The following is a 69,843-nucleotide window of genomic DNA, read 5'->3' as shown; positions in this document are numbered from 1 at the left end:
CAGGAGAAAATCCTCCTTGACCCACAACCACATCGTCCATGTACGTTTGTCCAAATTCAATTAATTTGACTCAGTCAGGCGAACATGTTTACATGTATTATTAAAGTTCAGTTTTAGTCAGACTTATGCAACAAATCTCCAGCTGTCCGGTGGTCCTGCTGCCTAGCAGATCTGAGATGGACCGGTGGGTGTTGAACATATACTGTATATAAAATGGACGTCAAAGTGAGGCCGCCACAAAAACTGCTCCCCCTAGTGGCTGGCTGCAGTATAGGTCAAAACGGTCATGTTCCTTCAGGCCACTTTTCTCCACACACTTTAGATTGCAGTCAGCATGGACACCCTGACTGGTCTGCAGCTACACAGCTCCATACACACATAGACTCTCTGAGCTCCAGTAGCTCCTCTGTTGGATGGCCTGGAGTCAACAGGTCAGAGGTTTTCAGAGGACCAGAAAGACAACATGGATGAGGAGAGGAGGAGGAGGAGAATCCTTGATTCAGGGATTACAGCGGGGAAACCTCGGTCACATGACTCCAGCTGTCCGGCGGTCCTGCTCTGTTCTGAAAACTCAACTAGTGGGTTGTTACAGATGAGAGAGCATGGAGCTGGACCGCAGCGGATCCCAGATGGCCCGGACACAGATCTGGTGGAAGTCTGATGTTAGCGATGCTGCTACAGAAGTGATGGATTGGTGCATGTAGTTAACTCTGCTGGAGTTTTTCTGCTCTTGTCTTGCAGCCTGCAGATGCATCCTTGCAGCAATCCGCCTGTGAACCACCAGACTGTGTGCATAAGTTCACATTCCATGCATTGAATGACCCGCCAACATCACACAGCACACGTAGCATGCAGTTTGCAGCTGTGAAGGTCAGCCATGCATCACTCCGCCTCAGGGTTCAGCTCTGTGTTCCAAACGTCAATGACAATCCTGCAGAAGTTTCCTGCTTCATTTATTCGTTTAATTGCCGACAGTTAAAGCCGAAGAGAAGCACGACATCATAAACAGTGTTTTTTGTTGTGCAACACATCACAGAGCTTGTGTCACATTAGTGCACACCCTGCAGGAGACCAGGCTGGGAGTTAATTAACCGTATTTTACCTCCAGCGCACAAATAAAAACAACACAGCGAACAGTGAAATAATGATTCATCCCTCAGCTCTGTGTTTGACCTTTGGCTGTGAAGGCTAAGTGCTGCTGTGGAGTTTAGTTTCACTGTGGCCTGTTTTAGCTCCACCAATCACAATTAACTGTGTCAGCAGCTGCAGCTGGTTGCCATGCAGAAGATGCGGTCTGCATCTCGGAGCCTCCAGGAAGTATCAGAGCGGGGCTGGCAGGGCTGCGTGGAGTCGATGAATTAATAAAAAAGACTCATGCTGAGGGGTTGTGGAGTCTCTGAAAGTTATTTGTTTTCTGGGAACTTTTTGGCATGAATTTCACAAAAACACACAAAGAGAGAAATATGTGCACAAAGACACGACCGGGGAGGAAGCTGCTGTTTAGTAATGATGCCCTGAGTCTGTGGTCTGATCTCTGGATGCGCCTCTTTGTGGATTTTAACACTCTGAGGTCAGCAGGGTGGGATATTAAAACTGCTCTTATCTGCTTTTTAAATCCGGCACTAAAATCATGCTCAGGGAATAAGTCCTGTTTGCACTTAAAGAGCAGCATCAATGTTGTGATGTTCTGATTGGTCCCTTAACTTATCTATTGATCCTTTAAGATGAAATATCAGCCTTGATGTGTTTCACCTGTGTCCTGTGTTCCACACCTGTGTTGATTACTCTGTGTATTTAGTTCCTCTGTTCCCCCTCCTGTGTTGGATCATTGTCAGTCTTCCTTGTGTTCTCTGTGTGTTGGTTCTTGGACATTTTAGGAAGTTTTGTTTGAACCTTTTGTTCTTTTATTTTTAAAATCTTAATTTTTACTGCACATGGGAAATCCTGGTTCACTCATTCGTCACTTCCCGTATTGATTATTGTAACGCCCTCCTCACTGCACTCCCCACCAAACTCATCACTGCAACTCATTCAGAACTCGGCCGCCCGGATCATCATCACCCGCACCAAATCATCTGACCACATCACTCCTGTTCTCATCCAACTTCACTGGCTCCCTGTCCAACACTGCATCCATTACAAAAACCTTCTCCTCACCTACTAAGCTCTCCACAACCTGGCCTCCACTTACCTCCGCGACCTCCTTCATGAATACACTCCCTCCCGCTCCCTCCGCTCAACCTCTGCTGGACTATTAACCATCCCACCGTCACGCCTCAGTACCATGGGGGCCCGAGCCTTCAGCTGCTCAGCACCCAGACTCTGGGGCTGTTTCCGAAACGGCCTGCTACATACTACTTACTAATGTAGTAGGCAGTAGGTATTGCCTACTACATACTGCGTTTGAATTTAGTCTGTAGTATGACTGTTCTGTCCGATCTGTCATGCAGCATGCTGAGCCAGACTTCGCTGGATTTCCGGTTTCGGAAAGCGGAAGTAAACAACGGCGAAGCCGATAAATAAAATGCTTATTTAGCATCCATTTATGATTTAAAAAGTTAGGAAGTGGTTTATATGTAATTTGATAACTTTCACAGCACCCAAAAACAGATTTCCTCCCGTCAAAAAATGAGGAAAAAGAAAAAGCAGAACGAGCGCTGTGCATTATGGGAAACAGTACGCGAGGAAGACTGGTCCGATGCACACTGAGATATTTTCCCGAATCAGTAGACATCCGGGGAGTTTTGGCATACTGCAGATTTTTGCTCTTGTTCACATACTACTTACTACATACTGAATTTTGGACATATCAGTACGTACTGCTAGTATAGTAGGCGATTTCGGAAACAGCCTGGAACTCCCTCCCTCCACATATATGACAGTCAGACTCCACAACATCATTCAAATCCAAACTCAAAACTCACCTTTTCAAACTGGCATACTCCCTCTAACTGGACTCTGAGCACTTCCCTAGTTTTTAGTTTTTATTTATGACTCTTTCCATTTGTTTGTTTGTTTTTATGATGTTTTAATGATGAATGTTTTTATTATCTGTAAGGTGACCTTGGGTGATTTGAAAGGCGCCCAAAATAAAATGTATTATTATTATTATTATTATTATTATTATTATGGGCCCACCTCTGTTTTTCCCATCGTGACAGTTATCATCTTATAAACAAAAACAAAACATGTCTCATTTTGTCAAAGATTTATGGTCATAAATTTCTGTGAAATCAACTCTGAAGAAAAGAGAACACAGAGAGGACGAAATAATGCAGATCAAGTTCATGTGAGACTTAATTAACATGACAACTAAAAAAAATTGGACAACAATGGGTTAAATGTGAACAAAATGATAAAAAAAAAAGTCAAACATATAAATTCATATCAGACATCCTATGTTGCTTTTGGAAAAATCCAAGAACTACAATCTCCAGATTCTCTTCCTCTTACCCGGGGTCATGTCAGGGACATTAGGCCAGACTTCAACTAACTTCACTGATGTCTTGAAGGAGGTTGAATACAAACATCATCTTTTGAAAGTTCTTGAGAGACTCTCATGTATAAAGATTCATTAGTGTAATCCCTCCATGCACTTTTATGTGGTTGTGTTTGCAGCAGGTTGAGCATGTTCCCTCCACGTTTCCTCCTGGGGGATCCTGAAGAGTCCCAGACCAGATGGGAAAAATAATCCCTCAAACCAGCTCAGGGTTTACCCCAACATCTCCCACAATATAATCTATACTCACAGGAAAAAACAGATGAAAAATGCAGAATTTATCAGTCCAGGGCGGGATTAAAATCTGTGTGAAATTCAGTCTAACGTAACAAAATCCTGAAAACAACAACAGTGAAACAAAGGCAATGCACAGAAGAGAAAGGAAGACTTTTCTTTCTTCACCTGAAGCACACACACAGATAGTTGGCCTGAGATACACCAGCTCTAATCCAAACCACCTCCTGATGTCTGATCTCTGATCTCCTCGCTGCATCCTAAATCTTGAGCCCTGACATCCTGCAGAGAAAGCTCATTCCTGCTGCTTGGATCTGAGATCTCTCTGTCGTGACCCCAAAGCTCCAGACGACAGAGGAAATGAAACATAGATTGACGGGCAAATTGAGATCACTTCCTTCAGAATCTGCTCCTTCACTCCTGCACCAAACTTCAAGATCTCTAGCAATATCTCGGTGCTTGTAGTGTCATATTCAAAGCACAGAGTGACACCATCCTCCTCCATGTCCTGAAGATATTGGAATGTGATCCTATTTGTGTATCTGTGTGTGTGTGAGAGTGTGAGTGTGCAGCAGCTGCAGCAGACGGGTCAACAAGGGGTTAAACTGGCGTGCTGCTGAGGACTAAGCCGTGTTGACATGAAGACGTTCTGCCAGGCGGACGACCGCGCTTTGATGCAGGTCGACCGATCAAAGAGGAGCAAAGTTTTTCAGATCTGATCTAATCAGCCCACGCAGAGGCAGAGTCATGTGACCAATCAGCAGCCGGCGAGGGTCACGTGATCTCTGAGACCAATAAATGAACCAATCTGGATGATGCACAGGGTCAGACTCAGAACATGAATCCAGCTGCTGGTTCGAACTTCAGTTTTCTGTCTTCAGATATTCATCCTGTTTTTAAGCCGGACGGAGAGAATGATTGTTTTTTAAAGATTATTTTGTTTACGATGAGCAGAAATGTTTCTGCATGTTTAAAGAGATTATCTCATCAGCTGATGGATTCATGTCGCTCAACAGACATAAACTACTCCGCTGATCTTTCTCTGAATCACAAAGAACAACAAACAAACACGCAGATTTAACCCTCAAAGTATAACCAGGAAGTAGACTTTGACTTCAACATCTGAGCTCCAAACCTCAGCTGAGTTTTCTACAAGTTTTGGGAGTTGTGAATTCCTCAGCATGATCATTTCTACCAACAGAGAAAGCTGTGGTGTCAGCCAAGCCAGCAGGGCCTACAACTACCAGGATGCATTGCAGCTTTGATTATTGGATTAGCTATCTTAAAGGTGACATATCATGCAAAATTGACTTTTTAATGGTTCTTTACCTGAAATCTGTGTCCCTGTCTACAAACCCCCCGAGAATGAAAAGAATCCATTCTGCCCCTGTTCTGATTTCTCCACCTTTCTGTAAATGTGTGCTGAAACCAGCCGTTTCAGTTTTCAGTGTTTTTCATACGTCACAACGCCATCCGGTCTGTAACAGGAAGTCAGAGCTCGGAGCTTGTTCAGCCCATAGACTGTATAAAATAATACTGAATCCCTCCTCCGTTTTTCATTCCCTGCACACATGTGTGCTAACAAGGAGCTGAGGAGGGAGGCATGCTAGTTGTAGGCTGTCTTAATAAACACAAAGGTTGGTTTAACTCCCCACGTCTGCAGATTTGAAGATCTAGTGGATGATTTTTATTTGTCATGGATAAGTGCTAGCGCTAATTAGCATAGCCACATAGCTATATGTTCATAGCTGTAGCTGTAGCTGTAGCTGTAGCTGTGTACCAAGACACACGTCGACATACTGACAAATAAAACAACAAGAAACACTAAATCTGTGACCAATCCTTCATAAAAGGTCCCGCTGCCTTTCTGGCAGATGTCGGTTTTACTCCCCACGTCTGCAGATTTGAAGATCTAGTGGATGATTTTTATTTATCATGGATAAGTGCTAGCGCTAGTTAGCATAGCCACATAGCTACATGTTCGTAGCTGTGTACCAAGACACACGTCAACATACTGATAAATAAAACAACAAGAAACACTAAATCTGTGACCAATCGTTCAGAAAGGTCCTGCTGCAGGCGCCTCTCCGTCAGGATCAGATTCAGAGGGTTGAAGTAACGTGATCTCTGAGCAGCCGTGTATATTCAGCCAACATGTAAACATTAGATCAACGTGCTGGAGAGCCGAGGCACATCCACTTCCGGAGGGGGCGTGGTCAGAGGGAAAACAGAGTGTTCTGATGAGGAATGAAGAAGAGGACTTTTCAGGCAGACCAAAATCTGATTTCAAAGTGTTTTTTTGAGCATAAACTTTAAAGACATGTTTTGGGGACCTCTTAGACCAATATATGTTGATGAAAAAAGCGTGATATGTCCCCTTTAAGTGACCAAAAGCATAGACATCGGATTAATTGAGCGCCCCCCTTTCTTTATGAATGACATCTTTTGTGTAGAAGGTTTATCAGGAAAAAATGCAAAGTACTTCCTTTACATATAAAAGGAGCATCATCGTCTGCAAAGCTGAAGAAGTTGCTGGTCTGTGCGCTAGCGGTCTGACTTTTCTACTCGCTTGTACGTCTTTCCGTAGTCGTGCATCTCACCAGGATTTTATTGCTTCACTCTTCTTCTGCTAATTACTCTTCCTGAAATAAATATTTCACCACTCTCCGGTCACACAAGGCGTTAAAATGGTACTTATATTCATAACTTCTTGTTTTGGTGTCTTATTCTCTTGTGAGAAGCGCAGTTTGTTGATTGTTTTCAAATTAAGCTCAGACAGAGAGTTTGAATCCATAAATCCAGTCTGAGAGCAAGAAGGTAAGAAAAAGACAAAAATCCTGCACATTGTCCAACTTCCTAAATATATTTATTTGCAACGTTTCAGTTTGTCTGAAGGTCTAGGACCGAAACTTTGCCAATGAACGTGTTTTGCACGTTGGACAATGTGCAGGATTTTTTGTTCATCTTCTCACTCCTCTCCTGGGATGCACCTGTCCTGTCCTGAGAAGCAGATGTGCAAAACCTTTTCTTTGTTTTTCTGGGACAACAAATATCTTCATCCTGCCCGACAAACAGAGTTTGCAGCTACACCAAGATGAATCCCAGAGCCGTTTGAGGCACCTGCATTGGTTTTTCTTCACCTCTTTTTGCTTTTACACTCATGAAAATGTCTTGAATTGATCAGGAGCTCTGCCTCTGAAGTTTTTCAAAGCTGCAAAAAGTCTCCCCCGCCGGATGAGGGGTGGTGGGCAAGGAGGGGAGATGAGGCGATGAAGAAGAAGCAGAGACCGACGATGTGATGACAGTTTTTACATTCCTACGTGTGAACACTCGGACGTGCAGACATCTGTTCTCCTCTTTGAAAACCCTGAGATGTTTCTGTTCATGCTGTGACGTGTCGCTCTTCCAGGTTCATGTCATCACCCCCTTCCTGGAGGAACACCTCACAACTAATAACATTAATTTGCAACAGGTTACAAACATGCCTGGGCACAACAAAGTCTTCTCCTGCATGCTCACCTGCAGAATCTTTTCATGCAGAAACTTTGGAGGCTGTTGTCACACATGCTGCCCATCCTGAACAGCTCTGGAGGTTTGCAGGAGTGTGGTGTGTGAGGTTATACAGCTGTAACTTTACACTGCTCTGACAGAGAGAAAGAAGGTCAAAGTAGAGGACAATAGACAAAGACGGGTGCATTTCATTATTCCCAGTATGACAGACTGGTTTTATTCTCAGTGGTGATCCAGAGAGATTAATCTTTTGGATTAGACCCCCCGCTCGTATCAGAGTTGTGTATCTCTCTGCTGGAGTTTATTTCCATCATAATGAAGCTCTTGCTGTTTTTGTATTCCCTCCTTAATCCCATTTTATGTGTTCTTAATATTTGAGTTTGGCTGCCAAATTTAGAATAATGCTTGCAGGAGGAAATCCCACTCCTCGCTGCAGGACGTCTTCCTGAAAGCAGCACAGTAAGAAGAAGACGGAGCTGCAGAAACCTTACACTCTGCAGGAGAAACTGTGATGTATTTATGTTATGTGTTCAATTCTTGATAACAGGTCATTCTAGTGTATTTATAGACTCTTTGCATGGTTACTGAGCGGTGAATAAAAGTCATGAGGAGGATTGTTACACATAGGAAAGTGTCTTTTTTTCAGCAGCATCATTTTTCCAAACATCCTCCTATAATCTCTAATCTCTTCCGGCTGTACTCGCCCTCTCTCCGTCTTTGATGTTGACCTCACTGAACTGGATGAAGCGGCGCGTTGGAGGAGATTTCGAGGCTGGGTGGAGCCGCGCGGAGCCTCACGGAGTCATTGTCTCGACCAGAGAGGGATTCAGCTTCACTGATTTCAGGGAGCTTTGATCACTGAGGCCGAGACAGATCAGTGAAGGAGACACGACACGTCCACATCCATCAACTTCTCCTCTCGCAGTCAGAGGGAAGTTTTCAGAGTGGATTCAGGACCAGATCTGTTTGATTCTGATTCTGCTGTTCTGGTCAAGAAGCAGATTTGGAGATGATGTCAGGCTCATGTATCTCACCTGACTGCTTAGCTTAGCTTAGAGACTGCTTACAGAGAGAATAAGCTAGCCTGGGGTCAATAAAGCTCAGCTTAAATCAGGTGAAGATAAACAGCATGTGGTCTCATATTACATTCAGCTATCAGGGCGGGGGTTTAAGTTTAAAGCATGTTTCAGTGCGACCTTGATGGCTCTTTCACTAGCAAGGACCACGCCACACAAGGATATAAGTTGAACATTTAATGAATTAGTTGTGCGTGGTGTGCCCAGCAGAAGGAGACTCAGGATGGGGGTTCCGTCTCAGCGTTATCCTGCCGAAGCTGATCTTGACCCAGGTTGTACCTGGAAGTAGACAGGGCATAGAAGGAGCGAGCACGAGTTGAGTAGGAGAGGACAAGGAAATAGGTTAAGTGCAGTAGAGTAAGGTGAGGGAGGGTGGGTTGAAGAATCACGGACAAGCAGTTGGAGTAGGCTGGCTACGTTTAAGAAGGCTTGTCAGGTGATTGAGGGTGTGGTTTAGGCGTGGTCCTGCTCCCGAACCTAAGTTAACACCTTAACTTCATTTATTTTTGAGAGCAATGCACAACAAGTCCAGCCGCTAACGGCACAAACAGGTGCAGAAGTTGAGAACTTCTTAAAGGACATTACACCACTTTTAGATATAAAGCCAAAGGACTGGTGGGAAGATATCCAGAGAGATTTCACAAATTGGCAAACCAGTGTCTCTGCAGAGCATCATCAGTGCCGTCTGAGAGTGTTTCCTGCCGCTGCATTGATTGTCACCAAGTTGCACTCCCGACTGACACCCCATCATGTGGACAGGATCATTTTTCTGCAGAAAACTGGAGAATGAGAGTTTGAAATATGTTCCTGTTTGGTTCCTTTGTTGCAGAAAGTCCACATTCAGTAGTTTGAGCCTTGCTCTTTGTGACTGTATGTCTGCAGAGATTACTTTTATGAGCCTGCTCTGCATGTTGAAGGATTTGCAAACCTCTTAATGTTCAGTAGTGATGCAGTAGAGTCAGTTATATGCATTATGTTGCAGTGGGAAATAAAGCAGACACATTCAGTGTTGTTTCTCTCATTAGAGAAATCAAATGAGATTGATTAAATAACATACTTGGAGTTTGCATGCCTGGTTTTTGCAAGATTCAGTATAAAATCACCTCCATAATCTAGCTCCCTCCTACCTCACTGACTTCTGCAGCCATACAATCCCACCCGCAACCCCCGTTCCACCAATGCCTAGGCTGTCTTAATAAACACAAAGGTCGCTTTGACTCCCCATGTCTGCAGATTTGAAGATCTAGTGGATGATTTTTATTTATCATGGATAAGTGCTAGCGCTAGTTAGCATAGCCACATAGCTACATTTTGGTAGCTGTGTACCAAGACACACGTCTACATACTGATAAATAAAACAACAAGAAACACTAAATCTGTGACCAATCCTTCAGAAAGGTCCTGCTACAGGCGCCTCTCCATCAGGATCAGATTCTAGATCAGATTCAGAGGGTTGAAGTAACGTGGGTCTGTGAGCAGCCGTATATATTCAGCCAACATGTAAACTTTAGATCAACGTGCTGGACAGCCGAGGCACATCCACTTCCTGAGGGGGCGTGGTCAGAGAGAAAACAGACTGTTCTGAGGAGGACTGAAGAAGAGGGTTTTTCAGGCAGACCAAAATCTGATCTCAAAGTGTTTTTTTGAGCATAAACTTTAAAGACATGTTTTGGGGACCTCTTAGACCAATATATGTTGATGAAAAAAGCGTGATATGTCACCTTTAATTCTGCTGTAACATTTTAACATGGGGCTCTATGGGGACTGAGTCACTTTTGGGGGCAGCATCTAGTGGACACTCAAGGTACTGCAGTTTTTGGGACTCCTTTCTTTGGCCATGTTGTTTCTGATCTTTTGAGTTTGGGAGTTTATGGTGAAGTTATTAAAGACACTAAGGCAGGTCTAAAATTAGAGACCACACACCACGCATGCTGTCTTCAGTCTCTGTTAAAAACCAGGACCTCGAGATCTCCCTGAGACGTCCCTGCATCACAGAGATGTGTGTGTATGTTGTGTGTGTCTGATGAATCAGTATCTCTGTGCAGGGAATCCCCCCCACACACACACACACACTCACACCCAGGTGAACCGCCATCATGTCACCTGTCTGCTCCGTGCTCCTGCAGCTCTCGTGGATGTAAGCTCAGTCTGACCTGGATCCACCGAGGAGGATCCACATGACACCTCCTTCCTCTGACAGTCTGGGAGTGTGAGTGTGTCACGGCTCACATCCAGGCATCACAATCGCTGCAGATAATTGGATTATTTCTGTTTGAAGACAGACGAGTTCAAAGAGGAAGGTGGGCGTTCAAAGACGGCAGCCTAAAGGTGTTAAATATAAAAAAACACACAGCAGAGGAGTGAACTGTAAGACGTTAAATCCACAGAGAGAGAGAGTGTGTGTGTGTGTGTGTGTCGGTCAGCGGGTCAGAGGGGGGGTCAGACAGTTTTACTCCACTTTGTTAACATGCTAACACGAGCACGGCGTAAATCTCCTACAGAGACAATGTGCGGGTGAAGACGAGGCTTCCCTGGAACGAGAACAATTCTGTTTGGCTCACTTTGCTTTTTATCGCTCGCAGCCGGCCGACCAATCAGACGAGCCGCTCGCTGTGGAGTCACACAGACATCCATCCAGTCGCCTCTCTACTCGACCGCTTGTTGCCAGGGTTGTTTGTGCCCTGCAGGGTGGAGGTGGAAGTGGAGCAGAAAATGTTAGCGGTGAATAGACGGGGAGTAAATCTGCCACCTGAGAGCAGAAAACATCTCACAGAGGCGCAGAGTTTGTTGTCGAGGAGACATGAGAGGGGGCGGGGTCAGAGGGGTTCAGCGGGAAGCAGCAGGTACATAAAAACCACAGAAGAAGAAGAAGAAGAAGTGATGCATGAAGAGGGGACACTTCTCTACAGCTTACATGATTTCTGTGTCATTTAAAAACTCCTCAGTTCTCTCTTCTTGAAAGATCACAGATTCTGTTTTCTGACTCTTAAACCTTAGCTCAAATCTCTCTTCTTCTCTTTGTGTTTTAGGTTAGAAACAAGAGTGTGTAAGAGGTCAGGATCACCTGATTTTAGAGAGGAAACACCCTCCTCAAGTGTGACCAATTCACCTCACCCAGAACAAAATGTTTCAAAGTCTGGATTAAAAAAATCTGATTCAAAATTGTCCATAAGAGAAAATCTTTGTGACACATTTTCTGGACTTTCTGCACGGACTTGTTTGAATCTAACAAGCTTTGGGGGTCCACAGTGACCTTTGACCTCCACACAGCTGTGGATGACCTGACCCGGGTTCACTGGGCTTCCTGTAAACCAGCAGGAGAGATTTATAATTGGAGTGTCCTGCTGGTTTGAATGTTCTGGTCATTTTTCACACTCAGAGGATTAACCTGGTCTCAGAGAGGAGGGAGGGAAATGACGCTCATCAAACATGATGTCCGAGACGTCAAAGCGGCTTTGATCAAAAGTTTGACTTGTGCAGAGGTCTGTCTGAACTTGAGCAGCTCTGTTTTTAATTTAAATGTCTTTTTTAACATTTTAGAAGAAAGCCACTCAGAAATGTTTTTCTTAAATAATAATAATAATTCATAGAATTTATATAGCGCTTTTCTTAGTACTCAAAGTCGCTTTACATAAGATGAAAATTAGAGAAAGAAAAGAAAAGACATAAATAAAACAAACATATTCATTTATTTATATTTATATTCATTATGTTTCTGTAAATCTGTTTCAAACTGCAGCGAGGAGCCAGCCTCACTACATTCCTGGACAAAGCTGATGCAAGACAGCCCTTCCTTCTCTGCATCGGTGAGCAAAAGAAGAAGATTCCAAAGTTCTTCATCATTGTGAACCAGAAAGCAATCCCGTGCGACGCTCAGACATCAGTTGCTGCTTTTGATGTGCTATTCAAAGCCCACTTTGTCTTCAGCCTCTCTTATGTTGAAGCTCTCTCCAGTTTTAAAGGTGACATATCATGCAAAATGAACTTTTTAATGGTTCTCTACCTGAAATATGTGTCCCTGTCTACAAACCCCCCGAGAATGAAAAGAATCCATTCTGCCCCTGTTCTGATTTCTCCACCTTTCTGTAAATGTGTGTGAAACGAGCCGTTTCAGACTTCCGTGTTTTTGTTACGTAACAACAATATCCGGTCTGTAACAGGAAGTCAGAGCTCGGAGCTTGTTCAGCCCATAGACTGTATAAAATACAACTCAACCCCTCCTCTGTTTTTCATTCACTGCACACATGTGTGCTAACAAGGAGCTTAGGAGGGAGGCATGCTAGTTGTAGGCTGTCTTAATAAACACAAAGGTCGGTTTTACTCCCCACGTCTGCAGATTTGAAAAACTAGTGGATGATTTTTATTTGTCATGGAAAAGTGCTAGCGCTAATTAGCATAGCCACATAGCTACATGTTCGTAGCTACAGCTACATAGCTGTAGCTCTAGCTGTAGCTGTAGCTGTAGCTGTGTACCAAGACACACGTCGACACACTGACAAGTTAAACAACAAGAAACACTAAATCTGTGACCAATCCTTCATAAAAGGTCCTGGTGCCTTTCTGGCAGAGGTCGGTTTTACTCCCCACGTCTGCAGATTTGAAGATCTAGTGGATGATTTTTATTTATCATGGATAAGTGCTGGCGCTAGTTAGCATAGCCACATAGCTACATGTTGATAGCTGTGTACCAAGACACACGTCGACATACTGACAAATAAAACAACAAGAAACACTAAATCTGTGACCAGTGGTTCAGAAAGGTCCTGCTGCAGGCGCCTCTCCGTCAGGATCAGATTCTGGATCAGATTCAGAGGGTTGAAGTAACGCGGGTCTGTGAGCAGCCGTGTATATTCAGCCAACATGTAAACATTACATCAACGTGCTGGAGAGCCGAGGCACATCCACTTCCTGAGGGGGCGTGGTCAGAGAGAAAACAGACTGTTCTGATGAGGACTGAAGAAGAGGATTTTCAGGCAGACCAAAATCTGATTTCAAAGTGTTTTTTTGAGCACAAACTTTAAAGACATGTTTTGGGGACCTCTTAGACCAATATATGTTGATGAAAAAAGCGTGATATGTCACCTTTAAATGCCTATGTGGTGCATATGTTTTAAAATAAATGTGTTCTTACTATACATGTTGTCTTTATTTTAACAATATTATCCAAGTAATTTAAATAATTTTAGAACAGCAATGTTTACACCTTACAGTGTTAATATGGGGTAACTCCTAACTAGGGGTTAACACTTTGATAGTTAAAAAAAATCCTCTGAGAGTGTTAATCTCTAACACTATATTGAAGTGTTGAGCAAGAGTAACACTGGTTAGTGTTAAGAAGTGTTAAATTTTAACTCCCAAAAGAGTCAATAGTTACACTTAATAAGTGTTAATATACCAACTCTCCAAAAAGAGTTAAATTAACACTCAGTGGTGTGGACCCTTATAGTTAGTGTTAACTCTGACAGTGTTAATTTGAGTATGCTGATTTTGCTGTGTAGGTCTTGAGGTGGTTTTTGAAAGAGAGGAGAGAGTCAGAGTTACAGATGTGTGGAGGGAGAGAGTTCCAGAGAGTGGGGGCAGCGATGACAAAGGCTCTGTCCCCCCAAGGTGCGGTGCTTGGACTTAGTGATAGGGGGACAGGAGGTTGGCATCTGAGGATCTGAGGCGGCGAGATGGGGAGTGGCGTTTGAGGAGGTCGGTCAGGTAAGAGGGGGCGAGGTTATTGAGGGCTTTGTAGGTGATGAGCAGGATCTTGAAGTGGATTCGGTGCTGAATGGGGAGCCAGTGGAGGTGCTGAAGGATGGGTGTGATGTGGGCTCTGGAGCGGGAGTGGGTGAGTAATCGGGCAGCTGAATTTTGGACATGTTGAAGTTTTTCGAGGTCGGTGGAGGGGAGGCCGTAGAGGATGCTGTTGCAGTAGTCCAGTCTGGAGGTTATGAAGGCGTGGATGAGGGTTTCTGCAGCAGAGTAGGAGAGAGAGGATCTGAGCCGAGCCGGTGATGTTTCTTCTTGATGTGGTCGACAGAAACTTAGAAAAACCTATCTTTTAATTTTCACATTTTTTAAAAAAAGCAGAAAAAATTGCAATTGTTTCAGATGCACTGAGTCTCAGTTTCACTGTAAACAGGAAGTCACACAGAGGCTTCACTCTGGCTTCCTTCAGCGGTATGAACCTGAAACAGGAACTGATGTTCTTGTGATGTTCTGGTAATTAGCGGGTCTTAAGTTTGCTGAAATAACAACATCATGATGCAGATTAGTCAAAAATCCAAAGTCAAGCTTTGTCAGATCTGTCCTCAAGAGGAGAAGAAAACTACGTCTACAATGTTTGTTTGTTTCTGATGCTGCGTTCAGGGAAATCAGGAAATCTAAACTCTGATTGTCTTCAGTGACACAGCATCAAGCAGATTTGTGTCTCAGTGTGAATGTTTGATCTAGAACAGATTGTTAGCTGCTCTTCATGCAGATATCTGTTTATAGAGAGAAAGAAATCTTCCTCTGGTATGTCATTATGGTGGATTGTGTTCCTCCTGCTTTTGCTCTCCATACAGACTGTTTGACACCTGATTGGTATAAAATAAATCCCAAACATGGTCAGGTAAAAGAAAAAGTTTCAACAATCTGTTGAGTTGTTTTTGAAGGTCTGACTGGCCTCTAACACATGCCCACTTCCACCCAGCCGCCCTGCAGCTCTCCAGTAAACCAGGTGTTCCCTCCCTCAGGTAACAGCAGAAGCAGAAGCAGTGTGTTTGTCTTTAACCTTAAACTCATTCATCAGTTTAGTGGACACCTCCAGCTCGCTGACACATTCCCCTCTAAGCTATACTTATGTTCCTCTTACATAAAATGTTGTTTTTGTTTTGAGACGTGTTTCCACGTGTTCACTTCTGCTTTATTTCATCTCTGTAGAAGTGAAAACAGAGTTAACCCTGGAGTTACCTCCAGAAACAGAAGTCCTGCTTCAGAGGAAGCCTCAGGTGTAAAGAGAGGCAAAGTTGCATAATATCGTTTAAAGGTATTATGACTAAATAAAGACTGCACCTTCTTCTTTAAGCTCTTGATTCAAAGCTGTGTTCACACATGCACAAAACTCCTGAAATGTGTGTCGGTGGAAATGTTGTAAATGCAGGAAATTAAGCTACCATGCGGACCAACCACAGGGCTTACAGTCTGCACATTTATATCTTCGCCCTGTGAAGCCTGAACCATCAAATCATTGTCAGAAAATTCTAATTCTTTGAAAATTGAGTGTTTATTGGACTTTCTGACAAATTAAAAAAAAAGGAAATTAAATAGCATTTTCATATATGAGTTTTAATTTGTATCATATTTCATACATCAGACATTTTGGTGCAAATGTATTGCTTGAAGTTTTTTTTTTTAAACAAAGTATAACATATAAAAACACATTTTTTTAGCCTTTTAAACTTTGAGTTTCCTTCACATTTTTCCCAAATTAATTTCCAAACATAGAAATGATTTTTTTCCATATAGCACATCAGTTCATACATATTTTGGAGCAAAAAAAACCCCCACATTTATTGTTTATTTATTCTTTGAATTCTTCAGTTTTTAGTGGAATTCAATGAGCAAAAGACAAGTATTTACTAGGGAGCCATTGTAACATTCAACCAGTCATCAATCATCATGATACAGCAGGTTGCATGTATAAAAAAAATACAATACATGTTATAAATATCTCAATTTCTACTCTAAAGATACCTCATTATGTCATTTAAACATGTTCTTCAATAATAAAAAAGACTGTATGTTGCTTTATGGAATGCATAATGTATGAAATTTAATAAAATCATGATTGACAAGCCTGCAAATAAATACCTGCTGCATCAATTTTGTTACACACATTTTCAACACAGTTTGACTATAAATTAAGTCATGAAATATTAATTAGTTTTACACTGAATCAATCCAGTAACTATTCCTCCTGAAGTTGCAGGAACAATTTGAAAGTTTTTTTCATCCAAACTTTTTTTTTAAATTGTCAAAAATATCCCTGAAAGACCTGGAGTGGGTCTCTGATCCACAGCTGACATTTTGGATGTCTCAAGTGACGTCCGGGCTGCACGGTGGTGCAGTGGGTAGCGTTGTTGCCTCACAGCTAGAAGGTTCCTGGTTCGAATCCCTGGTGCCTTTCTGTGTGGAGTTTGCATGTTCTCCCCGTGCATGCTTGGGTTCTCTCCGGGTTCTCCGGCTTCCTCCCACAATCCAAAAACATGCTCAGGTTGATTGATCACTCTAAATTGCCCGTAGGTGTGAGTGTGTGCATAAATGGTTCTTAGCCCTGTGATAGGTTGGTGACCTGTCCAGGGTGTACCCTGCCTTCCACCTGAAGCCAGCTGGGATAGGCTCCAGCCCCTCGTGACCCCTAACGGGATAAGCGGTCAAGATAATGGATGGATGGATGTCTCAAGTGATGTCCTTCTGGTGCATGAATCACTCACACCTGGTGGATTATCTGTGCACTGCATGTCTCTGATTGTAGGATGAAATATATCACACTGATGATGTAGAGGTCTCAAAAACTGATGTTTCAAATATGATATGCTTGGCGTCAAACGGGTTAAAGGAGTTGCACTTAAGGCTTTGTACCAAGACTTCTGCATAGGTGTAGTAAACCCCCTCACCACGACTTCACACAGGTAAGACTTCACACTGCAGGGACATGTGTGAACAAGAACATGTTTAAATTCTGGGGGCAGAGCTCCTGATAATTCTCAGAAAGCTTCAGGACAGCCGATTATTATCGTTAAACTCAGGACACACACACACACACACACACACACACACACGTGGCAGGTTATTGTTGTACGCCTCATCACAGCTCTTACTGGTTTTAAGAACAAGCCTCCAAACATGTGACACCCTCTGGAGACCCGATCACCGGGCAGACTCTTCAAGAGAGTCTATCTTAGAAGAACGGGACCGAAATAACTGACGGCTTCTTGATCACTGGTCGTCGTATTTGTTTTTAAAGTGGACTCGGTCATTGCCGAGGGAGACTCAAGGTCAGGGATGGCGTCCCTTAGAGGAATGTCAGCTCTCATTTGAGGGTGAGGAGCTCTGTGTGTGTGTGTGTGTGTGTGTGTGTGTGTGTGTGTGTGTATGTGTGTGTGTGTGTGTGCAGTCACCCCCTCTGGCATGAATAAAACAGGCTGATCTTCAGTTGAACCGTCAGTCTGACACGTTGTCCCTCCTCCCTCGTCTCTGTGAGGCTCCGGCATGTTGGGTCGTGTCGGGGAAGCAGGAGGCGAGGAGCGCTGAGGACACTGAGGAGAGTGTGTGTGTGTGTGTATGTGCGTGCGTGCGTGTGTATGTGAGACATTCCATCATACACAGAATATGATCCACTCTTTGTTTTGTTCTGTAGCTTTGGACACAATTTCCATCCTTTTTTTTGTCTCCACTCACGGCGACAGTTTCTGCTCTGCTGTAATCATTAAGATCACACAAACACCAGAAGAAGAAGAATATTCACTTTTCTTTATGCACCTTATGAAACAACTTCTTTGTTTTTCAGTCACCTGAGCAGATACTGGTTCAAGTGAAGCTGAACTTGCAGAGGTTTGTCCCCACAATGACTCCATCCTTCCCCTTTAGGACATACTGATCATCCTTTTCCTCCTCTGACTACAGGACTACATCGCCCCATCATCCTGTTTTGTGTACAACTTGTTTTATTAGTTCTACAGCTGGGAAGAAACAAAATCACACATAACTTCATCACATTTGATGAAAACCTGTTTGTTCTGGCCTTAAAGGTGACATATCACGCTTTTTTCATCAACATATATTGGTCTAAGAGGTCCCCAAAACATGTCTCAGGTTCAGGTTCAGGTTACTTTATTTGTACCCGTAGGTAAACTTGTTTTGCAGCCAGTGAGATGTTAGGTCGATACAAAATTACAAGATAGACTTCAGACAGAACAATCTACTTAAAGGTGACATATCATGCAAAATTGACTTTTTAATGGTTCTCTACCTGAAATATGTGTCCCTGTCTACAAACCCCCCAAGAATGAAAAGAATCCATTCTGCCCCTGTTCTGATTTCTCCACCTTTCTGTAAATGTGTGCTGAAACCAGCCGTTTCAGACTTCCGTGTTTTTGTTACGTAACAACAATATCCGGTCTGTAACAGGAAGTCAGAGCTCGGAGCTTGTTCAGCCCATAGACTGTATAAAATAATACTGAATCCCTCCTCTGTTTTTCATTACCTGCACAAATGTGTGCTAACAAGGAGCTTAGGAGGGAGGCATGCTAGTTGTAGGCTGTCTTAATAAACACAAAGGTCGGTTTTACTCCCCACGTCTGCAGATTTGAAGATATAGAGGATGATTTTTATTTGTCATGGATAAGTGCTAGCGCTAATTAGCATAGCCACATAGCTATATGTTCATAGCTGTAGCTGTAGCTGTAGCTGTAGCTGTAGCTGTAGCTGTAGCTGTAGCTGTAGCTGTAGCTGTAGCTGTAGCTGTGTACCAAGACACACGTCGACATACTGACAAATAAAACAACAAGAAACACTAAATCTGTGACCAATCCTTCATAAAAGGTCCTGCTGCCTTTCTGGCAGAGGTCGGTTTTACTCCCCACGTCTGCAGATTTGAAGATCTAGTGGATGATTTATCATGGATAAGTGCTAGCGCTAGTTAGCATAGCCACATAGCTACATGTTCGTAGCTGTGTACCAAGACACACTTCGACATACTGATAAATAAAACAACAAGAAACACTAAATCTGTGACCAATCCTTCAGAAAGGTCCTGCTACAGGCGCCTCTCCGTCAGGATCAGATTCAGAGGGTTGAAGTAACGCGATCTCTGAGCAGCCGTGTATATTCAGCCAACATGTAAACATTAGATCAACGTGCTGGAGAGCCGAGGCACATCCACTTCCTGAGGGGGCGTGGTCAGAGGGAAAACGGAGTGTTCTGATGAGGAATGAAGAAGAGGACTTTTCAGGCATGCCAAAATCTGATTTCAAAGTGTTTTTTTGAGCATAAACTTTAAATACATGTTTTTGGGGACCTCTTAGACCAATATATGTTGATGAAAAAAGCGTGATATGTCCCCTTTAATGTGCAAAACATACAAAAAATATCCTAAAAACTAATCTAACACTAAAAATGCTAAAATGAATAGACATGATAAAATGATAAAATGATAAAAGTGCTAAAGGTTCCATTTTAAAAAGCATATCAGAAAACAGTCAACCAATAAAAACAATAGAATCACATGAATAAATAAGACAATCTGGGCTCAAGTCATAAGATTGGGGGCTGACTGTGTGGGAAAATAAAAGCTATTGCTTGTTCAGCTCAGTAACAGCAGCAGGAACAAAGCTTTTCTTGTGACGCTGTGTCCTGCACCTTGGGACTAAAAACCGTCGTCCAGAGTGAAGAAGCTGGAAATCACTGTGCAGAGGGTGTGAGGCATTATTTAAAATAGAGGTGGCTATCCGCTGTAACTGGTTAGTGTACAGGGAAACTGTGGATGCCTGTGGCTCACCAATCAACTTGCTTGACCATTTAACTATCTGGTTTAAAGAGTTTCTTTCCTTCAGAGTCTTTAAAGTTTATGCTAAAAAAACCCACTTTGAAATCAGATTCTGGTCTGCCTGAAAAGCCCTCTTCTTCAGCCCTCCTCAGAACGGTCTGTTTTCTCTCTGTGGTATCAGTCAGGTCTCCTGTTTCTGGTCCTGTTACATTTTCTGCCTTCTCTTTTTATGACTCATGTGACCCCCTGCAGTGAGCCATGAAACTCTCAGGGTTGAAAATGAGTCTCACTCCAGCTCTGATGTTTGCAGTTTGATACTGAGAACATAAAGAACATTTCCAAGTGTTCATGCAACGTGAAGGAGAACAAAGCATGAAAAGATCTGTGGAGATAAGGGTGATAAAAGTGAAGTGCATGTTTCTAAAGTGAAGGAAAGTGACTGCATGTTGAATCACAAGGTTTGTTGCATGTTTCTAAAGTTCAGTTCCAGAGCAGGAACGTTAAACACTTTATCATTTGTTTGACACAAAGAGAAACTTCCTGATGCTGTGTGTTTTTATTCCTCATGAGCTGCTGCAGGGACTCACAGTGTCACACACACACCTGGAGGAATGCATGACACACAGGTGTGTAATCTGTGGTCTCTGCTGTAACTGAAAAGGAGTAGTGTTGCTTCCAGATGGCAGCATGCGGTGATGACATTGATTACCCATAAGTCTCTGCAGCATGGCGTCTGCTTGTCTGTTGTGTTGCTTCACCTTCACCTGACGAAGATGGAAATTTACCTTTGACTCAACACTCAAATATCAGAGTGTGGAAGAATAATCTGAGTTTAAGAATTTATATTTTAAACAATGTCTGCTCCTTTCTTTTACTCATCCTGCTCCTGTTTTATATTTCCTGCTCTTTTTGTTTTCCTGAACTCTTCCTCATGTTCACTCTAACATGTCACTTCGTTGGAGCTGGACTTTAACCCCTGAGAGTGAAGTTAGAGTCCGCTCTGCAGCTCTCAGGGATGAAACAGCGGGGTGATGATGCTGCTGTCAGCAGGCGTCACGCAGGCAGACGGAGGAATGTGCAGCGGGTCCAGACATGTCGAGCTGAACACACACCGCAGAGGGGCGTGTGTGTATGTACAGTGTGTTTACACTCTGCTGTAGGTGTGGTGAGACTCTTGCTTGATTGATGTGTTTTCATCAAACATGAAAACATGAATGACCTCAGAGGCTTGCAGCACCGAGCTGTGAGTGTAACATGTTTCAGACTCTGTTAAATTTAATATTCAACAGTTTGCATTTCTGCAGAATCAAAATTTGAACCATGAGTCTCTAAATGAATCACCAGTTAAAGGAGCAGTCAGTGTTTCTTCTTTCTTTAACACATTTTATGACTTTACCTGCAGACACTGTCCTGCAGCGACCTCCTGTGGCTACAGTGGGTATCACAGGGAGATTAAATTAGCTTATCACAAGATGTCTGAACCAGAGGATGAAATTAAAGTCCAGTGTGAAACCAAAGCATGCATGAGATGGTGATGAAAGTGTGTGACGTCATTTTGACCATCATAAGTCTTTATGGTAGACGGGACTGTTGATCTGTGTCCGGTCCAGCTCCGTGCGCTCTCGTCCGTCAACACCCACCGGTTGTGTTTTAAGAACGCAGCACAGAGCAGGACCACCGGACAGCTGGAGTCACTCAGTTTACAGGGTCACTCTTTAGACTGGAACACCGTGAGCTGACAGAGACGCGTTCGCACTATCAGGCTCAGTGAAGACTGATGTTCAGGAGGTATTAAAACCAAGTGGATCACAGGTGTGTGTGAGGTTAGTGTGGACAGAGGTGGAAATAAAAACACTGAGGGTACTCGACCAATCAGAAACTATCGTAATGCAGGCCCCGCCCCCAAAAGTTCCTGGACCTTTGGGGGTGGGGCCTCCAGTACAACCTCCCAAGCAGGGACTTTTTATTTTATTCCACTACTTTAGTTCATTTTCAGTCAGTGACTGAATCAAGGATCCTCCTCCTCCTCTCCTCATCCATGTTGTCTTTCTGGTCCTCTGAAAACCTCTGACCTGTTGACTCCAGGCCTGGCTCCGCTCATCATGACTTTGGTTTGTTGTTGTAGTTAAGTGAAATACGATCTGGTGATAACACAGAGTGTTTTATTCTGAAAATTAACCGGATGTTTTCATTTTGTTTTGGTGAAACCTGACTTCCTGTCCCGCTCCATCTGCCCTGTTGAGATTGATGCGTCGTGCTCCGGCATCCTGCACAAATAGAAGTCTTGTGTATCTGATCCGGAGGGCTCCGACCTGCCGGATCAGAGACGCAGCCGGAACGCAACGGAGCGGATCCAGTGGAAGTTAACACATTGACTAGAATAGAAACCTATCAGATCCGGTGCTGTGACGGATCAGAGACAGACGGGACACGGATCTGGTGGAATTAGGCCGTCAATAAGGTGATCTATTTAAGCTGCAGGATATCTGGTCTCTGCTGCCCTGGATAGAAACCATCAGATCCAGAGACCGACTGGACAGGGATCTGGTGGGATTTGGCTGTAAGAGTCAGAGTGAGTTAAGTCACGTTGAACTGTTTTAATCATTGACTCTTGCAAACAGTAAATGATGCATGAAATAAAACAGTTGATATGTAAGGCCCTAAAGATCCAGCAGGAGCTGTTCTTCAAAACTGCAAACTGTGACAAGATTTCCCTCCAAAGTAAAGCTTTTGTTTCTGTATTTCAAGACTTTCTAGATTTGTTTGTTGAATGCAAACTTCTGGCACAACACTAATAAAACAAATAAGAAATATAACACGAGAAAGTCAACTTTATTTTGATGTTTGCATGTTCTTTCTACAGAAGACAAACTCCACACAGAGTGCAGAGAGGAGAGTCCCGACCTCCAGAGACAATCACACACTGGATTATATTAAATCCAGCCCATAAAGTGAGTGACTGATGTTTAAGCCTTTAATTGTTGTTACTGTCTCTGTCATATATATGAACAAACTCCTCCTCTAATCAAATCAAAAATTCCCTGACACGTCTCTATCCAGTTTAAGTCTGCAGACACAAAACTGCTGCTCTCTTCAAACCTGTCCAAACCTGAGGTAATTACACGGCTGTGTGTGTGTGTGTGTGTGTGTGTGTGTGTGTGTGTAGACAGACGACACCATCCTCTCTCCATCAGAAGACAGTCGTCAGTAAACAAATGAGTGAACATGTTAAGTTTCGTTCACACGTGCAGCAGCAGTGTTCAGAAAGAGAAACTGAGACATCTAGTGGTGAGTGTGGGAACTGCAGCCACTCTGATGATCATTCAAACTCATATTTACTGTAATAGAAGTAAATGGAAATCCCTCTATGAACAGAATGTTTGAAAAGCTGTATTCACATCTGACGGGATGCAGGTTTACTGTACTGCTGCTTCATATTTACACATCTTGTCTCAGCTGCTCTCCTTCCTCTGAAAATGAGTCAACAGCTCCATCTAGAGGCAAGTCTGCAGAACTTGGACTTTAGGAATAGACCCTGCACTTTGCCAAATAAGAGGTTACAGGGTGAGAACGGTACATGCACTGGGCGTGGGCAGGTTTTAAATATGCTTAACATATACTTACTGGAAACCAGTGGCGGCTGGTGGAGTTTTCTCCTGGGGGGGCTACAACTCCAAAATAGTACATGTTTGCTTGCTTTTTGGTAAATGTCTGAGGTATCACACTAGTGTATTTACATACACGAAAACAGCAAAAGCAACATTGTAATGTCATGTACTGTTCTAACTTTTGTACATAAATTTTGCTCTTCTTTCCTTGAGAGAAATACATTTCTCAATGACTCTATGGTTAAAGTCAGGGATGCTTTTGACAAGTTTCTTCTCCATAGAGAGCATGGCCAATGCATTGAGACGATCCTGCGACATTGTGTTCCTGAGGAAGGTCTTGATTCTCTTCAGTGTTGAGAAGCCCCTCTCAGATTCAGCAAGATTCATTTGATTGTCTTGCTGCATCACCTGTAATAGATAAGTGACCATGGTGATGGTGTCTCGTGACTGTAGTATTCAGGCTGCCACTGGTGCAGTAGGCTAAATAGCTTCAGTAGATCATTGATTAATAAGATTTGTGTTTACCATGTGTATAAGCTGTGTAAGCTAATCATTGTCTCAGTACTTATTTAAAGAGGTGTAGATATTATTCATGTATCACCAATTAATGTGTGTAGTGATGACATTACATGCTCGCCAGCAGAGGGCGCTGTTACATTATGTATAATGCTTGTTAACAAATAATCTGTCAAATAATAGCATTACTATTCCTGCCAGTTTAACTTTTCTGAAAAGTGCTTTAAATCAGTAATACCTGTCTTTATCCATGATGGGTCAGATCCTGATGTTTGGAAAAGGAGGCAGGGAAAGCAGACTAACGCATTAGCATCACTGCATGTAGTTAGCCTTGTTGCTAAACCAGGTCCTGGAAAAAGACCGGGTGTATTGTCTCCCTCTGTCTTTGGACTGATGATTAATGTTGATGTTGGGCTGATCAGGTCCACGCTCTTTCACGTGGAGCTTCTCCTGATATGTTCTCCTCTCTAAAGGTGATGTTTTGAGTGACTTCACTGAATTATTTAACTTCTCTGTCTCCATTTTGCGTCTCTGTCCGATCGTCTCCTACTCCCACGGCTCGAGCTGTCAATCAGCCGCGCTTGATGACAGACGGCTGTGACGTCAGCCCCATGACAGGAGGGTGATGGTTTGTAAATCAAGCTGCATTCAGCTCTGGGCCCAGGGAAGGTGCGCCCCGACACGGCCCTATCTCTTGTATTGAAGAGGAGCTACTGCACATGTACAACTTTTAACGAGAGTCTATGGCCAAAGATTTCTGCGCCCCGGGGGAAAACCGGAGAAAACCAGTCTATGGGGAAAACCCATGGGGAACATACGTCACCAATCAGACAACACAGATGAACGAAACAGCTTTACTAATAATTATTTAACTATACAATATTAATCTTGCTCATTTTAAAATATATATACATACAGTTCAGAATATTATTTTATTATTTAATTTTTTTTTTTTTTAATGTCTTGTGGTGGTTGGTGGGGCGGCGCCCTAGCGCCCCTATTGGCCAGCCGCCACTGCTGGAAACTGGCCTAAACACAGGTGCTGGACTGGTCCCCACTGAGCTTCAATCTACCATTAAGCACCCTTTATCAACCCGTCTGTGCTCACCACTGACTCCATGAAGACATGAGACTAGACTGTTGTGGTCCCCTGTGTGTCGTCCAGTTAGGACCACTAATGGATGAGATGACTCTAAAATGATACCATCGTCCCAGGCAGTTAACTTGAGCTGAACTCATTCACACAACCACCTGACAAATGCATCCTCTTACAAGGGACTTCCACCAGATCCCTGTCCGGTCCATCTCAGTGCTCTGTCGTCTGTCAACACCCACTAGTTGTGTTTTAAAAACCCAGCATGAAATACGATCTGGTGATAACACACAGTGTTTTATTCTGAAAATTAACTTCCTGTCCCGCTCCATCTGCTCTGTTGAGATTGATGCATCGTGCTCCAGCATCCAGCAGAAGTAGAAGTCTTGTGTATCTGATCCAGAGGACTCCGACCTGCCGGATCAAAGACGCAGCTTGAACGCAACGGAGCGGATCCAGTGGAAGTTAACACATTGACTAGAATAGAAACCTATCAGATCCGGTGCTGTGACGGATCAGAGACAGACGGGACACGGATCTGGTGGAATTAGGCCGTCAATAAGGTGATCTATTTAAGCTGCAGGATATCTGGTCTCTGCTGCCCTGCACTAGTGCTGCATTCAGACCTGCAGCTCCACCACCTCCCTGCATCCTCCTGCAGGTTTAAAGCTTGTCTCACTCGCTTTCGCTCATTTCTCAAATAAGAAAAGCATTCGTCATAATATTAATACGCATGATAATCCTAAACATGTTTTCATTGTTTGAGCATCACAAAAAAAAATATCCATTCACTTTCCAAACTCTGACAGAAATACATGTACTGTACATGCTTCACGTATCTGTTGCATGGATAGTTTGTTGTGTCTGCAGCAGTACTGTGAATTGGCTAAAGACCTTCCAGATGAAAATAATATATATATTAAACTATATAATAGATATTACTTTGACAGGAAAATCGTGAAGGAAAACACCCAATGTGATGGAGATGAAAATCCCTGATGATGAGAACTTACTGCAGTGTCATGTAGCTCCATTGTTGGTTTTGTTTTTGATTTTGTTTTTGCACAAAGATGTACAAAAAAGCATCTTTGCACCCTGACCCTGGTTCATAGGCGTTTCTGGCCCATTTTTTGGGGGGGGGGGGCTGCAGCATCTCTAAATTGAATCCCAGCACCCCTAAAATTTGAGATTGTATGTCCTTTTTAACAAGCTACAAAAGTTTCAAATAGTAATATTTTAACAACACCAATAGCAACTTATCTGAAAGAAGAATGGGTACGAGTAATAAGTATAGGGGTATCAAATGTATCACATTAAAATGTTAAATGTATACAGTACATGTTTCAGGTTGTGTTTGCTGCATGTACTAACACTGTGAAAGAAAAATTTGTCTTTTATTTTAATTTTTTTTTGTCTTGTTTTGCTTTGTTTTGATAATGTTTTCTGTGAGCATTATGGGTTTATTTTCTTTGTGGGGTTTTTGTGTATTTGTGAAATTTTTATTTAAGAATAAATATATTGAAAGACAACAACAGACATACAGCAGCTCCACCACGTTTTACATGTTGTGCATTTCAAATGAAAGTCCAAAAAATAACTCCAATGTCAATTTCATGTATTTTTGGTACTCACTATAGGGGGCTGGTTTACTCCAGAAACATACATAAAGTTTATGTATATGTTGAGGAGCTGCTGTATTAAAATGAGTTGTCTTTCCCCAGAAATTAGGGTTTCCATATATTTCTCCAATTCATTCCTCTTTTGCTGTGGCTCAGACTTTAAATAACCGTCATCAGATTTGATGGTTTAGTCACAGACTTTCCCAAAAAGTGTTATATTTTTCTTTCACAAGTGTGGGAATGAAACTGCATTAAAATGTACAAAACAGTGACCTTCATCCGATCCTAGAATCGCCCCTGGTGTGGTTCAAATGATAACTCAACAAGTTTTCATTTTGGTGGCACTGGACAACAAACTTGCACAAAAACTAGACTCTGAAATGTTCATGAAAATGTTTTGGTTTTCTTACTACCTCTTGCAAAAATGCAGTTTAGTGTTGATGCAACGTTAAACTGTTGTGACAAATTCACATACAGTTCTCATCACTCCTCAATTTCTGCTTGTGACGTTCTGCCAAGAAGTCAAACACAAACAATGTTCAGCTGCTGCAATAAACCAAATCAACATGAGTGACTGAACTGAAGGAAATGAGAACATCAAATTCATCTTCAGCTTCATATTTATTGTCTCAGATGTGATTTTTTTTTCCCTCAGCCAAAGAAAACACACACACAAAAACACTGGTACAAAACAAGCACACATCAGGAAACCTTCATTGTGATTTACTGTAACTAAAAAACATCATCAGCATCATCATCAATCTACAAGAGCATCCTTAGTATCCTGATATACAGGGAGGAGAGGCTGTGCAGGCTGTAAAGATATAGATGCAAACATGTGGACTGTGCATTGTGTAATTCACTCCTTCACCAGCAGGGGTCCCTGTAAGACTGAGTGTAGTAATGTGAAGTCTGCACGGACGATGACATGAGGTAGAGTTGCTGATAAAACCTTGAGTGTGTGAACTGATGATAGTATGATCAGGTAACCTGCAGACACACTTAAAGAAAGGGGGGATGAAGAGCACCATGACTCTTTAAAAGAAGAAGAAATTCAAACATGTGTGCTTTACCGTGAGAGTGTGGGTTAGCATGTGGTTTGCAGGATCTCACACATACTATCTAAAACTGCAAACTTTAACTACATTAATGCTGAAGTCTCCACCTCTGCAGAGGTCCAGGCGCTTTCCTGCTGATTTTGCACACAAGACAGTCATTGCATTTTGTATTTGTTGTTCTTCTCTTAAGTAGAAGGACTTTGAAAAAAGCACTTTGGTCATAATCTTTGCACATTTTGATGTCAGCATAGTTTGGGTCAGACAGTTTAGAGGAGAAAGACAGAAGAAAATCCTGTTTTTGGAGAGAAGCAGGGAGTAAATATTGTGTGCTTTAACCAAAAACAGAACTCAGCACCATCCCTGCAAAAATGTATCTTTTAGGAACAAAGTGGTCAAGCAACAAAATGTGAACATATATCTAAATTAGCTGCAAACCTCTCTAGTCATCGCACAGTCCCTCTACAGGATGTTGGGCTCACAGGATCCCGGCTGCAGGATCTGCAGAGTAACGATTAGTTTAAGAGCTTTCCTGAACCAGGGGTAGAACAAGGCGTAAATCAGAGGGTTGATGCACGAGTTAAAATAGAACAGGAAGACCACAAACGATGACAAGGACTCACTGATCACACTGTCCCCTGCAAGAGCCAATCCGTAATACGGGCAGAAACATATGAGAAACACGACTACAAGAACACCCAGAGTCCTGGCTGCTTTCAGCTCCGACTTCTTTGCAGGTAGAGGGAGTGAAAGATGGAGCGTGATGGATGTCACCTGAGAGCGCACGGCTCGAGCCTGAGACACAGCCACAGCAAAGACTTGCATGTACAGAACAATGATGGCAGTAATGGGAGCAATAAAGGTTAGAACGAGATCAACCGTGCCTGCAATGAAGTCTACAAAAATCACACACTCTCCATAGCAGGAATTGTGTTTCCCTGGCTGACTTAATTCGTCCTTTAAGAAGACGCTGGAGTAAAGAACAGAGCAGAGCCAGCACAGACAGACGCAGAGTTTCACTCTTCTCTCTGTGATCCTGCTGCTGTAATGCAGAGGGTCACAGATAGCAACATAACGGTCCACTGATATCAGAACCATGTCTCCTACTGAGGCAGAGGTGATGATGAAGGATACATAACTATACAAGCAACATATGTAGTCTCCAAAAATCCAGCATGAAGTATTCAGAAGGATTTCCACCGGCATCAGCAGAAGGCCCACGAGGAAGTCTGAGACAGCCAGAGAGAGGAGGAGGATGTTGGTGGGAGTGTGGAGCTGCCTGCAGAGGAAGAGACAGTCTTTAAAACAACAGAGTCCACATTTCAAAGTGAGCATTACTACAACAAGTATGCAAAGATGGAGCATTATTCAGTTTGAGCTGCAAAGATTCATCACAAAGTTCACATCTGCATTCATCGACCTTTAAACCACTAATGAGAGAGAGAAGTCTGTGCCTGAAGTGAGAGACGGAGATGATGACGAGCAGGTTGAGAGCCACAGTGAGCACAGAGATGGAGGACAGCATGATGTGGAGGAACAGAGCTTCAGGCCAGGCGAGGGCGGGCTTCCTGCAGGAGGAGTTGAGGAGCTGTGGAAAACAGAGCTCTGCTCCGACCTCGGCCTCCATCGTCAGAGAGCTGCAGCTTTGGCAGCTTTCTGGACAGAGCTGAGCCGTGTAACCGATTCTCCTCTCTTCTATACTTGATCAGTTTGACCCCTCCTCTTCTCCCCTGTGTTTTCTCTCTCTAATGCCCCTCCTTCCTCAGGATGGTTGCATCATCATCATCACTTTCTCAGCAGCACTGCCTCCTCTACCACCTTAGAATGATTCCCTCCTTGGTGTTTTCAAAGCTCTCCAGTTATGAGATCGTACGGCTTAGAGACTACCAAAGTAAGGAGGGAGTTTACCTCCAAGTGGCCTACAAATAAACAGAATACTGTGCTGCTTTCTTTTATGCACCAACAAGGACCAGCACACGTCGTGATATAAGTCAAAAAGCAGTTACATGCATGCAGGGTTTATCTCCATAGTCCCAAACTGGGGTATAGTAGCTTGCACAATCATTGCTCTCTCCATATATATATATATATATATAGATAGAGGTCTGTAATTTTCATCCGAGGTACACTTCAACTATGAGACCAAAAACAAAATGAGAAAAAAAATCCAGGAAATCACATTGTAGGATTTTTAAAGAATTTATTTATAAATGATGGTGGAAAATAAGTATTTGGTCAATAACAAAAGTTCAACTCAATACTTTATAACATAACCTTTGTTGGCAATGACAGAGTTCAAACGTTTCCTGTAAGTCTTCTCCAGGTTTGCACACTGTATCTGGTATTTTGGCCCATTCCTCCATGCAGATCTCCTCTAGAGCAGTGATGTTTTGGGGCTGTCGCTGTGCAACACGGACTTTCAACTCCCTCCACAAATGTTCTATGGGGTTGAGGTCTGGAGACTGGCTAGGCCACTCCAGGACCTTGAAATGCTTTTTACGGAGCCACTCCTTCGTTGCCCGAGTGGTGTGTTTGGGATCATTGTCATGCTGGAAGACCCAGCCACGTTCCATCTTGAATGCTAAAATCTCACGATACATGGCCCCGTTCATTCTTCCCTTAACACGGATCAGTCGTCCTGTCCCCTTTGCAGAAAAACAGCCCCAAAGCATGAGGTTTCCACCCCCATGCTTCACAGTAGGTATGGTGTTCTTGGGATGCAACTCAGCATTCTTCTTCCTCCAAACACGACGAGTTGAGTTTTTACCAAAAAGTTCTATTTTGGTTTCATCTGACCACATGATATTCTCCCAATCCTCTTCTGGATCATCCACATGCTCTCTGGTAAACTTCAGACATGTACTGGCTTCAGCAGGGGGACACGCTGCAGGATTTGAGTCCCTCTCGGCGTAGTGTGTTACTGATGGTAGCCTTTGTTACTTTGGTCCCAGCTCTCTGCAGGTCATTCATCAGGTCCCTCCGTGTAGTTCTGGGATTTTTGCTCACCGTTCTCATGATCATTTTGACCCCACGGGATGAGATCTTGCATGGGGCCCCAGATCGAGGGAGATTATCAATGGTCTTGTATGTCTTCAATTTTCTTACAATTGCTCCCACGGTTGATTTATTCACACCAACCTGCTTGCCTATTGTAGATTCACTCTTCCCAGCCTGGTGCAGGTCCACAATTTTCTTCCTGGTGTCCTTGGACAGCTCTTTGGTCTTGGCCATGGTTGAGTTTGGAGTCTGAGTGTTTGAGGCTGTGGACAGGTGTCTTTATACAGATAACCAGTTCAAACAGGAGCCATTAATACTGGTAACGAGTGGAGGACAGAAGAGCTTCTTAAAGAAGAAGTTACAGGTCTGTGAGAGACAGAAATCTTGCTTGTTTGTGGGTGACCAAATACTTATTTTCCACCATAATTTACAGATAAATTCTTTAAAAATCCTACAATGTGATTTCCTGGATTTTTTTTTCTCATTTTGTCTCTCATAGTTGAAGTGTACCTCTGATGAAAATGACAGACCTCTCTCATCTTTCTAAGTAGGAGAACTTGCAAAATCAGTGGCTGACTAAATACTTTTTTGCCCCACTGTTTATATATATATATATATATATATGTATATATATATATATATATATATGTAGGACTGGACTTAGAAATCCAAGTTGAGGCCTTGGCTTTTTCCAATAAGTTTGATATGTGTGACCTGAAAGAGAGATCTTTATTTAGCCAGATTCTCAAATACATAAACTGTTGGACACGTTCAGAGTTTTATTTGTTTAATGTGGACGAGGTAGCATCGATGGGTTCAGTGTTCTGCCAGTAGATTTTGTTTCTGAGGGGTTCAGCATTAGTTGGAGATAACCAGAGTTTGTTGGAGTGAGTTGAAATCAGTCTGTCAAAAAGGAAGCAGATTTAGTCTGATGCATAAATTGTGCACCCAGGGTTCGATTCCAGCCTGCAGCCCCTTTCCCGTATGTCATTCCCTCACTCTCTCCCAGTTTTCAGCTGTCTGCACTGTCCTCTACTCTCTGAATAAAGATATTAAAGCCTAAAAATACAACTTAAAGAAAAAAAGAATGACTCTGCAAAAGAGCTTCCTTGTGTGAAGGTGCATATGAGCATAAGATGGTATCATCAGCGTAAAGATTGAATTTTTAATTTTTAATCTAACTCCAGTGTCATTCATGTACAGAAAACAAGAGGTAAGAACCACCCCAGAAACAAAGTCAAAATTCAACCTAGTTTATTTAACACAGCTAAATACAGGATCACAGAATCTTCAATTCAAACAACTTTATTAATCCCTCTAGGGGCAACTTGTACAAAATAATACACACCTGGTATCAAGCAGCCTGATAAGTAAATGATAAGCAGGATACAGTCAATAAAAGATCAGTACAATAAGATATAAAAAAGTAAGTCTGGTAAAAAGATAAGTCCATAAAAATATCAAATTAACTGAAGGAGCATTTAACAATCTAATGGCAGAGGGGATACAGGATTTAGAACAGCTGTTAGTTTTAAAAACAGTTAAAGCAAAACGACGCCTGAAGGCAACAGAGTCTGCAGAGTGGCTACGTTAGCAGAGCTAGCATCACCAGCCTTCCCTCCTCCCTGCAGGCAGTGGCTGAGCCAGGGGTGGCCATGGCCACCTCTGAAAACTGATTGGCCACCCTGAAATTCTTAAACATGATTGGCTATTTTCCATGTCAGAGGCATTACTTATATTCAAATCAGCTGTTGCGTTTCAGCGAGCTGCAGAGACAGTAGTTTCTGTGGATTTGAATATTATTTTTGTTGATGCTTTGACTTTGGACAATCATCTTCATTTTGAGTCCTTAAAGAGTTCAGCAGATTTAAATGTTGACACTCTGTCGAGTTACAATTTTAATGTTAACGTTAGAAATCTACAAAAATTTAACATTTGTTAAAGGTGACATATCACGCTTTTTTCATCAATATATATTGGTCTAAGAGGTCCCCAAAACATGTCTTTAAAGTTTATGCTCAAAAAAACACTTTGAAATCAGATTTTGGTCTGCCTGAAAAACCCTCTTCCTCAGCCCTGTTCAGAACAGTCTGTTTTCTCTCTGACCACGCCCCCTCAGGGAGTGGGTGTGGCCTCGGCTCTCCAGCACGTTGATGTAATGTTTACATGTTGGCTGAATATACACGGCTGCTCACAGACCCCCGTTACTTCAACCCTCTGAATCTGATCCAGAATCTGGTCCTGATGGAGAGGCGCCTGCAGCAGGACCTTTTTGAACCATTGGTCACAGATTTTGTGTTTCTTGTTGTTTTATTTGTCAGTATGTCGACGTGTGTCTTGGTACACAGCTACAGCTACAGCTACGAACATGTAGCTATGTGGCTATGCTAACTAGCGCTAGCACTTTTCCATGACAAATAAAAATCATCCACTAGATCTTCAAATCTGCAGACGTGGGGAGTCAAACCAACTTTTGTGTTTATTAAGACAGCCTACAACTAGCATGCCTCCCTCCTAAGCTCCTTGTTAGCACACATGTGTGCAGGGAATGAAAAACAGAGGAGGGGTTGAGTTGTATTTTATACAGTCTATGGGCTGAACAAGCTCCGAGCTCGGACTTCCTGTTACAGACCGGATGGCGTTGTGACGTATGAAAAACACTGAAAACTGAAACGGCTGGTTTCAGCACACAATTACAGAAAGGTGGAGAAATCAGAACAGGGGCAGAATGGATTCTTTTCATTCTCGGGGGGTTTGTAGACATGCCAGGGAAAACACACATTTCAGGTAGAGAACCATTAAAAAGTCCATTTTGCATGATATGTCGCCTTTAAATTGTTTTATAAAAAGAAGTTAAAGTAGATGTGATTATTGGAAGTAACCCTCCTAGGTTTGGGGTAAGCCCCTAATGTTTTAGAAGCCTGGCCAACCCTTCAACAGTCAGTGCCCCAGTTTGGCCCCCCAGGTCAAAACTGTGTGGCTCCACCTCTGCCTGCAGGTTAGCTTTGACATACTTGTGTTTGTAATGCATTGCTTATGTCAGAGCCGACTGGCCATCCCTGAGTGTGCGCAGGCATACACATTGGCTTCATCTAATTTACAAATGTCTACTTGGCTTGGTCCCAATGTATTTATGTGTTTATCTTCAGAGATCAGGAAGTCACTATGCCTTGCGCTCCTGCGACACTTTGCGGATGTGTGTTCCCCGTGTTCGGACAGAGTTTGGTAAGAGAGCGTTCAGTTTTGCTGCTCCTACTGCTTGGAATAAACTCCAGAAGGACTTGAATCTGTCGGATCTCATCTCTCTGGACACCTTTAAGTCTATCTTAAATGAAAGACAGACCCCAGAACAGTGCCTGTGTTTTTAAATGCTGTTTTGTATTCACAAACTGCACTTTACTTGTAAATAAGTTGCACTTTTAAATTATTATTGTTTGCTTCTACATACTGTCTGCATATATGTTCCTTGTTGTTGAGTTGTGCCATTTATTCTGACGTGTGCTGCTGACCTCTTGGCCAGGTCGCCCTTGAAAATGAGGTCTTGATCTCAATGGGACTTATCTGGTTAAATAAAGGTTAAATAAAAAAAATAAAAAAAATTGCTCTGCTCATGTTCACCAGACACGGCCTCCGCAGTTACCAATGGGGATGATACAGTATTCTGAGAAGGGGGGAACCATGAAGCTATCATTGACTTTAATGTTTCCTTATTTTGTGGGTAAAAATGTCCAAAAACGGCGTGAAATGTAATCAATAAATATTAGAACAATCCTGCTCTGCACATTTAAAACAATGCAAATTGCAAACAACAAATGATTGTGTGAACTTATTCTGTATGTCCCTAAAGTCTAGACTAAAGAGGGCAGAGGCTTAAGAGTGAGCAGTGCTTATGAAACAGAGAATAAAGAAGCAGACACAGGAGATAAAGAAGTCACATAGACATCCACATCTCTGCACAAACATTCAGGAGGGAGGATCGTGATTATACAGCGACTCTTTGGGCACTTCATCCTGTGTCTGTGTTTCTGCTCTCCGTCACACATGGAGCTTTAAAAAGTCCCTTGAAAATACACATTATGTTTATGCTACTGTCTCCAAATAGGTTTTGATATCTTGTGATTTTTACTGGTATCATATCAAAGTTTAAAACTATGGTATGGTTCTGAAAGTATGAAGTACTTTGAAAACAAACATTGTAATCAGGCACGTTTAGACAATTTCAACTTGTATGCAAATTATTTTCCAGTTTCTTCTCTCACCTGTTTAACCCGCCTTCCTTCTCAGTTTCTATAATCATAAAGAAAAACATGATTCTGTTTCAGTTATTTGAAGTGAGATGTGCTTGTGGAGCCGTTTATTGATATCAAAGCTCAGTCCCTCCTCAGCTTCATTACAAGATGTTGGTCTCACAGGAGCCCGGCTGCAGGATCCGAAGAGTAAAGATGAGTTTAAGAGCGTTCCTGAACCAGGGGTAGAACAAGGCGTAAATCAGAGGGTTGATGCACGAGTTAAAATAGAACAGAAAGATCACAAAAGACACAAATGAAGCATTCAGAACATTTTCATCAACGAGGCTGACGATGTAATACGGACAGAAACAAATCACAAACACGACTACAAGAACACCCAGAGTCCTGGCTGCTTTCAGCTCTGACTTCTTTGCTCTCACAGTCATTGAAGACTCGAGTGTTACAGCTGTGACCACCTGAGAGCGCAGGGCACGAGCCTGAGACACAGCCACAACAAAGACTTGCATGTACAGAACTATGATGGCAGTAATGGGAGCAAAAAACGTCACAACAAGGTCAAAAACTCCTGTGATGAAGGTAATAAAGATCACACACTCTCCGTAGCATAAACGATACCTGCCCGGTTTAACAAGATCGTCCATTAAGAGGAGGTTGCTGTAAAGGAGAGACAGGAACCAGCACAGACAGACACAGACTGTAACTCTTCTCTCTGTGATCCTGCTGCTGTAACGCAGAGGGTCACAGATAGCAACATAACGGTCCACTGATATCAGAACCATTCCTCCGATAGAGGCAGCAGTGATCACGAAAGAAACATCAACGTGCAGAGAACACATGAGGTCACCGAAAAACCAGCAGGATGTCTTCCTGAAGATTTCCACCGGCATCAGCAGGAGGCCCACGAGGAAGTCAGAGACAGCCAGAGAGAGGAGGAGGATGTTGGTGGGAGTGTGGAGCTGCCTGCAGAGGAAGAGAAGACTTCATCGTATGTGATGTTGGTAATAAAACTCAACAGTGAGTGTTAAAATGAGATGATAAACGTTACCTGAAGTGAGAGACTGCGATGATGACGAGCAGGTTGAGAGTCACAGTGAGCACAGAGACGAAGGACAGCAGAGTGTTCAGGATCACAGCTTCAGACCAGTGAGGTGTGGGCTTCCTGCAGGAGGAGTTGAGGAGCTGTGGAAAGCAGAGCTCTGCCCCGACCTCGGCCTCCATCCTCTGCAGAGAGCTGCATCTTCAGCAGCTTTTAGACCTGAGCTCTCTGAGTGCTGCTGATTTATCTGTGTCTGTCCTCACCTCAAGGGGGTAGAGGTCTACATGATGTAATCACGCGCAGGCCTGGTTTGACCTTGATGTGATCATGTGAGTGCAGGCCATGATCTCTTTTGGTTTATTCAGCCAGTTAAGGGATCTTTCACGTTATTCAAAGTTGCAGTTGCACACCATCAAACTGCAGAACAGCCTCTCAAAGTTTCATGCACTTCAACTTACTTCATTTTATTGCAACTTTGAATTCTATCCCCCAAAGAATCAAGATTTTATTTCATCTCATTCTCATACATACGGGGGGTGCAATGCCACTCACACCTATGGTCTCTCAAAGCACTATGGGGGTTAGAGCCTTCAGTCATCAGGCCCCTCTCCTTTGGAATCACCTACCAGTCAGGGTCCAGGAGGCAGACCCCCTTTCTACTTTTAAGAGTAGGCTCCAAACATTTCCCTTTTGATAAAGTCAAAGTCTTCTTTATTGTTAAAAACTGCAGTATGCACCAGACATACAGAGAATTTGATAAATGACAACAACTGATAAACATAGGAAATACACACAAGACGAAGAGAATGGATGAAAAAGACCTAGCTAGAAAAAGATAAGCTAAAGTTAAAAGAAGTAAGCTAATAAATATAATGGTGGATAACTCTGTCCCTCAGTCTGCTGGTTCTGGCCTGGAGAATGCATATTCTCCTTCTTGATGGCAGCAGGCTGAAGAGGCTGTGAGACGGGCTGGGAGGGGTCGCCTGCTATGCACAGGGCTTTTCGGGCGAGGCGGGAAGAGTAAATGTAAAAACTTATAGTTAGAGCTGGCTCAAGCTTGGACCAGGTCTTAGTTATGCTGCTATAGGCTTAGACTGACACACTGGGATCCTGTCTTCCCCTCTGTCTGCCTGTCTCTCACTTTAACTCTCCCTTTCCCATTAAAGTTCCTAACCATAGACCTTTCTGAAGTCCCTGAGCTCCCTTGTCTCGTAGGTTCCTCTGGATTCTTCTCTCCCGGCTAGAGCACACCATCAACATCACTGGAACTGCACTCTCCTGGCTGAAATCCTACCTCACTGACCGTCAACAGTTCATTTACACCAACAACTGCACCTCTAACATTGCTCCTCTGGCTCAAGGCGTCCCCCAGGGTTCGGTGCTTGGTCCCCTCCTGTTCATCATTTACTTGCTCCCCCTTGGTAACATCAACCGTCAGCATGGCCTTCATTTTCACTGCTACGCTGATGACATCCAGCTCTACAGTCATGGCCAAAAGTTTTGAGAATGACACAAATATTACATTTTCACAAAGTCTGCTGCTTCAGGGTTTTTAGGTGTTTTTGTCAGATGTTTCTATGGTATAATGAAATACAATTAGAAGCATTTCATAAGTATCAAAAGCTTTTATTGAGAATTACACAGAATTCATGCAATAAGTCAATATTTGCAGTGTTGACCCTTCTTTTTCAAGACCTCTGCAATTCTCCCTGGCATGCTGTCAATCAACTTCTGGACCAAATCCTGACTGATGGCAGTCCATTCTTGCATAATCAATGCTTGGAGTTTGTCAGAATTTGTGGGTTTTTGATTGTCCACCCGCCTCTTGAGGATTGACCACAAGTTCTCAATGGGATTAAGATCAGGGGAGTTTCCTGGCCAAGGGCCCAAAATCTTAATGTTTTGTTCCCCGAGCCATTTTGTTATGACTTTTGCTTTATGGCAAGGTGCTCCATCATGCTGGAAAAGGCATTCTTCATCACCAAACTGCCCTTGGATGGTTGGGAGAAGTTGCTCTCGGAGGACGTTCTGGTACCATTCTTTATTCATGGCTGTGTTTTTAGGCAAGATTGTGAGAGAGCCCACTCCCTTGACCGAAAAGCAACCCCACACATGAATGGTCTCAGGATGCTTCACTGTTGGCAAGAGACAGGACTGATGGTAGCGCTCACCTCGTCTTCTCCAAACAAGCCTTCCTCCAGATGCCCCAAACAATGGGAAAGGGGATTCATCAGAGAAAATGACTTTACCCCAGTCCTCAGCAGTCCAGTCCCTGTACCTTCTGCAGAATATCAGTCTGTCCCTGATGTTTTTACTGGAGAGAAGTGGCTTCTTTGCTGCCCTCCTTGACACCAGGCCTTCCTCCAAAAGTCTTCGCCTCACTGTGCGTGCAGATGCACTCACACCCGCCTGCTGCCATTCCTGAGCAAGCTCTGCACTGGTGGTGGCCCGATCCTGCAGCTGTAACACCTTCAGGAGATGGTCCTGGCGCTTGCTGGACTTTCTTGGGCGCCCTGGAGCCTGTTTGGCAACAATTGAACCTCTCTCCTTGAAGTTCTTGATAATTCTATAGACGGTTGACTGAGGTGCAATCTTACTCGCTGCTATAAACTTCCCTGTTAGGCCCTTTTTGTGCAATGCAATGATGGCTGCACGTGTTTCCTTGCAGGTAACCATGGCTAACAGATGAGGAACAATGGTGTCATGCACCATCTTCCTTTTAAAGTGTCCAGTCACTCAATCATGACAGATTGATCGCCAGCCTTGTCCTCATCAACACCCACACCTGTGTTAATGTGTGTGACACCTGTGTGTCATTGAAATGATGTTAGCTGGTCCTTTTGTGGCAGGGCTGAAATGCAGTGGAAATGTGTTTTTGGTGATAAAGTTCATTTTCAAGGCAAAGAGGGACTTTGCAATTAATTGCAGTTGAGCTGATCACTCCTCATAACATTCTGGAGTATATGCAAATTACCATTATAAAAACTGAAACAGCAGACTTTGTGAAAATTAATAGTTGTGTCATTCTCAAAACTTTTGGCCATGACTGTATATTTCAACCAAATTCATAACCACTGTAACACACTCCACTATCACAAACTGCCTCTCTGAAATAAAAACATGCTCCAACTACTACTATCCGTCTCCCCACTATCATCTCTCTCTCTCTCTTCATCTCTCTCTATCCCTCTCTCCAACACGGTCTCAGCAGATGTGTGTCTAACATGAGTCTGGTCCTGCTGGAGGTTTCTGCCTGTTAAAGGAAGTTTGTCCTTGCCACTGTAACTTGCTAAATGCTGCAAAGTGCTCTGCTCATGGTGGATTAAGATGAGATCAGACTGAGTCCTGTCTGGAAGATGGGACTGGATCTGATCCGGTCTTGATGTTGGGTCTTTGTTAATAATAGAATGAAAAAATCAAATGTTCTCTTATTCAAAGCTATGTTATGTGCAACCCTCAGCTTGTAAGGTTGCAGTCCTGCATCATCATTCGTCTGCTCTCATTCTTATTTGACCCTTGCATTAAAAACCTTGAGTCTTCCTGCATGTGGAGTCTCTCACTGCATATGTTTTATCTTCCTCATATGAAGCATAAACTTGTAGTGAGAGGATCAATGGACTGATTTAATAAATCATTCAATCAATCAATCAGACTTTATTTATAAAGCACTTTTTATACAATGACATTGTAACACAAAGTGCTGTACATAAAAACAACTTCAAACAGAATACATTTAAAAAAGAAGGGTATATATATATATATAAATATATTATTAAAAATGCCTCCCATCCTAGTCCCAACCCCAGCCCCAACTCCAAACCCACCCCTGAAACCTAAGGTTAAGAACACAGTATATGCAACAATAATAATAACAACAATAAAAACAAAATTAATAAATAAATGAAAATAAAAAAGAAGTTTCTGAACAAACTGAGGAAACTCTCTCATGATATCTTAATGAAAAACACTGGAGGAAAAATAAGATGTTAAAACTCAACACAGGAAGTTAAACTCACCAAAATAAAATAAATGACTAAGATAATAAAAAACTCAAATATTAAACCATTAAAAGAAAATAAGATGCTATGCTTAAAATAAATGAATAAAATAAAATAAAAGTGATGAAAATTTGAACAAATAATAAATGAATTAATTAATAAATGAAATAAGGTGAAATAAAATATTTACATTACTTTAAATAAAACCTTGGGGTTGTATCTATCAGATGAAATTGATGACTAGATTTAGATTTAAGGTTTCCACCTAACAATCACAACAACAAATCTTTCAGAGTCACTGGGGCTGTCTTCATTTCATCATGAACCTGTTGCACAATCCTCCCACAGAGACTTTCTGTACTCACACACTGGAGAGTATTCCTGCAATTGCAGACAAAAACATGCACATGTTGCATCACAAATGTTAAGAAAAGAAATGAACTTCTGCAGACATTTTCAACTATTTGACTTTATTATGAAATGTTTTACTTTCCTAAGGATCATGTACATCTGCAACACTCTCATCCTCTGTCATCATTCCAAAGATTTCAACTGAAGGCGGTGATTTAAATATTTTACGGTCAACTTTCTCAGGATATAAATAGCATAAAGCTCATACAGTAACAAATAAGATGCATATAAGTTTAACTCCCTAACAGAGAGACGTCTTGGTGCTTGGTGTGACTCAATGCAAAACATAATGACACAATTCAAACCTGATCTCTGTTGCACCTATTTTCCTCAGACCATTAACACAGGGACTCTTTTCCTCTCACCTGGAGGAGAACAGGAGTGTTGTGTTTCATATGAGACATGATGGTTCATGAAAGTATGCATGGCTCATCCTTCTTTGGAGAATTAAAGATTTCAGACGGTGCTTTGTTGTGTTTGGTTTGATCGTGTTCTCACATGATAACAACAAACAAGACTCTCCATTCCTGACATGCATGCTGAATTCAAAGTGACATGAAACAGGTGAACCGGTGCTTGCAGGGCTGCCTCATATTTTGAGGCCTTAGTCCTCATCAACCATTCCCCGTTAGTGCATGTCATTCCCTGCCTCTCTTCAGCTTTCTTATCTCATAAAGGATCCCTAGACAGAAAGAGTGAAGTGCTTGTCTCTTCAGTGAAGCTGTGTTTGAGAGAAAAAGGACACATGTACCCCTGGTATGATGAAACCACTCTAAATCCTGAATGTGAGGCTGGTTATTCACATGAAAGTCAGACTGGAAAAGAAAAAAGCATTGCTTTCATTTCATTATATTTCTATGTCTTTCGTACAGCTTAGACCTCCACAGTCCCTCTACAGGATGTTGGTCTCACAGGAGCCCGGCTGCAGGATCCGAAGAGTAACAATGAGTTTAAGAGATTTCCTGAACCAGGGGTAGAACAAGGCGTAAATCAGAGGGTTGATACACGAGTTAATCAGGAACAGATAGTTTACAAAAGACATGGATGAAGCATTCAGCACATTTTCATCAACGAGGCTGACGATGTAATATGGAGAGAAACAAATCACAAACACGACTACAAGAACACCCAGAGTCCTGGCTGCTTTCAGCTCTGACTTCTTTGCTCTCACAGTCATTGAAGACTTGAGTGTTACAGCTGTGACCACCTGAGAGCGCAGGGCACGAGCCTGAGACACAGCCACAACAAACACTCTCATATACAGAACTATGATGGCAGTAATGGGAGCAACAAACGTCACAACAAAGTCAAAAACTCCCGTGATGACGTTAATGAAGATCACACACTCTCCGTAGCATAAACGATACCTGCCCGGTTTAACAAGATCGTCCATGAAGAGGAGGTTGCTGTAAAGGAGAGACAGGAACCAGCACAGACAGACGCAGACTGTAACTCTTCTCTCTGTGATCCTGCTGCTGTAACGCAGAGGGTCACAGATAGCAACATAACGGTCCACTGATATCAGAACCATTCCTCCGATAGAGGCAGAAGTGACGGTGAAAGAAACACCAAATAATAGAGAACACAGGAGGTCACCGAAAACCCAGCAGAATGTCAGTCTGAGGATTTCCAACGGCACCAGCAGGAGGCCCACGAGGAAGTCAGAGACAGCCAGAGAGAGGAGGAGGATGTTGGTGGGAGTGTGGAGCTGCCTGCAGAGGAAGAGAAGACTTCATCGTATGTGATGTTGGTAATAAAACTCAACAGTGAGTGTTAAAATGAGATGATAAACGTTACCTGAAGTGAGAGACTGCGATGATGACGAGCAGGTTGAGAGTCACAGTGAGCACAGAGACGAAGGACAGCAGAGTGTTCAGGATCACAGCTTCAGACCAGTGAGGTGTGGGCTTCCTGCAGGAGGAGTTGAGGAGCTGTGGAAAGCAGAGCTCTGCCCCGACCTCGGCCTCCATCCTCTGCAGAGAGCTGCATCTTCAGCAGCTTTTAGACCTGAGCTCTCTGAGTGCTGCTGATTTATCTGTGTCTGTCCTCACCTCAAGGGGGTAGAGGTCTACGTGATGTAATCACGCTCAGGCCTGGTTTGACCTTGATGTGATCATGTGAGTGCAGGCCATGATCTCTTTTGGTTTATTCAGCCAGTTAAGGGATCTTTCATGTTATTCAAAGTTGCAGTTGCACACCATCAAACTGCAGAACAGCCTCTCAAAGTTTCATGCACTTCAACTTACTTCATTTTATTGCAACTTTGAATTCTATCCCCCAAAGAATCAAGATTTTATTTCATCTCATTCTCATACAGACGGGGGGTGCAATGCCACTCACACCTATGGTCTCTCAAAGCACTATGGGGGTTAGAGCCTTTAGTCATCAGGCCCCTCTCCTGTGGAATCACCTACCAGTCAGGGTCCAGGAGGCAGACCCCCTTTCTACTTTTAAGAGTAGGCTCCAAACATTTCCCTTTTGATAAAGTCAAAGTCTTCTTTATTGTTAAAAACTGCAGTATGCACCAGACATACAGAGAATTTGATAAATGACAACAACTGATAAACATAGGAAATACACACAAGACGAAGAGAATGGATGAAAAAGACCTAGCTAGAAAAAGATAAGCTAAAGTTAAAAGAAGTAAGCTAATAAATATAATGGTGGATAACTCTGTCCCTCAGTCTGCTGGTTCTGGCCTGGAGAATGCATATTCTCCTTCCTGATGGCAGCAGGCAGAAGAGGCTGTGAGACGGGTGGGAGGGGTCGCCTGCTATGCACAGGGCTTTTTGGGCGAGACGGGAAGAGTAAATGTAAAAACTTATAGTTAGAGCTGGCTCAGGCTTGGACCAGGTCTTAGTTATGCTGCTATAGGCTTAGACTGACACACTGGGATCCTGTCTTCCCCTCTGTCTGCCTGTCTCTCACTTTAACTCTCCCTGTCCCATTAAAGTTCCTAACCATAGACCTTTCTGGAGTCCCTGAGCTCCCTTGTCTCGTAGGTTCCTCTGGATTCTTCTCTCCCGGCTAGAGCACACCATCAACATCACTGGAACTGCACTCTCCTGGCTGAAATCCTACCTCACTGACCGTCAACAGTTCATTTACACCAACAACTGCACCTCTACATTGCTCCTCTGGCTCAAGGCGTCCCCCAGGGTTCGGTGCTTGGTCCCCTCCTGTTCATCATTTACTTGCTCCCCCTTGGTAACATCAACCGTCAGCATGGCCTTCATTTTCACTGCTACGCTGATGACATCCAGCTCTACAGTCATGGCCAAAAGTTTTGAGAATGACACAAATATTACATTTTCACAAAGTCTGCTGCTTCAGGGTTTTTAGGTGTTTTTGTCAGATGTTTCTATGGTATAATGAAATACAATTAGAAGCATTTCATAAGTATCAAAAGCTTTTATTGAGAATTACACAGAATTCATGCAATAAGTCAATATTTGCAGTGTTGACCCTTCTTTTTCAAGACCTCTGCAATTCTCCCTGGCATGCTGTCAATCAACTTCTGGACCAAATCCTGACTGATGGCAGTCCATTCTTGCATAATCAATGCTTGGAGTTTGTCAGAATTTGTGGGTTTTTGATTGTCCACCCGCCTCTTGAGGATTGACCACAAGTTCTCAATGGGATTAAGATCTGGGGAGTTTCCTGGCCAAGGGCCCAAAATCTTAATGTTTTGTTCCCCGAGCCATTTTGTTATGACTTTTGCTTTATGGCAAGGTGCTCCATCATGCTGGAAAAGGCATTCTTCATCACCAAACTGCCCTTGGATGGTTGGGAGAAGTTGCTCTGGGAGGACGTTCTGGTACCATTCTTTATTCATGGCTGTGTTTTTAGGCAAGATTGTGAGAGAGCCCACTCCCTTGACCGAAAAGCAACCCCACACATGAATGGTCTCAGGATGCTTCACTGTTGGCAAGAGACAGGACTGATGGTAGCGCTCACCTCGTCTTCTCCAAACAAGCCTTCCTCCAGATGCCCCAAACAATCGGAAAGGGGATTCATCAGAGAAAATGACTTTACCCCAGTCCTCAGCAGTCCAGTCCCTGTACCTTCTGCAGAATATCAGTCTGTCCCTGATGTTTTTACTGGAGAGAAGTGGCTTCTTTGCTGCCCTCCTTGACACCAGGCCTTCCTCCAAAAGTCTTCGCCTCACTGTGCGTGCAGATGCACTCACACCTGCCTGCTGCCATTCCTGAGCAAGCTCTGCACTGGTGGTGGCCCGATCCCGCAGCTGTAACACCTTCAGGAGACGGTCCTGGTGCTTGCTAGACTTTCTTGGGCGCCCTGGAGCCTGTTTGGCAACAATTGAACCTCTCTCCTTGAAGTTCTTGATAATTGGATAGACGGTTGACTGAGGTGCAATCTTACTCGCTGCTATAAACTTCCCTGTTAGGCCCTTTTTGTGCAATGCAATGATGGCTGCACGTGTTTCCTTGCAGGTAACCATGGCTAACAGATGAGGAACAATGGTGTCATGCACCATCTTCCTTTTAAAGTGTCCAGTCACTCAATCATGACAGATTGATCGCCAGCCTTGTCCTCATCAACACCCACACCTGTGTTAATGTGTGTGACACCTGTGTGTCATTGAAATGATGTTAGCTGGTCCTTTTGTGGCAGGGCTGAAATGCAGTGGAAATGTGTTTTTGGTGATAAAGTTCATTTTCAAGGCAAAGAGGGACTTTGCAATTAATTGCAGTTGAGCTTATCACTCCTCATAACATTCTGGAGTATATGCAAATTACCATTATAAAAACTGAAACAGCAGACTTTGTGAAAATTAATAGTTGTGTCATTCTCAAAACTTTTGGCCATGACTGTATATTTCAACCAAATTCATAACCACTGTAACACACTCCACTATCACAAACTGCCTCTCTGAAATAAAAACATGCTCCAACTACTACTATCCGTCTCCCCACTATCATCTCTCTCTCTCTCTTCATCTCCCTCTATCCCTCTCTCCAACACGGTCTCAGCAGATGTGTGTCTAACATGAGTCTGGTCCTGCTGGAGGTTTCTGCCTGTTAAAGGAAGTTTGTCCTTGCCACTGTAACTTGCTAAATGCTGCAAAGTGCTCTGCTCATGGTGGATTAAGATGAGATCAGACTGAGTCCTGTCTGGAAGATGGGACTGGATCTGATCCGGTCTTGATGTTGGGTCTTTGTTAATAATAGAATGAAAAAATCAAATGTTCTCTTATTCAAAGCTATGTTATGTGCAACCCTCAGCTTGTAAGGTTGCAGTCCCGCATCATCATTCGTCTGCTCTCATTCTTATTTGACCCTTGCATTAAAAACCTTGAGTCTTCCTGCATGTGGAGTCTCTCACTGCATATGTTTTATCTTCCTCATATGAAGCATAAACTTGTAGTGAGAGGATCAATGGACTGATTTAATAAATCATTCAATCAATCAATCAGACTTTATTTATAAAGCACTTTTTATACAATGACATTGTAACACAAAGTGCTGTACATAAAAACAACTTCAAACAGAATACATTTAAAAAAGAAGGGTATATATATATATAAATATATTATTAAAAATGCCCCCCATCCTAGTCCCAACCCCAGCCCCAACTCCAAACCCACCCCTGAAACCTAAGGTTAAGAACACAGTATATGCAACAATAATAATAACAACAATAAAAACAAAATTAATAAATAAATGAAAAATAAAAAAGAAGTTTCTGAACAAACTGAGGAAACTCTCTCAAGATATCTTAATGAAAAACACTGGAGGAAAAATAAGATGTTAAAACTCAACACAGGAAGTTAAACTCACCAAAATAAAATAAATGACTAAGATAATAAAAAACTCAAATATTAAACCATTAAAAGAAAATAAGATGCTATGCTTAAAATAAATGAATGAAATAAAATAAAATAAATAAAAAGTGATTCAAATTTGAACTAGATAACAAATAAATAAACAAATAAATAAATGAAGTAAGGCGAAATAAAATATTTACATTACTTTAAATAAAACCTTGGGATTGTATCTATCAGATGAAATTGATGACTAGATTTAGATTTAAGGTTTCCACCTAACAATCACAACAACAAATCTTTCAGAGTCACTGGGGCTGTCTTCATTTCATCATGAACCTGTTGCACAATCCTCCCACAGAGACTTTCTGTACTCACACACTGGAGAGTATTCCTGCAACTGCAGACAAAAACATGCACATGTTGTAGCACAAATGTTAAGAAAAGAAATGAACTTCTGCAGACATTTTCAACTATTTGACTTTATTATGAAATGTTTTACTTTCCTAAGGATCATGTACATCTGCAACACTCTCATCCTCTGTCATTATTCCAAAGATTTCAACTGAAGGCTGTGATTTAAATATTTTACGGTCAACTTTCTCAGGATATAAATAGCATAAAGCTCATACAGTAACATATAAGATGCATATAATTTTAACTCCCTAACAGAGAGACGTCTTGGTGCTTGGTGTGACTCAATGCAAAACATAATGACACAATTCAAACCTGATCTCTGTTGCACCTCTTTTCCTCAGACCATTAACACAGGGACTCTTTTCCTCTCACCTGGAGGAGAACAGGAGTGTTGTGTTTCATATGAGACATGATGGTTCATGAAAGTATGCATGGCTCATCCTTCTTTGGAGAATTAAAGATTTCAGACGGTGCTTTGTTGTGTTTGGTTTGATCGTGTTCTCACATGATAACAACAAACAAGACTCCCCATTCCTGACATGCATGCTGAATTCAAAGTGACATGAAACAGGTGAACCGGTGCTTGCAGGGCTGCCTCATATTTTGAGGCCTTAGTCCTCATCAACCATTCCCCGTTAGTGCATGTCATTCCCTGCCTCTCTTCAGCTTTCTTATCTCATAAAGGATCCCTAGACAGAAAGACTGAAGTGCTTGTCTCTTCAGTGAAGCTGTGTTTGAGAGAAAAAGGACACATGTACCCCTGGTATGATGAAACCACTCTAAATCCTGAATGTGAGGCTGGTTATTCACATGAAAGTCAGACTGGAAAAGAAAAAAGCATTGCTTTCATTTCATTATATTTCTACGTCCTTCGTACAGCTTAGACCTCCACAGTCCCTCTACAGGATGTTGGTCTCACAGGAGCCCGGCTGCAGGATCCGAAGAGTAACAATGAGTTTAAGAGATTTCCTGAACCAGGGGTAGAACAAGGCGTAAATCAGAGGGTTGATGCACGAGTTAATCAGGAACAGAAAGATCACAAAAGACACAGATGAAGCATTCAGCACATTTTCATCAACGAGGCTGACGATGTAATACGGAGAGAAACAAATCACAAACACGACTACAAGAACACCCAGAGTCCTGGCTGCTTTCAGCTCTGACTTCTTTGCTCTCACAGTCATTGAAGACTCGAGTGTTACAGCTGTGACCACCTGAGAGCGCAGGGCACGAGCCTGAGACACAGCCACAACAAACACTCTCATATACAGAACTATGATGGCAGTAATGGGAGCAAAAAACGTCACAACAAGGTCAAAAACTCCTGCGATGAAGTTAATGAAGATCACACACTCTCCGTAGCATAAACGATACCTGCCCGGTTCAACAAGATCATCCATTAAGAGGAGGTTGCTGTAAAGGAGAGACAGGAACCAGCACAGACAGACGCAGCCTGTAACTCTTCTCTCTGTGATCCTGCTGCTGTAACACAGAGGGTCACAGATAGCAACATAACGGTCCACTGATATCAGAACCATTCCTCCGATAGAGGCAGAAGTGACGGTGTAAGTAACATCATTGAACAGAGAACACATGAGGTCTCCATAAAACCAACAGGATGTCTGTCTGAGGATTTCCAACGGCATCAGCAGGAGGCCCACGAGGAAGTCAGAGACAGCCAGAGAGAGGAGGAGGATGTTGGTGGGAGTGTGGAGCTGCCTGCAGAGGAAGAGGCAATCATTAAAACAACAGAGTCCACATTTCAAAGTGAGCATTATTACAACAAGTATGCAAAGATGGAGCATTATTCAGTTTGAGCTGCAAAGATTCATCTCAAAGTTCACATCTGCATTCATCGACCTTTAAACCACTTTAAAGAGAAGTCTGTGCCTGAAGTGAGAGACTGCGATGATGACGAGCAGGTTGAGAGTCACAGTGAGCACAGAGACGAAGGACAGCAGAGTGTTCAGGATCACAGCTTCAGACCAGTGAGGTGTGGGCTTCCTGCAGGAGGAGTTGAGGAGCTGTGGAAAGCAGAGCTCTACCCCGACCTCGGCCTCCATCCTCTGCAGAGAGCTGCATCTCCAGCAGCTTTTAGACCTGAGCTCTCTGAGTGCTGCTGATTTATCTGTGTCTGTCCTCACCTCAAGGGGGTAGAGGTCTACGTGATGCAATCACGCTCAGGCCTGGTTTGACCTTGATGTGATCATGTGAGTGCAGGCCATGATCTCTTTTGGTTTATTCAGCCAGTTAAGGGATCTTTCATGTTATTCAAAGTTGCAGTTGCACACCATCAAACTGCAGAACAGCCTCTCAAAGTTCCATGCACTTCAACTTACTTCATTTTATTGCAACTTTTAATTTGAACCCCCAAAGATTCTCAAAAACACAGGTAGTACAATGCAGCAAGTGTTCCTCAAGACCATCCAATGAAGCACCATGTAGAAAATGTAGACATGTTGCATCATTGTGCAGCATTCCCAACATCATGACAGACTTGTTACTTCACGTCTTGAACAATGACTGATTAAAAAGAGTTTCTGGAGTCCCTGAGCTCCCTTGTCTCGTAGGTTCCTCTGGATCTCTGCTGCTGTGGACGTCCCAGACTCCAGCTGCTCCAACTACTACTATCCGTCTCCCCACTATCATCTCTCTCTCTCAGACGTTCTCCCTTCAGTGTTTCATGTTTACAGGAAACACACTTTATATTTCACATTACAGAGAGCTCGCGTCCTTCAGTGATCTCCCTCCCTGATATTATCTGACACAAGTTTGATCTGTGGATATAAGTTTTAATGTGATAGTTTCATCACGGGCAGCTTGGCCTGAGCTTTGACTGAGGTTATGTAGGATAATAACTGAGAGCCGGTCATGGCTTTACTCCACACTTTCTCATATACACAGGAAACACTAGCAGGTGATGAAGATGTGAAGAGAGAATCATTGAAAACATGACTGTCACTTTGCTCGGTGGCTTTTTTACGTCTTCTGATGTTACTTTGGTTTTTACCTCCAGACGAACACGTTAGGACACGGTCTTGTTGTGTTTCCTCTACACTTTGGAGAAATGTGACGGTGAGACAAAGCTGATTAAATATTTGATGAACTTTAAGAAGCGCTTTTATCTTTTAATGACAGCTTATGTGCTCTGGGGGGGGGGGGCATCAAGACGGGCGAGGCCAGCAAGCTCAACAAGCTGGTAAAGAAGGCCCGCTCTGTGGTTGGCCTAGAACTGGACAGTCTGGAGTCAGTGGCTGAGAGGAGGATGATGGACAAACTGCAAGCCATCCTGGACAACCCCTCTCACCCTCTCCATGATGAGCTGTGGCTGATGGGGAGCTCGTTCAGTCAGCGCATCATCCCACCACGGTGCAAGACTGAACGCTTCAGGCGCTCCTTTGAGCCCACCGCCATCAGACTGTTAAACAGTAAAGAAGGCCACAGACTGCATCACGCTGACCCCTGACCCCCCCATGAACAGATCCATACCATCCCTGTATTGTCTGTCACACTCATAGACTGTATAAAATATGGACGCAGTATCCGTGACGTCACCCATCTGTTCCTGAGAGCTGTTTTGAAGGTGACATATTACGCTCTGTTCATCAACATATATTGGTCTAAGAGGTCCCCAAGGTCTTTAAAGTTTGTGCTCAAAAAAACAGGAGACCAAGCTCTTTAGTCTTGGCCATGGTTGAGTTTGGAGTCTGAGTGTTTGAGGCTGTGGACAGGTGTCTTTTATACAGATAACCAGTTCAAACAGGAGCCATTAATACAGGTAACGAGTGGAGGACAGAAGAGCTTCTTAAAGAAGAAGTTACAGGTCTGTGAGAGACAGAAATCTTGCTTGTTTGTGGGTGACCAAATACTTATTTTCCACCATAATTTTTAAATAAATTCTTTAAAAATCCTACAATGTGATTTCCTGGATTTATTTTTCTCATTTTGTCTCTCATAGTTGAAGTGTACCTCTGATGAAAATGACAGACCTCTCTCATCTTTCTAAGTTGGAGAACTTGACACATCAGTGGCTGACTAAATACTTGTTTGCCCCACTGTAAGCTATAGTCTCATTTTGCTTTCAAACAGATCTCATTGTTGTCTTGGAGACATAAATGAAACACTTTTGAGATCTCCTCTCTAAATTTATTTTCCTATTGGATTCCTTGTTGATCTGAGTTCATACAAATCAAATGTTCTCTTATTCAAAGTGATGTTATGGACAAACCTCAGCTTGTAAGGTGGCACTACTGCCTTTGCATTTCTTCTCAATGCACAAGTTTTTATCTTCTTCATTCATAAATCAGACACATGTTATGAGAGGATCAATGGACTGATTCAGGACATTGAATTAAATCATGGCGTTGTATCTTTTATAATAAACCAGATGGAAGTGATGACTAGATTTAGATTTAAGGTTTCCAACTAACAATCACAACAACAAATCTTTCAGAGTCACTGGGGCTGTCTTCATTTCATCATGAACCTGTTGCACAATCCTCCCACAGAGACTTTCTGTACTCACACACTGGAGAGTATTCCTGCAACTGCAGACAAAAACATGCACATGTTGCATCACAAATGTTAAGAAAAGAAATGAACTTCTGCAAACATTTTCAACTATTTGACTTTATTATGAAATGTTTTACTTTCCTAAGGATCATGTACATCTGCAACACTCTCATCCTCTGTCATTATTCCAAAGATTTCAACTGAAGGCTGTGATTTAAATATTTTACGGTCAACTTTCTCGGGATATAAATAGCATAAAGCTCATACAGTAACAAATAAGATGCATATAAGTTTAACTCCCTAACAGAGAGACGTCTTGGTGCTTGGTGTGACTCAATGCAAAACATAATGACACAATTCAAACCTGATCTCTGTTGCACCTCTTTTCCTCAGACCATTAACACAGGGACTCTTTTCCTCTCACCTGGAGGAGAACAGGAGTGTTGTGTTTCATATGAGACATGATGGTTCATGAAAGTATGCATGGCTCATCCTTCTTTGGAGAATTAATAATAATAATAATAATAATAATAATAATAATAATAATAATAATAATAATAATAATAATAATAATAATAATAATAATAATAAGTCACATGAAAGTCAGACTGGAAAAGAAAAAAGCATTGCTTTCATTTCATTATATTTCTACGTCCTTCGTACAGTTTAGACCTCCACAGTCCCTCTACAGGATGTTGGTCTCACAGGAGCCCGGCTGCAGGATCCGAAGAGTAACAATGAGTTTAAGAGATTTCCTGAACCAGGGGTAGAACAAGGCATAAATCAGAGGGTTGATGCACGAGTTAATCAGGAACAGATAGATCACAAAAGACACAAATGAAGCATTCAGCAGATTTTTATCAACGAGGCTGACGATGTAATACGGACAGAAACAAATCACAAACACGACTACAAGAACACCCAGAGTCCTGGCTGCTTTCAGCTCTGACTTCTTTGCTCTCACAGTCATTGAAGACTTGAGTGTTACAGCTGTGACCACCTGAGAGCGCAGGGCACGAGCCTGAGACACAGCCACAACAAACACTCTCATATACAGAACTATGATGGCAGTAATGGGAGCAACAAACGTCACAACAAGGTCAAAAACTCCTGCGATGAAGGTAATGACGATCACACACTCTCCGTAGCATAAACGATACCTGCCCGGTTCAACAAGATCATCCATTAAGAGGAGGTTGCTGTAAAGGAAAGACAGGAACCAGCACAGACAGACGCAGACTGTAACTCTTCTCTCTGTGATCCTGCTGCTGTAACGCAGAGGGTCACAGATAGCAACATAACGGTCCACTGATATCAGAACCATTCCTCCGATAGAGGCAGAAGTGACGGTGAAAGAAACACCATATAATAGAGAACACAGGAGGTCACCGAAAACCCAGCAGGATGTCAGTCTGAGGATTTCCAACGGCACCAGCAGGAGGCCCACGAGGAAGTCAGAGACAGCCAGAGAGAGGAGGAGGATGTTGGTGGGAGTGTGGAGCTGCCTGCAGAGGAAGAGAAGACTTCATCGTATGTGATGTTGTTAATAAAACTCAACAGTGAGTGTTAAAATGAGATGATAAACGTTACCTGAAGTGAGAGACTGCGATGATGACGAGCAGGTTGAGAGTCACAGTGAGCACAGAGACGAAGGACAGCAGAGTGTTCAGGATCACAGCTTTAGACCAGTGAGGTGTGGGCTTCCTGCAGGAGGAGTTGAGGAGCTGTGGAAAGCAGAGCTCTGCCCCGACCTCGGCCTCCATCCTCTGCAGAGAGCTGCATCTTCAGCAGCTTTTAGACCTGAGCTCTCTGAGTGCTGCTGATTTATCTGTGTCTGTCCTCACCTCAAGGGGGTAGAGGTCTACATGATGTAATCACGCGCAGGCCTGGTTTGACCTTGATGTGATCATGTGAGTGCAGGCCATGATCTCTTTTGGTTTATTCAGCCAGTTAAGGGATCTTTCATGTTATTCAAAGTTGCAGTTGCACACCATCAAACTGCAGAACAGCCTCTCAAAGTTTCATGCACTTCAACTTACTTCATTTTATTGCAACTTTGAATTCTATCCCCCAAAGAATCAAGATTTTATTTCATCTCATTCTCATACATACGGGGGGTGCAATGCCACTCACACCTATGGTCTCTCAAAGCACTATGGGGGTTAGAGCCTTCAGTCATCAGGCCCCTCTCCTTTGGAATCACCTACCAGTCAGGGTCCAGGAGGCAGACGCCCTTTCTACTTTTAAGAGTAGGCTCCAAACATTTCCCTTTTGATAAAGTCAAAGTCTTCTTTATTGTTAAAAACTGCAGTATGCACCAGACATACAGAGAATTTGATAAATGACAACAACTGATAAACATAGGAAATACACACAAGACGAAGAGAATGGATGAAAAAGACCTAGCTAGAAAAAGATAAGCTAAAGTTAAAAGAAGTAAGCTAATAAATATAATGGTGGATAACTCTGTCCCTCAGTCTGCTGGTTCTGGCCTGGAGAATGCATATTCTCCTTCCTGATGGCAGCAGGCAGAAGAGGCTGTGAGACGGGTGGGAGGGGTCGCCTGCTATGCACAGGGCTTTTCGGGCGAGGCGGGAAGAGTAAATGTAAAAACTTATAGTTAGAGCTGGCTCAAGCTTGGACCAGCTCTTAGTTATGCTGCTATAGGCTTAAACTGACACACTGGGATCCTGTCTTCCCCTCTCTCTCCTCTCTCTGCCTGTCTCTCACTTTAACTCTTCCTGTCCCATTAAAGTTCCTAACCATAGATCTTTCTGGAGTCCCTGAGCTCCCTTGTCTCGTAGGTTCCTCTGGATCTCTGCTGCTGTGGATGTGGTCCAGACTCCAGCTGCTACAACTACTACTATCCATCTCCCCACTATCATCTCTCTCTCTCTTCATCTGCCTCTATCCCTCTCTCCAACACAGTCTCAGCAGATGAGTGTCTAACATGAGTCTGGTCCTGCTGGAGGTTTCTGCCTGTTAAAGGAAGTTTGTCCTTGCCACTCACACCTCAGGTTGCAGTGATTTCAACATTTTAAAGTCAACTTTCTTGGGATAGAAATAATCTAAAGCTCATACAGTAAAAAAAAAAAGATGCATATAAGTTTACCTGCCTCACAGAGAGACGTCTTGGTGCTTGGTGTGACTCGAACCATAATGACACAATTCAAACATGGTGACTCTTTTCCTCTCACCTGGAGGAGAACAGGAGTTTTGTATTTCATATGAGACATGATGGTTCATGAAAGTATGCATGGCTCATCCTTCTTTGGAGAATTAAAGATTTCAGACGGTGCTTTGTTGTGTTTGGTTTGACCGTGTTCTCACATGATAACAACAAACAAGACTCTCCATTCCTGACATGCATGCTGAATTCAAAGTGACATGAAACAGGTGAACCAGTGCTTGCAGGGCTGCCTCATATTTTGAGGCCTTAGTTCCATCAACCATTCCCCGTTAGTGCATGTCATTCCCTGCCTCTCTTCAGCTTTCTTATCTCATAAAGGATCCCTAGACAGAAAGAGTGAAGTGCTTGTCTCTTCAGTGAAGCTGTGTTTGAGAGAAAAAGGACACATGTACCCCTGGTATGATGAAACCACTTTAAATCCTGAGTGTGAGGCTGGTTATTCACATGAAAGGCAGACTGGAAAAGAAAAAAGCATTGCTTTCATTTCATTATATTTCTACGTCCTTCGTACAGCTTAGACCTCCACAGTCCCTCTACAGGATGTTGGTCTCACAGGAGCCCGGCTGCAGGATCCGAAGAGTAACAATGAGTTTAAGAGATTTCCTGAACCAGGGGTAGAACAAGGCATAAATCAGAGGGTTGATGCACGAGTTAAATAGAACAGAAGATCAAAAAAGACAAGTATGAAGCATTCAGCACATTTTCATCAACGAGGCTGATGATGTAATACGGACAGAAACAAATCACAAACACGACTACAAGAACACCCAGAGTCCTGGCTGCTTTCAGCTCTGACTTCTTTGCTCTCACAGTCATTGAAGACTTGAGTGTTACAGCTGTGACCACCTGAGAGCGCAGGGCACGAGCCTGAGACACAGCCACAACAAACACTCTCATATACAGAACTATGATGGCAGTAATGGGAGCAACAAACGTCACAACAAGGTCAAAAACTCCAGCGATGAAGGTAACGACGATCACACACTCTCCGTAGCAGAAACGATACCTGCCTGGTTCAACAAGGATCATCCATTAAGAGGAGGTTGCTGTAAAGGAAAGACAGGAACCAGCACAGACAGACACAGACTGTAACTCTTCTCTCTGTGATCCTGCTGCTGTAACGCAGAGGGTCACAGATAGCAACATAACGGTCCACTGATATCAGAACCATTCCTCCGATAGAGACATTAGTAACAGCAACAGAAAATCAATGAAAAGAGAACACATGAGGTCTCCGAAAACCCAGCAGGATGTTTGTCTAAGATTTCCAACGGCACCAGCAGGAGGCCCACGAGGAAGTCAGAGACAGCCAGAGAGAGGAGGAGGATGTTAGTGGGAGTGTGGAGCTGCCTGCAGAGGAAGAGAAGACTTCATCGTATGTGATGTTGTTAATAAAACTCAACAGTGAGTGTTAAAATGAGATGATAAACGTTACCTGAAGTGAGAGACTGCGATGATGACGAGCAGGTTGAGAGTCACAGTGAGCACAGAGACGAAGGACAGCAGAGTGTTCAGGATCACAGCTTCAGACCAGTGAGGTGTGGGCTTCCTGCAGGAGGAGTTGAGGAGCTGTGGAAAGCAGAGCTCTGCCCCGACCTCGGCCTCCATCCTCTGCAGAGAGCTGCATCTCCAGCAGCTTTTAGACCTGAGCTCTCTGAGTGCTGCTGATTTATCTGTGTCTGTCCTCACCTCAAGGGGGTAGAGGTCTACGTGATGTAATCACGCTCAGGCCTGGTTTGACCTTGATGTGATCATGTGAGTGCAGGCCATGATCTCTTTTGGTTTATTCAGCCAGTTAAGGGATCTTTCATGTTATTCAAAGTTGCAGTTGCACACCATCAAACTGCAGAACAGCCTCTCAAAGTTTCATGCACTTCAACTTACTTCATTTTATTGCAACTTTGAATTCTATCCCCCAAAGAATCAAGATTTTATTTCATCTCATTCTCATACATACGGGGGGTGCAATGCCACTCACACCTATGGTCTCTCAAAGCACTATGGGGGTTAGAGCCTTCAGTCATCAGGCCCCTCTCCTTTGGAATCACCTACCAGTCAGGGTCCAGGAGGCAGACCCCCTTTCTACTTTTAAGAGTAGGCTCCAAACATTTCCCTTTTGATAAAGTCAAAGTCTTCTTTATTGTTAAAAACTGCAGTATGCACCAGACATACAGAGAATTTGATAAATGACAACAACTGATAAACATAGGAAATACACACAAGACGAAGAGAATGGATGAAAAAGACCTAGCTAGAAAAAGATAAGCTAAAGTTAAAAGAAGTAAGCTAATAAATATAATGGTGGATAACTCTGTCCCTCAGTCTGCTGGTTCTGGCCTGGAGAATGCATATTCTCCTTCTGATGGCAGCAGGCATGAAGAGGCTGTGAGACGGGCTGGGAGGGGTCGCCTGCTATGCACAGGGCTTTTCGGGCGAGGCGGGAAGAGTAAATGTAAAAACTTATAGTTAGAGCTGGCTCAGGCTTGGACCAGGTCTTAGTTATGCTGCTATAGGCTTAGACTGACACACTGGGATCCTGTCTTCCCCTCTGTCTGCCTGTCTCTCACTTTAACTCTCCCTGTCCCATTAAAGTTCCTAACCATAGACCTTTCTGGAGTCCCTGAGCTCCCTTGTCTCGTAGGTTCCTCTGGATTCTTCTCTCCCGGCTAGAGCACACCATCAACATCACTGGAACTGCACTCTCCTGGCTGAAATCCTACCTCACTGACCGTCAACAGTTCATTTACACCAACAACTGCACCTCTAACATTGCTCCTCTGGCTCAAGGCGTCCCCCAGGGTTCGGTGCTTGGTCCCCTCCTGTTCATCATTTACTTGCTCCCCCTTGGTAACATCAACCGTCAGCATGGCCTTCATTTTCACTGCTACGCTGATGACATCCAGCTCTACAGTCATGGCCAAAAGTTTTGAGAATGACACAAATATTACATTTTCACAAAGTCTGCTGCTTCAGGGTTTTTAGGTGTTTTTGTCAGATGTTTCTATGGTATAATGAAATACAATTAGAAGCATTTCATAAGTATCAAAAGCTTTTATTGAGAATTACACAGAATTCATGCAATAAGTCAATATTTGCAGTGTTGACCCTTCTTTTTCAAGACCTCTGCAATTCTCCCTGGCATGCTGTCAATCAACTTCTGGACCAAATCCTGACTGATGGCAGTCCATTCTTGCATAATCAATGCTTGGAGTTTGTCAGAATTTGTGGGTTTTTGATTGTCCACCCGCCTCTTGAGGATTGACCACAAGTTCTCAATGGGATTAAGATCTGGGGAGTTTCCTGGCCAAGGGCCCAAAATCTTAATGTTTTGTTCCCCGAGCCATTTTGTTATGACTTTTGCTTTATGGCAAGGTGCTCCATCATGCTGGAAAAGGCATTCTTCATCACCAAACTGCCCTTGGATGGTTGGGAGAAGTTGCTCTGGGAGGACGTTCTGGTACCATTCTTTATTCATGGCTGTGTTTTTAGGCAAGATTGTGAGAGAGCCCACTCCCTTGACCGAAAAGCAACCCCACACATGAATGGTCTCAGGATGCTTCACTGTTGGCAAGAGACAGGACTGATGGTAGCGCTCACCTCGTCTTCTCCAAACAAGCCTTCCTCCAGATGCCCCAAACAATCAGGAAAGGGGATTCATCAGAGAAAATGACTTTACCCCAGTCCTCAGCAGTCCAGTCCCTGTACCTTCTGCAGAATATCAGTCTGTCCCTGATGTTTTTACTGGAGAGAAGTGGCTTCTTTGCTGCCCTCCTTGACACCAGGCCTTCCTCCAAAAGTCTTCGCCTCACTGTGCGTGCAGATGCACTCACACCTGCCTGCTGCCATTCCTGAGCAAGCTCTGCACTGGTGGTGGCCCGATCCCGCAGCTGTAACACCTTCAGGAGACGGTCCTGGTGCTTGCTAGACTTTCTTGGGCGCCCTGGAGCCTGTTTGGCAACAATTGAACCTCTCTCCTTGAAGTTCTTGATAATTGGATAGACGGTTGACTGAGGTGCAATCTTACTCGCTGCTATAAACTTCCCTGTTAGGCCCTTTTTGTGCAATGCAATGATGGCTGCACGTGTTTCCTTGCAGGTAACCATGGCTAACAGATGAGGAACAATGGTGTCATGCACCATCTTCCTTTTAAAGTGTCCAGTCACTCAATCATGACAGATTGATCGCCAGCCTTGTCCTCATCAACACCCACACCTGTGTTAATGTGTGTGACACCTGTGTGTCATTGAAATGATGTTAGCTGGTCCTTTTGTGGCAGGGCTGAAATGCAGTGGAAATGTGTTTTTGGTGATAAAGTTCATTTTCAAGGCAAAGAGGGACTTTGCAATTAATTGCAGTTGAGCTGATCACTCCTCATAACATTCTGGAGTATATGCAAATTACCATTATAAAAACTGAAACAGCAGACTTTGTGAAAATTAATAGTTGTGTCATTCTCAAAACTTTTGGCCATGACTGTATATTTCAACCAAATTCATAACCACTGTAACACACTCCACTATCACAAACTGCCTCTCTGAAATAAAAACATGCTCCAACTACTACTATCCGTCTCCCCACTATCATCTCTCTCTCTCTCTTCATCTCTCTCTATCCCTCTCTCCAACACGGTCTCAGCAGATGTGTGTCTAACATGAGTCTGGTCCTGCTGGAGGTTTCTGCCTGTTAAAGGAAGTTTGTCCTTGCCACTGTAACTTGCTAAATGCTGCAAAGTGCTCTGCTCATGGTGGATTAAGATGAGATCAGACTGAGTCCTGTCCTGGAAGATGGGACTGGATCTGATCCGGTCTTGATGTTGGGTCTTTGTTAATAATAGAATGAAAAAATCAAATGTTCTCTTATTCAAAGCTATGTTATGTGCAACCCTCAGCTTGTAAGGTTGCAGTCCCGCATCATCATTCGTCTGCTCTCATTCTTATTTGACCCTTGCATTAAAAACCTTGAGTCTTCCTGCATGTGGAGTCTCTCACTGCATATGTTTTATCTTCCTCATATGAAGCATAAACTTGTAGTGAGAGGATCAATGGACTGATTTAATAAATCATTCAATCAATCAATCAGACTTTATTTATAAAGCACTTTTTATACAATGACATTGTAACACAAAGTGCTGTACATAAAAACAACTTCAAACAGAATACATTTAAAAAAAGAAGGGTATATATATATATAAATATATTATTAAAAATGCACCCATCCTAGTCCCAACCCCAGCCCCAACTCCAAACCCACCCCTGAAACCTAAGGTTAAGAACACAGTATATGCAACAATAATAATAACAACAATAAAAAAAAAATTAATAAATAAATGAAAAATAAAAAAGAAGTTTCTGAACAAACTGAGGAAACTCTCTCATGATATCTTAATGAAAAACACTGGAGGAAAAATAAGATGTTAAAACTCAACACAGGAAGTTAAACTCACCAAAATAAAATAAATGACTAAGATAATAAAAAACTCAAATATTAAACCATTAAAGAAAATAAGATGCTATGCTTAAAATAAATGAATAAAATAAAATAAAAGTGATGAAAATTTGAACAAATAATAAATGAATTAATTAATAAATGAAATAAGGTGAAATAAAATATTTACATTACTTTAAATAAAACCTTGGGGTTGTATCTATCAGATGAAATTGATGACTAGATTTAGATTTAAGGTTTCCACCTAACAATCACAACAACAAATCTTTCAGAGTCACTGGGGCTGTCTTCATTTCATCATGAACCTGTTGCACAATCCTCCCACAGAGACTTTCTGTACTCACACACTGGAGAGTATTCCTGCAACTGCAGACAAAAACATGCACATGTTGTAGCACAAATGTTAAGAAAAGAAATGAACTTCTGCAGACATTTTCAACTATTTGACTTTATTATGAAATGTTTTACTTTCCTAAGGATCATGTACATCTGCAACACTCTCATCCTCTGTCATTATTCCAAAGATTTCAACTGAAGGCGGTGATTTAAATATTTTACGGTCAACTTTCTCAGGATATAAATAGCATAAAGCTCATACAGTAACAAATAAGATGCATATAAGTTTAACTCCCTAACAGAGAGACGTCTTGGTGCTTGGTGTGACTCAATGCAAAACATAATGACACAATTCAAACCTGATCTCTGTTGCACCTATTTTCCTCAGACCATTAACACAGGGACTCTTTTCCTCTCATCTGGAGGAGAACAGGAGTGTTGTGTTTCATATGAGACATGATGGTTCATGAAAGTATGCATGGCTCATCCTTCTTTGGAAAATTAATAATAATAATAATAATAATAATAATAATAATAATAATAATAATAATAATAATAATAATAATAATAATAATAAGTCACATGAAAGTCAGACTGGAAAAGAAAAAAGCATTGCTTTCATTTCATTATATTTCTACGTCCTTCGTACAGCTTAGACCTCCACAGTCCCTCTACAGGATGTTGGTCTCACAGGAGCCCGGCTGCAGGATCCGAAGAGTAACAATGAGTTTAAGAGATTTCCTGAACCAGGGGTAGAACAAGGCGTAAATCAGAGGGTTGATGCACGAGTTAAAATAGAACAGAAAGATCAAAAAAGACAAGTATGAAGCATTCAGCACATTTTCATCAACGAGGCTGATGATGTAATACGGACAGAAACAAATCACAAACACGACTACAAGAACACCCAGAGTCCTGGCTGCTTTCAGCTCTGACTTCTTTGCTCTCACAGTCATTGAAGACTTGAGTGTTACAGCTGTGACCACCTGAGAGCGCAGGGCACGAGCCTGAGACACAGCCACAACAAACACTCTCATATACAGAACTATGATGGCAGTAATGGGAGCAACAAACGTCACAACAAGGTCAAAAACTCCAGCGATGAAGGTAACGACGATCACACACTCTCCGTAGCATAAACGATACCTGCCCGGTTCAACAAGATCATCCATTAAGAGGAGGTTGCTGTAAAGGAAAGACAGGAACCAGCACAGACAGACGCAGACTGTAACTCTTCTCTCTGTGATCCTGCTGCTGTAACGCAGAGGGTCACAGATAGCAACATAACGGTCCACTGATATCAGAACCATTCCTCCGATAGAGACATTAGTAACAGCAACAGAAAAATCAATGAAAAGAGAACACATGAGGTCTCCGAAAACCCAGCAGGATGTTTGTCTAAAGATTTCCAACGGCACCAGCAGGAGGCCCACGAGGAAGTCAGAGACAGCCAGAGAGAGGAGGAGGATGTTGGTGGGAGTGTGGAGCTGCCTGCAGAGGAAGAGAAGACTTCATCGTATGTGATGTTGTTAATAAAACCAACAGTGAGTGTTAAAATGAGATGATAAACGTTACCTGAAGTGAGAGACTGCGATGATGACGAGCAGGTTGAGAGTCACAGTGAGCACAGAGACGAAGGACAGCAGAGTGTTCAGGATCACAGCTTCAGACCAGTGAGGTGTGGGCTTCCTGCAGGAGGAGTTGAGGAGCTGTGGAAAGCAGAGCTCTGCCCCGACCTCGGCCTCCATCCTCTGCAGAGAGCTGCATCTCCAGCAGCTTTTAGACCTGAGCTCTCTGAGTGCTGCTGATTTATCTGTGTCTGTCCTCACCTCAAGGGGGTAGAGGTCTACGTGATGTAATCACACTCAGGCCTGGTTTGACCTTGATGTGATCATGTGAGTGCAGGCCATGATCTCTTTTGGTTTATTCAGCCAGTTAAGGGATCTTTCATGTTATTCAAAGTTGCAGTTGCACACCATCAAACTGCAGAACAGCCTCTCAAAGTTTCATGCACTTCAACTTACTTCATTTTATTGCAACTTTTAATTTGAACCCCCAAAGATTCTCAAAAACACAGGTAGTACAATGCAGCAAGTGTTCCTCAAGACCATCCAATGAAGCACCATGTAGAAAATGTAGACATGTTGCATCATTGTGCGGCATTCCCAACATCATGACAGACTTGTTACTTCACGTCTTGAACAATGACTGATTAAAAAGAGTTTCTGGAGTCCCTGAGCTCCCTTGTCTCGTAGGTTCCTCTGGATCTCTGCTGCTGTGGACGTCCCAGACTCCAGCTGCTCCAACTACTACTATCCGTCTCCCCACTATCATCTCTCTCTCTCAGACGTTCTCCCTTCAGTGTTTCATGTTTACAGGAAACACACTTTATATTTCACATTACAGAGAGCTCGCGTCCTTCAGTGATCTCCCTCCCTGATATTATCTGACACAAGTTTGATCTGTGGATATAAGTTTTAATGTGATAGTTTCATCACGGGCAGCTTGGCCTGAGCTTTGACTGAGGTTATGTCGGATAATAACTGAGAGCCGGTCATGGCTTTACTCCACACTTTCTCATATACACAGGAAACACAAGCAGGTGATGAAGATGTGAAGAGAGAATCATTGAAAACATGACTGTCACTTTGCTCGGTGGCTTTTTTTACGTCTTCTGATGTTACTTTGGTTTTTACCTCCAGACGAACACGTTAGGACACGGTCTTGTTGTGTTTCCTCTACACTTTGGAGAAATGTGACGGTGAGACAAAGCTGATTAAATATTTGATGAACTTTAAGAAGCGCTTTTATCTTTTAATGACAGCTTATGTGCTGTGGGGGGGGGGGGGGGGCATCAAGACGGGCGAGGCCAGCAAGCTCAACAAGCTGGTAAAGAAGGCCCGCTCTGTGGTTGGCCTAGAACTGGACAGTCTGGAGTCAGTGGCTGAGAGGAGGATGATGGACAAACTGCAAGCCATCCTGGACAACCCCTCTCACCCTCTCCATGATGAGCTGTGGCTGATGGGGAGCTCGTTCAGTCAGCGCATCATTACACCACGGTGCAAGACTGAACGCTTCAGACGCTCCTTTGAGCCCACCGCCATCAGACTGTTAAACAGTAAAGAAGGCCACAGACTGCATCACGCTGACCCCCGACCCCCCCCATGAACAGATCCATACCATCCCTGTATTGTCTGTCACACTCATAGACTGTATAAAATATGGACGCAGTATCCGTGACGTCGCCCATCTGTTCCTGAGAGCTGTTTTGAAGGTGACATATTACGCTCTGTTCATCAACATATATTGGTCTAAGAGGTCCCCAAGGTCTTTAAAGTTTGTGCTCAAAAAAACAGGAGACCAAGCTCTTTAGTCTTGGCCATGGTTGAGTTTGGAGTCTGAGTGTTTGAGGCTGTGGACAGGTGTCTTTATACAGATAACCAGTTCAAACAGGAGCCATTAATACAGGTAACGAGTGGAGGACAGAAGAGCTTCTTAAAGAAGAAGTTACAGGTCTGTGAGAGACAGAAATCTTGCTTGTTTGTGGGTGACCAAATACTTATTTTCCACCATAATTTACAAATAAATTCTTTAAAAATCCTACAATGTGATTTCCTGGATTTATTTTCTCATTTTGTCTCTCATAGTTGAAGTGTACCTCTGATGAAAATGACAGACCTCTCTCATCTTTCTAAGTTGGAGAACTTGACACATCAGTGGCTGACTAAATACTTGTTTGCCCCACTGTAAGCTATAGTCTCATTTTGCTTTCAAACAGATCTCATTGTTGACTCGGAGACATGAATGAAACACTTTTGAGATCTCCTCTCTAAATTTATTTTCCTATTGGATCCTTGTTGATCTGAGTTCATACAAATCAAATGTTCTCTTATTCAAAGTGATGTTATGGACAAACCTCAGCTTGTAAGGTGGCACTACTGCCTTTGCATTTCTTCTCATTGCACATGTTTTATCTTCTTCATTCATAAATCAGACACATGTTATGAGAGGATCAATGGACTGATTCAGGACGTTGAATTAAATCTTGGCGTTGTATCTTTTATAATAAACCAGATGGAAGTGATGACTAGATTTAGATTTAAGGTTTCCACCTAACAATCACAACAACAAATCTTTCAGAGTCACTGGGGCTGTCTTCATTTCATCATGAACCTGTTGCACAATCCTCCCACAGAGACTTTCTGTACTCACACACTGGAGAGTATTCCTGCAACTGCAGACAAAAACATGCACATGTTGCATCACAAATGTTAAGAAAAGAAATGAACTTCTGCAGACATTTTCAACTATTTGACTTTATTATGAAATGTTTTACTTTCCTAAGGATCATGTACATCTGCAACACTCTCATCCTCTGTCATTATTCCAAAGATTTCAACTGAAGGCTGTGATTTAAATATTTTACGGTCAACTTTCTCGGGATATAAATAACATAAAGCTCATACAGTAACATATAAGATGCATATAAGTTTAACTCCCTAACACAGAGACGTCTTGGTGCTTGGTGTGACTCAATGCAAAACATAATGACACAATTCAAACCTGATCTCTGTTGCACATCTTTTCCTCAGACCATTAACACAGGGACTCTTTTCCTCTCACCTGGAGGAGAACAGGAGTGTTGTGTTTCATATGAGACATGATGGTTCATGAAAGTATGAATGGCTCATCCTTCTTTTGAAAATTAATAATAATAATAATAATAATAATAATAATAATAATAATAATAATAATAATAATAATAATAATAATAATAATAATAATAATAATAATAATAATAAGTCACATGAAAGTCAGACTGGAAAAGAAAAAAGCATTGCTTTCATTTCATTATATTTCTACGTCCTTCGTACAGCTTAGACCTCCACAGTCCCTCTACAGGATGTTGGTCTCACAGGAGCCCGGCTGCAGGATCCGAAGAGTAACAATGAGTTTAAGAGCGTTCCTGAACCAGGGGTAGAACAAGGCGTAAATCAGAGGGTTGATGCACGAGTTAATCAGGAACAGATAGATCACAAAAGACACAAATGAAGCATTCAGCAGATTTTCATCAACGAGGCTGACGATGTAATACGGACAGAAACAAATCACAAACACGACTACAAGAACACCCAGAGTCCTGGCTGCTTTCAGCTCTGACTTCTTTGCTCTCACAGTCATTGAAGACTTGAGTGTTACAGCTGTGACCACCTGAGAGCGCAGGGCACGAGCCTGAGACACAGCCACAACAAACACTCTCATATACAGAACTATGATGGCAGTAATGGGAGCAACAAACGTCACAACAAGGTCAAAAACTCCTGCGATGAAGGTAATGACGATCACACACTCTCCGTAGCATAAACGATACCTGCCCGGTTCAACAAGATCATCCATGAAGAGGAGGTTGCTGTAAAGGAAAGACAGGAACCAGCACAGACAGACGCAGACTGTAACTCTTCTCTCTGTGATCCTGCTGCTGTAACGCAGAGGGTCACAGATAGCAACATAACGGTCCACTGATATCAGAACCATTCCTCCGATAGAGGCAGAAGTGACGGTGAAAGAAACACCATATAATAGAGAACACAGGAGGTCACCGAAAACCCAGCAGGATGTCAGTCTGAGGATTTCCAACGGCACCAGCAGGAGGCCCACGAGGAAGTCAGAGACAGCCAGAGAGAGGAGGAGGATGTTGGTGGGAGTGTGGAGCTGCCTGCAGAGGAAGAGAAGACTTCATCGTATGTGATGTTGTTAATAAAACTCAACAGTGAGTGTTAAAATGAGATGATAAACGTTACCTGAAGTGAGAGACTGCGATGATGACGAGCAGGTTGAGAGTCACAGTGAGCACAGAGACGAAGGACAGCAGAGTGTTCAGGATCACAGCTTTAGACCAGTGAGGTGTGGGCTTCCTGCAGGAGGAGTTGAGGAGCTGTGGAAAGCAGAGCTCTGCCCCGACCTCGGCCTCCATCCTCTGCAGAGAGCTGCATCTTCAGCAGCTTTTAGACCTGAGCTCTCTGAGTGCTGCTGATTTATCTGTGTCTGTCCTCACCTCAAGGGGGTAGAGGTCTACATGATGTAATCACGCGCAGGCCTGGTTTGACCTTGATGTGATCATGTGAGTGCAGGCCATGATCTCTTTTGGTTTATTCAGCCAGTTAAGGGATCTTTCATGTTATTCAAAGTTGCAGTTGCACACCATCAAACTGCAGAACAGCCTCTCAAAGTTTCATGCACTTCAACTTACTTCATTTTATTGCAACTTTGAATTCTATCCCCCAAAGAATCAAGATTTTATTTCATCTCATTCTCATACATACGGGGGGTGCAATGCCACTCACACCTATGGTCTCTCAAAGCACTATGGGGGTTAGAGCCTTCAGTCATCAGGCCCCTCTCCTTTGGAATCACCTACCAGTCAGGGTCCAGGAGGCAGACGCCCTTTCTACTTTTAAGAGTAGGCTCCAAACATTTCCCTTTTGATAAAGTCAAAGTCTTCTTTATTGTTAAAAACTGCAGTATGCACCAGACATACAGAGAATTTGATAAATGACAACAACTGATAAACATAGGAAATACACACAAGACGAAGAGAATGGATGAAAAAGACCTAGCTAGAAAAAGATAAGCTAAAGTTAAAAGAAGTAAGCTAATAAATATAATGGTGGATAACTCTGTCCCTCAGTCTGCTGGTTCTGGCCTGGAGAATGCATATTCTCCTTCCTGATGGCAGCAGGCAGAAGAGGCTGTGAGACGGGTGGGAGGGCTCGCCTGCTATGCACAGGGCTTTTCGGGCGAGGCGGGAAGAGTAAATGTAAAAACTTATAGTTAGAGCTGGCTCAAGCTTGGACCAGCTCTTAGTTATGCTGCTATAGGCTTAAACTGACACACTGGGATCCTGTCTTCCCCTCTCTCTCCTCTCTCTGCCTGTCTCTCACTTTAACTCTTCCTGTCCCATTAAAGTTCCTAACCATAGATCTTTCTGGAGTCCCTGAGCTCCCTTGTCTCGTAGGTTCCTCTGGATCTCTGCTGCTGTGGACGTGGTCCAGACTCAAGCTGCTACAACTACTACTATCCATCTCCCCACTATCATCTCTCTCTCTCTTCATCTGCCTCTATCCCTCTCTCCAACACAGTCTCAGCAGATGAGTGTCTAACATGAGTCTGGTCCTGCTGGAGGTTTCTGCCTGTTAAAGGAAGTTTGTCCTTGCCACTCACACCTCAGGTTGCAGTGATTTCAACATTTTAAAGTCAACTTTCTTGGGATAGAAATAATCTAAAGCTCATACAGTAAAAAAAAAAGATTCATATAAGTTTACCTGCCTCACAGAGAGACGTCTTGGTGCTTGGTGTGACTCGAACCATAATGACACAATTCAAACATGGTGACTCTTTTCCTCTCACCTGGAGGAGAACAGGAGTTTTGTATTTCATATGAGACATGATGGTTCATGAAAGTATGCATGGCTCATCCTTCTTTGGAGAATTAAAGATTTCAGACGGTGCTTTGTTGTGTTTGGTTTGATCGTGTTCTCACATGATAACAACAAACAAGACTCTCCATTCCTGACATGCATGCTGAATTCAAAGTGACATGAAACAGGTGAACCGGTGCTTGCAGGGCTGCCTCATATTTTGAGGCCTTAGTCCTCATCGACCATTCCCCGTTAGTGCATGTCATTCCCTGCCTCTCTTCAGCTTTCTTATCTCATAAAGGATCCCTAGACAGAAAGAGTGAAGTGCTTGTCTCTTCAGTGAAGCTGTGTTTGAGAGAAAAAGGACACATGTACCCCTGGTATGATGAAACCACTTTAAATCCTGAATGTGAGGCTGGTTATTCACATGAAAGTCAGACTGGAAAAGAAAAAAGCATTGCTTTCATTTCATTATATTTCTACGTCCTTCGTACAGCTTAGACCTCCACAGTCCCTCTACAGGATGTTGGTCTCACAGGAGCCCGGCTGCAGGATCCGAAGAGTAACAATGAGTTTAAGAGATTTCCTGAACCAGGGGTAGAACAAGGCGTAAATCAGAGGGTTGATGCACGAGTTAATCAGGAACAGATAGATCACAAAAGACATAGATGAAGCATTCAGCACATTCTCATCTACAAGGCTGACGATGTAATACGGAGATAAACAAATCACAAACACGACTACAAGAACACCCAGAGTCCTGGCTGCTTTCAGCTCTGACTTCTTTGCTCTCACAGTCATTGAAGACTTGAGTGTTACAGCTGTGACCACCTGAGAGCGCAGGGCACGAGCCTGAGACACAGCCACAACAAACACTCTCATATACAGAACTATGATGGCAGTAATGGGAGCAAAAAACGTCACAACAAGGTCAAAAACTCCTGCGATGAAGTTAATGAAGATCCCACACTCTCCGTAGCATAAACGATACCTGCCCGGTTCAACAAGATCATCCATTAAGAGGAGGTTGCTGTAAAGGAGAGACAGGAACCAGCACAGACAGACACAGACTGTAACTCTTCTCTCTGTGATCCTGCTGCTGTAACGCAGAGGGTCACAGATAGCAACATAACGGTCCACTGATATCAGAACCATTCCTCCGATAGAGGCAGAAGTGACGGTGTAAGTAACATCATTGAACAGAGAACACATGAGGTCACCAAAAACCCAGCAGGATGTCTGTCTGAGGATTTCCACCGGCATCAGCAGGAAGCCCACGAGGAAGTCAGAGACAGCCAGAGAGAGGAGGAGGATGTTGGTGGGAGTGTGGAGCTGCCTGCAGAGGAAGAGGCAATCATTAAAACAACAGAGTCCACATTTCAAAGTGAGCATTATTACAACAAGTATGCAAAGATGGAGCATTATTCAGTTTGAGCTGCAAAGATTCATCTCAAAGTTCACATCTGCATTCATCGACCTTTAAACCACTTTAAAGAGAAGTCTGTGCCTGAAGTGAGAGACTGCGATGATGACGAGCAGGTTGAGAGTCACAGTGAGCACAGAGACGAAGGAGAGCAGAGTGTTCAGGATCACAGCTTCAGACCAGTGAGGTGTGGGCTTCCTGCAGGAGGAGTTGAGGAGCTGTGGAAAGCAGAGCTCTGCCCCGACCTCGGCCTCCATCCTCTGCAGAGAGCTGCATCTTCAGCAGCGTTTAGACCTGAGCTCTCTGAGTGCTGCTGATTTATCTGTGTCTGTCTTTACCTCAAGGGGGTAGAGGTCTACGTGATGTAATCACGCTCAGGCCTGGTTTGACCTTGATGTGAGTGCAGGCCAGCAGGAAAGGTGCTAGTATGGGGCCTTGTGTGAGCTCACCCCAGACAAACATGATCTCTTTTGGTTTATTCAGCCAGTTAAGGGATCCTTCACATTATTCAAAGTTGCAGCTGCAGAACAGCCTCTCAAAGTTTCATGCACTTCAATTTACATCAGTTTCTTGCAACTTTTAATTCTATCCCCCAAAGATTCAAGTCTTTTATTTGTCTCATTCTCATGTAGACGGGTGGTTACATAAAAGGGTTAAGGTTAGGGTGAGGATAGGGTTAGGGTTAGGGTTAGGGTTAGGGTTAGGGTTAGGGTGAGGGTGAGGATAGGGTTAGGGTTAGGGTTAGGGTTAGGTTTAGGATTAGGGTTAGGGTTAGGGTTAGGGTTAGGGTGAGGATTAGGGTTAGGGTTAGGATTAGGAATAGGGTTAGGATTAGGTTTAGGATTAGGGTTAGGGTGAGGGTTAGGGTTAGGGTTAGGATTAGGGTTAGGGTTAGGATTA

General features: G+C 43.0%; 8 protein-coding genes across 8 annotated transcripts; all 8 read right to left on the bottom strand.

The window, feature by feature from the left end:
* Positions 1-28,187: 28,187 nt before the first annotated feature.
* Positions 28,188-29,352, bottom strand: LOC117820619 (trace amine-associated receptor 13c-like). The gene is made up of 2 exons (XM_034694454.1): positions 29,180-29,352; positions 28,188-29,004 (listed from the first exon to the last, which is right to left on the bottom strand). The coding sequence occupies exons 1-2, from the start codon at positions 29,350-29,352 to the stop codon at positions 28,188-28,190; spliced, it is 990 nt and encodes a 329-aa protein (XP_034550345.1).
* A 5,695-nt stretch (positions 29,353-35,047) lies between these two features.
* On the bottom strand, positions 35,048-36,198 carry LOC117820531 (trace amine-associated receptor 13c-like). The gene is made up of 2 exons (XM_034694348.1): positions 36,018-36,198; positions 35,048-35,932 (listed from the first exon to the last, which is right to left on the bottom strand). Exons 1-2 carry the CDS (start codon positions 36,188-36,190, stop codon positions 35,113-35,115), a joined length of 993 nt encoding a protein of 330 aa, XP_034550239.1. The 5' UTR covers positions 36,191-36,198; the 3' UTR covers positions 35,048-35,112.
* Positions 36,199-40,961: 4,763 nt separating this feature from the next.
* Positions 40,962-42,395, bottom strand: LOC117820529 (trace amine-associated receptor 13c-like). The gene is made up of 2 exons (XM_034694346.1): positions 42,215-42,395; positions 40,962-42,129 (listed from the first exon to the last, which is right to left on the bottom strand). The coding sequence occupies exons 1-2, from the start codon at positions 42,385-42,387 to the stop codon at positions 41,310-41,312; spliced, it is 993 nt and encodes a 330-aa protein (XP_034550237.1). The 5' UTR covers positions 42,388-42,395; the 3' UTR covers positions 40,962-41,309.
* Positions 42,396-47,300: 4,905 nt separating this feature from the next.
* Positions 47,301-48,682, bottom strand: LOC117820493 (trace amine-associated receptor 13c-like). The gene is made up of 2 exons (XM_034694278.1): positions 48,510-48,682; positions 47,301-48,338 (listed from the first exon to the last, which is right to left on the bottom strand). The coding sequence occupies exons 1-2, from the start codon at positions 48,680-48,682 to the stop codon at positions 47,519-47,521; spliced, it is 993 nt and encodes a 330-aa protein (XP_034550169.1). The 3' UTR covers positions 47,301-47,518.
* Positions 48,683-51,816: 3,134 nt separating this feature from the next.
* Positions 51,817-52,894, bottom strand: LOC117820521 (trace amine-associated receptor 13c-like). Its single transcript, XM_034694335.1, has 2 exons — positions 52,722-52,894; positions 51,817-52,636 (listed from the first exon to the last, which is right to left on the bottom strand). The coding sequence occupies exons 1-2, from the start codon at positions 52,892-52,894 to the stop codon at positions 51,817-51,819; spliced, it is 993 nt and encodes a 330-aa protein (XP_034550226.1).
* Positions 52,895-60,705: 7,811 nt separating this feature from the next.
* On the bottom strand, positions 60,706-61,850 carry LOC117820530 (trace amine-associated receptor 13c-like). Its single transcript, XM_034694347.1, has 2 exons — positions 61,678-61,850; positions 60,706-61,593 (listed from the first exon to the last, which is right to left on the bottom strand). Exons 1-2 carry the CDS (start codon positions 61,848-61,850, stop codon positions 60,774-60,776), a joined length of 993 nt encoding a protein of 330 aa, XP_034550238.1. The 3' UTR covers positions 60,706-60,773.
* Positions 61,851-64,930: 3,080 nt separating this feature from the next.
* LOC117820537 (trace amine-associated receptor 13c-like) lies at positions 64,931-66,076 on the bottom strand. The gene is made up of 2 exons (XM_034694354.1): positions 65,904-66,076; positions 64,931-65,818 (listed from the first exon to the last, which is right to left on the bottom strand). The coding sequence occupies exons 1-2, from the start codon at positions 66,074-66,076 to the stop codon at positions 64,999-65,001; spliced, it is 993 nt and encodes a 330-aa protein (XP_034550245.1). The 3' UTR covers positions 64,931-64,998.
* Positions 66,077-67,786: 1,710 nt separating this feature from the next.
* On the bottom strand, positions 67,787-69,200 carry LOC117820502 (trace amine-associated receptor 13c-like). The gene is made up of 2 exons (XM_034694303.1): positions 69,028-69,200; positions 67,787-68,856 (listed from the first exon to the last, which is right to left on the bottom strand). The coding sequence occupies exons 1-2, from the start codon at positions 69,198-69,200 to the stop codon at positions 68,037-68,039; spliced, it is 993 nt and encodes a 330-aa protein (XP_034550194.1). The 3' UTR covers positions 67,787-68,036.
* Positions 69,201-69,843: the final 643 nt, after the last annotated feature.

Source organism: Notolabrus celidotus, chromosome 10 (genome assembly GCF_009762535.1).
Source record: "Notolabrus celidotus isolate fNotCel1 chromosome 10, fNotCel1.pri, whole genome shotgun sequence".
Taxonomy (NCBI): Eukaryota; Metazoa; Chordata; class Actinopteri; order Labriformes; family Labridae; genus Notolabrus; species Notolabrus celidotus.
Note: the sequence above shows the minus strand (reverse complement) of the source record. Positions and strands in the feature narration are given on the sequence as shown.

What these genes read in the sequence shown, in the direction of transcription:
- LOC117820619 (XM_034694454.1), bottom strand. Translation starts at nt 29,352, where the DNA reads ATGGAGGCCGAGGTCGGAGCAGAGCTCTGTTTTCCACAGCTCCTCAAC. An exon ending in ATCTCCGTCTCTCACTTCAG is followed by an intron (nt 29,005 to 29,179) that starts GCACAGACTTCT and finishes CTTCCTCTGCAG; the next exon opens with GCAGCTCCACACTCCCACCA.
- LOC117820531 (XM_034694348.1), bottom strand. Translation starts at nt 36,190, where the DNA reads ATGGAGGCCGAGGTCGGGGCAGAGCTCTGCTTTCCACAGCTCCTCAAC. An exon ending in ATCGCAGTCTCTCACTTCAG is followed by an intron (nt 35,933 to 36,017) that starts GTAACGTTTATC and finishes CTTCCTCTGCAG; the next exon opens with GCAGCTCCACACTCCCACCA.
- LOC117820529 (XM_034694346.1), bottom strand. Translation starts at nt 42,387, where the DNA reads ATGGAGGCCGAGGTCGGGGCAGAGCTCTGCTTTCCACAGCTCCTCAAC. An exon ending in ATCGCAGTCTCTCACTTCAG is followed by an intron (nt 42,130 to 42,214) that starts GTAACGTTTATC and finishes CTTCCTCTGCAG; the next exon opens with GCAGCTCCACACTCCCACCA.
- LOC117820493 (XM_034694278.1), bottom strand. Translation starts at nt 48,682, where the DNA reads ATGGAGGCCGAGGTCGGGGTAGAGCTCTGCTTTCCACAGCTCCTCAAC. An exon ending in ATCGCAGTCTCTCACTTCAG is followed by an intron (nt 48,339 to 48,509) that starts GCACAGACTTCT and finishes CTTCCTCTGCAG; the next exon opens with GCAGCTCCACACTCCCACCA.
- LOC117820521 (XM_034694335.1), bottom strand. Translation starts at nt 52,894, where the DNA reads ATGGAGGCCGAGGTCGGGGCAGAGCTCTGCTTTCCACAGCTCCTCAAC. An exon ending in ATCGCAGTCTCTCACTTCAG is followed by an intron (nt 52,637 to 52,721) that starts GTAACGTTTATC and finishes CTTCCTCTGCAG; the next exon opens with GCAGCTCCACACTCCCACCA.
- LOC117820530 (XM_034694347.1), bottom strand. Translation starts at nt 61,850, where the DNA reads ATGGAGGCCGAGGTCGGGGCAGAGCTCTGCTTTCCACAGCTCCTCAAC. An exon ending in ATCGCAGTCTCTCACTTCAG is followed by an intron (nt 61,594 to 61,677) that starts GTAACGTTTATC and finishes CTTCCTCTGCAG; the next exon opens with GCAGCTCCACACTCCCACCA.
- LOC117820537 (XM_034694354.1), bottom strand. Translation starts at nt 66,076, where the DNA reads ATGGAGGCCGAGGTCGGGGCAGAGCTCTGCTTTCCACAGCTCCTCAAC. An exon ending in ATCGCAGTCTCTCACTTCAG is followed by an intron (nt 65,819 to 65,903) that starts GTAACGTTTATC and finishes CTTCCTCTGCAG; the next exon opens with GCAGCTCCACACTCCCACCA.
- LOC117820502 (XM_034694303.1), bottom strand. Translation starts at nt 69,200, where the DNA reads ATGGAGGCCGAGGTCGGGGCAGAGCTCTGCTTTCCACAGCTCCTCAAC. An exon ending in ATCGCAGTCTCTCACTTCAG is followed by an intron (nt 68,857 to 69,027) that starts GCACAGACTTCT and finishes CTTCCTCTGCAG; the next exon opens with GCAGCTCCACACTCCCACCA.